Genomic DNA, 72,089 nt, shown 5'->3' with positions numbered 1-72,089 from the left:
AAAGCTACTGCATTGCTATAATTATCTAATTTACACTTTACGAATGTTTTACGGATGATCTACAAAATCCCTAAATCACTTTTTACTTATGTAACCAAGTTACACCTAATAGTATTCCCATATTTATATTAGCCATTACGAGAAACGACTCTAAAGAACAGAATATTCCTACTTTTATAGTTGTTCTGTTTTCCTGTTTAATTGACCTCTGGTACCAGTAATTCCTTCTATACATACACCTGTGGTAATCTAGAAACAATTCCATCTTTTTACAAGCAGTCACTAATTCTTCTGAGATCAGGGAAATGTCGCTAGCTGAGTCGATATGAATTTCTACTTTTCTGTATCTTATTTCCCCACTCACTGTAGGCTTTAATGTAACTTTCTGTATTTCCTTTTCTTCTCGCTACAACTTTCTCGTTGAGAAAATTTTGTATGCTATAAATGAAACGCACACAACATGTGTAATATTCTGCAACATTGTAGAGTATTACACCGGCGTTGCGTCTCTTTCATTCATAACTCTCTCGTTGGTGTTGTGTGATTACAAGCAACAAATGTTTTTCTGTATGGACCGAGTACTTTTTAGTTACACCCAAGGTATTGGCTCGTGATCCACAATGACTCCATTTTCCGTGATTGCAATAGCATAATTATGCTGAACTGTACCCTTACTAGCATTAGTTAAGTCCCCTTTCTTACAATTAGTCTTTGTGTTGGATGTATTATGAGGCACGAAAGCTTGTGAATGAAGATAGTTTTCGTCATGGCTTCTTGTGTCATTTCTATTGTTACGTACGCTACACTAATTAGCTTCTCTTTTCTCTACAAATGGGATCGAGAAAGATCTATTGCTTTTATTCTCGTTCCCTCGTTCACTGTCACGAAGACTTTCGTTTCCTTCTGTGTTTAGCGTACGTAATTTTTCCACGAAGACGAGTAAATCATTAACATTAGTCCTCCCTCTATACCATATCTCTTTTCGTAGAAAATATGATAGCCGTCGTATTAATACCTGCCCTTCGTCTTATGGATCATCTAAGTATTTAGCCTTTGTGAGATTCCACTCGATGTAGTTCTTATACGTACACCAAGAACTACTGCAATGTTTTGGGTCTAACAGTACAAGTGTTAAATTTTCTTGTGTGCTTGAAGACAAGTACCTTCCCTTAACACTGCCTTGGAAACCATGTCATGCTTCGAAATGTTTTGAGTGGACATTACCTCATGCAGCTGCATCTCGGTTGAATAACCTAATGCGAAATAGATTTTCTTGTGTTCATCCCACCTGCTCGGTAACAATCGTGAAACTTCTCTTAAAAAGTATATCGAACGAACCTCCCTCAAGCTCACACCTGGGAAACCGTTCTGGCAAATTTAAACCACTTCCAATTAGCAACTCTTCTATAATATCTTTCGAGACTCCTATACTGGTAATTACTTGTTTACTACCTTATACCTTCTGAATCTCGCCTTACATGTCCCATATCGGTTGAAATTTCTGTTGATAATAAACAACATCATCGAAAGAAGTTGCTTTACTATTACTTGATTCAGTTTTATCCTGTAAGTATTGTTCAATAGGAGCTTGAAATGTTCTCCCAGATTCCGGGATTAACACTATATCTTGTCCCGATGACCCTACTGTTTTCTTCGTGTTTGAAATTTCGATGTGTACTGACTTAAAGTTCTGATTTATATCCTCAAAACATTCTTTGAAATCATAAGAAACTACTGAACGTCCTTCATATGACAGAACTTTCGTTAATACATTAACTTTGCATTCTAATTCTGTTAATTTAGTTTCTTGTAGTCTGGACTTTAACATGAATTCAGTTCTAACGCTTTCCTCCAACAATGTCTTATTCTCACCTAACTTCATATTAATCTTGTTATTAATATCTTCGTATAATATTTTATTACCTTCTACAGTGATTATTATTATTATTATTACCCTCCAAAGTCTCTTATTCTTGTCCATTAATTTTCTATCATTATCCTATAATACTTTCTCATTTTCTTCTACAGGTTTAGAAATTACTCTTGTTAAATCAACTTTTTCCGCCATTGCTTTAATTTTGCATGTAAAATCAGGCAAAAACTCACATCTCTATACAACAGTTGAATAGCTGATATGTAACAATATACCAAATGCCCAATATACTGCTACTATGTACATTCAGTTACATAAATAAATTATTTCACGGAACACTAACAAAATTTTATTCTTCTGACCGATCTCTGCTATATCGAAGGTAAACTGAAGTTGGTCTAAATTGCCACTGCGTTGCCGCAGCGATGCCATAGTCTCGTAGTCGATGACGGCGTGACTTTCGCCGATGCGTTGTCCGCTGACTGCAATAACGTTCGGTATCTTCTTCGCGAACTCTCTCGTAATGTTGTATTTGTGGCAAATCATTGATAGTTATCTTGTACGTACAATGTAAGTACGTCGTCGTGATTTGTTGCTGGGTACTTCGAATACCTGCAATAGATTACTTTGTCTTGTTTTGTATTTACAATGTAAGTACGAAATAGCAATTTATTGCTGAGTATTTTGTATACGGCAACAGGTTATACCTTTTTTACGCGGGAAATGATTTTCATACAGCAAAATAACGTCTTTCGACTGAAACAGGGCAATAATACTGTCGAAAATGCGAAGCAGTTTGTTCATGCAGTTCTTGGATGTCTGTCGATGATGTACACCTGCCAAGGGCAAATAATACAATCCTCTTGTTATTATGTCGAAATCGTTGAAAGTTATGTAAGAAATTGCAATGTTCTCAGAATCACTGCTACGATCCACTGATTACTCGCCACATACGGAGAGATAAAAATGTTGGTTATTAGTATAATGTTGTTGTTGTTGTTGTGGTCTTCAGTCCAGAGACTGGTTTTTTGTAGCTCTGCATGCTACTCTATCCTGTGCAAGCTTCTTCATCTCCCAGTACCTACTGCAACCTACATTCTTCTGAATCTGTTTAGTGTATTCATCTCTTGGTCACCCTCTACGATTTTTACCCTCCACGCTGCCCTCCAATACTAAATTGGTGATCCCTTGATGCCTCAGAATATGTCCTACCAACCGATCGCTTCTTCTAGTCAAGTTGTGCCACAAATTTCTCTTCTCCCCAATTCTGTTCAATACCTCATCATTAGTTATGTGATCTACCCATCTAATCTTCAGCATTCTTCTGTAGCACCAGATTTCGAAAGCTTCTATTCTCTTTTTGTCTAAACTACTTATCCTCCGCGGTTTACTTCCATACATGGCTACACTGCATACAAATACTTTCAGAAATGACTTCCTGACACTTAAATCTACACTAGATGTTAACCAATTTGTCTTCTTTAGAAACGCTTTCCTTTTCATTTCCAGTCTACATTTTATATCCTCTCTACTTCGACCAATATCAGTTATTTTGCTCCCAAATAACAAAACTCATTTACTACTTTAAGCGTCTCATTTCCTAATCTAATACCCTCAGCATCACCTGATTTAATTCGACTGCATTCCATTATCCTCGTTTTACTTTTGTTGATGTTCATCTTATATGCTCCTTAGTATAATTTATAAGCCCAAAAGTTGACGTACTTCAGCTGCTGCTTGCGCTTGGTACGTTTCACCGTGTACAATCTGACACTCACCACTAAATTATTTTTGGTTACGAACGACCGCGTATACGAATTGCCCTGGTGGTCCAGCTACTCCGTCCAACCGCCGTCAACGATCTTTTTCTTCTTTAGAATTCCTTCCTATGCAGGTGATGGTGAAACATAAGATCACGACGACTACTTTGAGCTACGAAAATAAACTTACGTTTCTCTTCTCTATATTTTAAATTCTGTCTCTCTCACACAACGACAGAGCTCCTTAATTACAACTCGAAATATTCTACACCTTCATCACAATATTATTCGTGTGATCCTCAGGGCGTACGTTCAAGTTCTGTCTCCAAACGTCCAAAAGTGATTCATTCGTTTCTGGTCCCCGCTGACATTGTCGGTGGCCCTCTTACTTCACGCCGTCTGTTACACCGCCAACTCGGAATATTCAAGGCACATCCGTATCCTTGTACAGCAAGTGCGTGACGCTCATCCCCTGGAGAATCGCCGCTGCTCTCGTTGTTACCGCTTGAACGCCCTCTGTACAAAGACAGACGGGGGCGCACACTACCTGCTCCTTTATTTCTACACTACACAACATGTATCAGCTGCCACGATTCTCTTAAGCTGGCACGCGTATTAATAGCGGGCCAGGGTATACGAAGAAAACGCACTGTTACATTACATATCACCACACCCATGCTAAACGTAATATCGTGATTACCTACTCATACGTATCTATTTTGTTTACTCAACATGCAATTTATTTATTCGTCTGACTAGCTGGTGTGTCCGGCTTCGCTCATAGAGCTGATATGAGATTGTGTGGTAGTTGGAACAATAGGATAATCTTTAAAGTATAAGAGGTAAAAAAATTCTAGAAAACACATTCTAACTATTTACAATACTAGTTGAAGCGTAAGAGGAAAAAATCTGTATTGAATACATATCCTCAATATTTACTGTACCTGTTCGTAAACAACATTTTTCATTTCGTTATCCGGGGTATATCTGTAAAAATGTTTCGAATTTCCTACTTGAGGGCAAGATACGTAAAGTTGACCGTGAGAGAAGCAGGAGTCTTTGAGGTTGATACGGCATTGTTTTAAAGTTTGTCCATGCCCTTTGATAATTGCAAATCGATAGGCTACTTTGATTGGAAATTGCTTGTCTTTCAAATTGGAAGGGTACTTCAGTAGAGATCAGTGGTATTCTGGAGATAAATAGTGTGTGTCCTTTGTACATTCCAATTGTTAGTTCGGTTTCTATTATATTGTTCGACAGCTGCTTGTCAATCATCCTTGTTCCATTAACACAGTTTTGGCGTGTTGAGATTTCTGAGTAGTATGATCGGAGATCCAATTTCAAGTCGAACGCAGTGTAACGGGATTCCTGGTACTTGCAAAAAGTTTGGAAATCCTGTAGGGAAGTTCACACTTCCTTCAACGTTTACCATCGTGTCGATCCAATTGTATATTATCTGTTTACCAGAAATTTTCATATGAATATTTAAATTGATATAGTCCATCAAATTATTTTCAATTGCCAAAATTGCCCTTTCGAAGTCGAATAAATTTGGTTGATGAGTTCGTTTTCAGCAGTGGCTATGTAGCAGACTGAGGCCGGTCATATGGTCAGTAGGATATGTGCCTCTGCCTGTTTCGAAAAGTTGAGAAAAAGCTGTTGTTTCGTCTTTCGATAGTTCAGCTCTCATATGTTTCGTTAGTATCAGTGTTTTTGTTTCCCTTGAGATTTTTTTTTTTTTTTTTAAAGCATGCAGTGATCTTGTCTGCTGCTGCTGGCATGGTGATAACTGGAAGTAATTGCCGAAAATCTCCTCAGGATATAAATTTAACTCCTCCCATCACTTCAGTGTTTTCTCGCGAGTCTTGTAATGTTCTGTCCATGGCTTGGAATGCTTTCTTATTTGCAATTGTGCATTCGTCACAGAGGATAATTTTAGCTTGCTTCACCCCGTCCAGAGGCTCTTGAGATTTTGCATCCTGGGACTTGTTCTTCGGCTGTATTCAGCGGTACTCGTTTGGCGGAAAGGGCAGTTCTTCCTCCTTTCATAAGTGTGGCTGCATACACACTAGGGAGGAATTAGATACACTTTAGACAAGAGTTACATACCTGTTTTGGATTCGTTGATTACATGTTAGAATTATGGCGAATAAGTCTCATTTGTTCAGCTGAGGTTGTAAGTGAGGCGTCTTGTAGGGTTGATTCCAAGTGGTTGTCATTTTCCAGTAGTCCTAAGAATTGGCAAACTTCTCCTTACGTCTGTGATAGGTAAACGTCAACAGTCTTGAGGTGTGTGAAACCAGTTCATGTAGAAACATCCGGAGATGGAAACATTCGACGTTGTTCGGGTGGATGATTTGTACTCGGCATAGTGCGCAAGTTTTTATGATTCCTGGATGATCTACTGGCATTTCTAGTTTTCGTCGTCAACATATTTTTCTTGTTTAGCTCAATGTATAATAGATAAGGACGTCGACATACAGTAATGTTTCCGCGAATGGGTTCTTTTGACACAGTTGGTAAAATGCTGTTAATGTTGTCTTATGAGGTGGTTCGCTTGCAGTTTTTCTGGTGGTATCTTTTGCGAAGTAAGCCCTCCGTCCAGCCTCCGAATGTGCTGCTACATGTTGCCCAGTTGGTTCGCGTTCGTGTGCCGGAAAACCGATAAACCGCCACCCTGCTTCGTTACTGTTGATGTACCTCCCCATTTGGTACAAAGGATTTCTACGTTTCTGGTTTCGTTGTTCGCTGTCTTTGGCTATTCGAAATACTTCCATGTCAATGCGTTTGTTCACATAGAGACATATTTGACGCATTTCACTGAATTGCAGAATTCTATGTTTATGCGTGCTTGGCACATTTTTGGAAAGTAGTATGTTATATGGTACTACCCATTGATTATATATTCTCAACTGGTCACCGCCTCGTATTCATATTTTTTGGTGATTGTCTTCTGTATTTATAGCTATCAACTTCTGTTTGTGCGGCTTCCTAGTACGGTTTTGGGCATTTCTTTGTACAACCCGGGCTGCTATGTCGTGTCGATGCATGGGAGCTTGTCCGTATATTGTATTGTACTGTATTGTATGGAACTGGGGACCTAGAAACGACGGAGAGGCTTCGTCCCCGCCGTAGCCTTCAGTGGTACACAACCCCACAACAGGCTACAGCAGTCCACTCATCCCACCGCCGCCCCACACCGTTTTAAACGTAGTTACTGCCCCGCTGACAAACGGAAATTACGCGAAATGAAAGCAGCTGTCAGAAGGACAATGAGAGACTCTTTCAACGAATTTGAAAGCAATATTTTATCTGCCGATTCTAAAAATAACCCCAAAAAAATTTTGCTCGTACGCAAAATCTATGAACGCTACAAATAATTCAATACGTTCTCTTGCCGACAATACGCGTAATGTAACTGATGATGATAAACAGATGGCCGAAATTCTAAACCTAACTTTCAAAAACTCGTTTACGGTAGAGGACTGCAGCACCATTCCCCCTTTCAGTTATCGAACAAACGAAAGAATGGCTGACATAGTGTTTAGTGTATCTGAGACTGTAAAACAGTTAAGATCCTTAGACGTCAGAAAGGCATCTGGCCCAGACGGTATCCCCGTAAGATTTTACGTTGACTATGCTACAAATACAGCTCCATTCTTATTCGTCATCTATCAGACATCATTGGAACGACGGCAAGTTCCAAGGGACTGGAAGAAGGCCCAGGTCATAGCAATCTATAAAAAGGATAGAAAATCGGATGCACATAATTACCGGCCAATTTCACTGACATCGATTTGTTTTAGAATCATGGAACAATTTTGTTTTCTAGACTCTGAGAAGCTCATCTGCAGAAACCAGCACGGTTTTAGGAAATAGCGGTCATGCGAGACACAGCTGGCCCTCTTTGTGCATGATATACAACAGGCTCTAGACACCGGCTGCCAGGTTGATGCCATATTTCTCGAATTTCGAAAGGCGTTCGACTCAGTTCCGCACTGTTGCTTGCTACAAAAGGTGCGCGCTTACGGTCTATTCGATGACATATGTGGTTGGATAGCAAGTTTTCTAACAGACAGGGAGCAGTATGTTGTCCTGAACGGGATGACTTTAACAGAAACAACCGTAACTTCAGGTGCGCCCCAGTGTAGCGCAATAGGTCCTCTGCTTTTTACTATTTACATAAACAGTCTGGTTGATGTTATTGACAGCGGCCTTAGACTGTTTGCCGATGATGCTGTAGTCTATAGGAAAGTAGTATCACACGAAAGTTGTGAACAAATCAATGAGGATTTGCAGAAAATAAATGCGTGGTGTAATGACTGGAAGTTATCTCTCAATATTAGTAAGTGTAACCTACTGCGTATAACAAGGCGAAAATCCCCATTAATGTAGGGAGTACAAAATAAATGATCAGTCTTTGGAAGCCTTAACATCCGTCAAGTATCTGGGTGTGACTATTCGAAATGATCTCAAATGGAATGATCAGGTTGCACAAGTAACGGGTAAGGCGAACACTAGATTGCGGTTTATTGGTAGAATCCTGAAGCGATGCAGTCCTTCGACAAAGGAAATAGCTTACAATACATTAGTTCGTCCAGTCTTAGAGTATTGTTCGTTTGTATGGGACCCTCACCAGTTGGGTCTGATTCAAGAGATTGAGAAAGTCCAAAGAACAGCGGCAAGATTCGTGACTGGTACATTTAGCCATCGCGAGAGCGTTACAAATCTCATCGAAAGTTTGAAGTGGGACACACTTGCAGATAGACGACGCGCTAAGCCGAAGGGGCTGCTCACCGAATACGGAAATCCAATCTTCACAGAGGATGTAGAGCACATATTATTACCACCAACTTTCATATCGCGTAATGATCATCATTCAAAGATAAGGGAAATAAGAGCTCGTACTGAGGCGTTCAGACAGTCGTTTTTCCCTCGCGCGATCCGCGAGGGGAACAGAGAGGGGGGGGGGGTGAATTGTGACTTAGGCGCGAATTGTGCCCTCCGCCACGCACCGCTTGGTGGCTAGCGGAGTATACATGTAGATGTAGATGTAGAACCCAGTGTTACTGTGCGGTTCGGCCCCCAATGGAACACCCGCATCGCTCCCCTCTCCACCCCCCGCCAGGGAACGTCTCACACCAGACGAGTGTAACCCCAATGTTTGCGTGGTAGAGTAATTAAGGTGTACGCGTACGCGGAGGTGGTGGTGGTTAGTGTTTAACGTCCCGTCGACAACGAGGTCATTAGAGACGGAGCGCAAGCTCGGGTTAGGGAAGGATTGGGAAGGAAATCGGCCGTGCCCTTTCAAAGGAACCATCCCGGCATTTGCCTGAAACGATGTAGGGAAATCACGGAAAACCTAAATCAGGATGGCTGGAGACGGGATTGAACCGTCGTCCTCCCGAATGCGAGTCCAGTGTGCTGATCACTGCGCCACCTCGCTCGGTTCGCGTACGCGGAGAAAGTGTTGGTGCAGCAATCGTCGACATAGTGTAACTGAGGCAGAATAAGGGGAACCAGCTCGCATTCGCCGAGGCAGGTGGAAAACCACCTTAAAAACCATCCACAGACTGGCCGGCACACCGCACCTCGACACTAATCCACCGGGCGGATTCGTGCCGGGGACCGACAAGCCTTCCCGCCCAGAAAGCAGTGAGTTAGACTGCATGACTAACCGGGTGGGCGTGTCCGTATATTAGTTTTCTTTGATTTCTGGCTTCGGCGAGTTGCATGTGAATGTTGTGAGGAGGTCAGGTCGTCCATATTTTCGTATGTAGGTCATGGAATCTTGAGCGTATTCGTGCATGTCCATGTGTCTCGCACTCCCTATCTATGATGAGGTAAGGTATCCGTTTGTAACCTCCCCCCTCACTTATCGACCTTAATGACAGTGAAAAATGAAACCGCGTGTACCTAATGGGAATTTTGGAAAAGCAATCGTCACCGAAGTTAATCTGTCGGTAAAGAGGGAGGAAAGGGTTACATCTAAATGAAATGATAAATGCCAATGAAACTGGTGGAAATTAATTTTGAAAAGGGGTAAAGTTAATAAAGAAAGTAAATGTGCGGCCGTTACGTTAACGATCAACTAGCGGTAATTAGATATTTGAGATTTGGGGGAAATTACGGTCGCCAGTCCTATGGACAATTACTCTAATAACTGAAAAAGAAAGGTTATTACACATATAATTAGCACTAGAAGCGTGGCAACTGAAGGTTGACACGTGTAGTGTGAAAACTGAAAGTTTGTCAGAAGTAATAAATTTCGCTACACTCTGACTTAATTTAGCAAAAGAATTAATAAAACTGGAAAATCGAAAGTTAATTTAGTGACTGAAGTTAATAGTGAGCTTTCTTTCTGAAGCACATCGACATTCAGTAAAATAAGGTTAGTCTTGGACTACCTCAACAATCATTTCAAAAGCTACTTGAATCTACGCAATTTAGAAATAAGAGAATTAACTTTGAACTTGAATTAAATGATTCTGAACAATTAACAATAGTAAAATTTAGTACGTACCAAGCTGAGCTGCAGTCACAGGTAACTAAAATACGGTAACAAAACTCGCACTCTTAATTTGTGCTTGTGTAATCTAAATATTGTAGCCAGCTGAACTTTGAAATTAAAGCAGTGAAATCGAATGATGCTGGCGTTTGAATTTCAACGACCCTCGGGCTCATTTCGGAAAAGGAAGGGACCCTGCTTGGCAATGCAATTGGGACAATGAGCAACAAAGGTTCATGCTAAGTTGCTGTAATTTTGCGAGGCAAATGGAACAATTTGAAAAGCTGAGGTCTGCCATACAGTTCTGAAACTTTACGTGCTGTTAGTCTTCCTTGTTGGTTGATTGAAGGTTTGAAGCCGTCGATCGAGGAGGTGGCGACAGTCACTCATTGTCGGCCGTCGCTGTTGCAGAAGCTGGATGTTGGCGCGCCTTCTTCTCGACAAGGTCACCAGGCGAAACGGGCTCTTGATGTGCGCCAGCTAATGCTTCCCGTCCGCGACACCATGTCAGAAACTATCATCGCGAGTCGAGCGCAATTACATGCTGCCAAACCCCGAAAGCGCGGCAACTCGCGGGAGCGTCACACAACACACCTGCTCCACTCGCTACTCCAGCCAGACTCTCTACTGCTCTGCCCGCGCTTCACGCGGCAGAGTTAACACTACCAAAGATCCTACACACTTTGAGTCTTCACACGACCTATCGATGTAATCGTTCGATAGCAGTTTTCCCTAGGCAAGACCCAGCGTAAAAATACAAATGATATTTACGAAACAAACCAATTATACATCGACATGAGTGCATAAATATATATATACAAACAGCAAAACAATTACAATATATAAAGAGACAGAAATGTCATATCTTGAGGTAACAAAACAAGGAAAAAAAATAATAGTACAATAGATGGAAATAGGAGGATATGCATTTCCGGCGTTACACGTGCCCCACATTGTCTGAGGATGTTCGTCTAACGTAAACAGACTCAGAAAATGTCCCAAAAAAAGAAACAGCGGAAATGCATATGCTCAAAACATCAACAAAATTTAGCATTCGTCTAATTAATCATAAATCAATTTTTAGACCATAATAATTGAGTGGAGACACTCCTAATCTTATTCCACTCTGTCATCTTGCACAAAATAAAACACGTTGACAACATATTAAAATTCATAGAAGATATAGAAAATGGTTTAGCTATTCCAAAATCGTCAAAATCCGTAACACTATCATGAAATGGAATACTATTTACAAAATTAATCAGAGTACATGGTCATAAAAACAGGTAGATCAAAATACGCAAATTAATTATTAATTACATAGAATACACATTTTATATAACCTTTTCGTAATTAATACGCTTGCCATGACGGTCCACTTAATACTAAACAAGAAAATAATATTCAGTAGATCGAAAAAAACATAAGTATTGAAAGCAGAATTCTTTCACATCATCTGTCCGGGAAGAAAAACAATTCCGCCTCCCGTACTCGCAAGTACAAAGAATGCCGACAGCGGCACAAGAGCCGACAGCGGCACAAGAGCCGACAGCAGTTCCGCCCCGCCAGTATTGTTGCGCCCGCCTGTGCGGCACGCTTGATCTCTCTCGCCCTTGTAACGGCATTTCCAGAACGTCCGTTTCACTGAATTCTTTCGGTAAAACTCACTCCCGAGTAATCTCAAGGAGTCCATAAACCCTATCACAGTGTATAACTCAACACTGTCCATCATCACACGCATGTACTAGCCTGAAACTTAAAACAGCATCTAAGTACATCGGCAATGACTAGTAAATCACATATTTATGGAATCTTACAGCTATTTACAAAATCATATTTACATTCCTTAATCTACTGTGACTCAGCTGAAAACTTAAACTAGCAGCTTGGATTTTTCAGTTGATTAGATCATGATTAAATTGATTAAAATTAAATTGATTAATCAAAATTAATTACTTATTAATTACAACTTCTTTAATGACCTTGGTCAGTCAAAAGCATGGCAATCTAGCAAATCGTTAAATCTTACACTCTATTTTACATACTGTACAAATTACCCATTCTGTGGTATTAATCAATCCTAGGTTGGTACAATTTCAGGTCTACAATGTTTCGTATACCTAATAGCTTTCCAGAGCTTGGATACTCTAAGCAATAAGCATTTGTGTGAGGTATACCAATGACTTTATATGGTCCATTATAAACAAACTTAAATTTAGAGATTTCATTGTCTATCTCGCTCGATTTCTCATGAGCTTTTACAAGTACTAAGTCTCCGATTGCAAACTTAGCAAAACGCGCTTTAGCGTCATGACGACGTATGTGAGCATCAGCTTTTAGCTTCATTACTTCTCGCAAACGATCTTTTTTCACACCAATACTAATGTCAATCCGTGGAGGGAATTTGATTATCTCTTCCAATTCACTTTCTACACTTTTGTCAATGCCGAAATTCCTCATGTTACGGCAGTTCAAACCCATTCCTACGTCAATGTCATCCGGCCAGTTAACAATGTGTATAGGCTGGTATTGCCTATGCACACCGTCTCCTGCCTCGTCAAAACTAACTACTATTGTTTTATCTTGGGACGTACATGTCAAAGTTTTGCTTTCGCAGTTAATCACTGCATGGTACTTTAATAGCCAATCTAACCCGATAATTACTTCCGTAGTTAAGTCTGGCACGACGACAAACTCTTGTTCAAATCGTGCCCCACATATCTCGAAGGTGACAAAAATCTGTTTTGTGACGGGTTTACTGGCCTTCCCAGTAGCACCGATAATTTTCACTCCTGTTACTGGCATAACTACGATGCCAGGTCTGTCTTTCAGTAACTCAAATATTTTCCCAGATACAGCACTCAATTCTGCACCGGTGTCAATCAACACGTTTAGTTGTAGGTCGTGCATATTAACAGACACTACTATCTGTCTACACTTGTCCTTGACTGTTTCTTTATTTTCCCACAGTAAATCCTCGTCTATATCCAGGTCATTCCAGAAAAAACCATCCGGCTTTGATCCTAAATTCGGCTTATCTGGCGGCTTTTTCAGCCTCTGTTCACATACAGTTTTAATTTCAACACGTTTGTCCTGAGGCTTAGTCTGTAGCTTCGCCTCCAATACCGAAACCTTTTCCTGTAACTCGTCAACTAGTGAGTGCTGCTTTGCTATCACTTCACTAATTGTCACCTTCGTTGATTCCTCTTTGGTCAGATTGATCTCATCTGCCAATCTACCTGGAAGAATGTGCCCAGTAGCATCTGAAATTACTTCCCCTGGATCTGCGCAACCCACACTGCTACCGTCTGACCGTATAACGTCAGCTCTAACCTCATACACACTGTAATCTACGTGGTTTTCTACCAATCGTGTCCGGCTATCACTAAAATTTTCGTAATCTTTCTCCTTAATACTCTCGCAACGTTTAAACTGGAGGTTTGCGTCGGATGGGTCGGCTACTTCTATCACTATAACTTTCGGTAAAGTCTGCCGGTTAGGGCCAGAACTTTCCGTTACTACTTCAACATCTAACTCCTGCGGGACGAAACACGACGAATCTTGCTCGTGCTCCCCATTAACATCAACTATTTCTGGTAAAGTCTGCCGGTTAGGGCCAGAACTTTCTATCACTTCACAATCACTATCTTCCTGCGGGACGAGACGCGGCAAATCCTGCCCGCGCTCCCCATAAACACTTCTCCCGTACAGGCCCCTATAATCTCTTAGTTCGTCGTATAAGCGACCGAACTGCCTTAACCAGACCTCATCCCTCTCTGCATCCCCTCGCTCAATGACGGACGTGTTATCCGACATCTGATCTTCTCTCAACAATTGCGAATCATTCTTAAACTCAATCTCCAGTTCCGCTGTGGGTATTACAGCTGCCCCTTTATAATCGATTTCCGGAACACTACTTAAATTGTTCTCACTGACAGTGAATGTATTTTCTACTGCCGTGTATACAGTTGATCTACTACTTGTGGGCGCACTCCTTTCTCCTAACACTGGCACACTCTCCCGCCGTTGATTATTCCACACGGAATTTTCATAACGACGACACCTGGGTTTTCTCCTGTTATTGGGCCGCCAAAATTTCTCCACGCCTGGTCGGCCCCTCACCGGCGCGGCTAATGGTTTCCCTGTCTCGTCCCAGCAGATACGCTCCCCGGATGCTGCTGAGGCGCCTGATCACACCCTCTGGCGTTATTACTATTCTGTGAAGCCCATATCACGTTAGTATGATACTGGTTCCCGTCATTCCTGTTATTATTTGCATTGTACCGATTGTTATTACGGTCCGAACCATTATTGTTATTGCTGCCATGGTTGCGGTATGCATTATTCCCGTGGTCATCTTTGTTGTGGTTGCTGTGGTACCCGTTGTTGTTACCACGGCCTCTGCCACTGTCGCGATTATTGCGCCAATTGTCCTCGTCCTCCACTCTTTCCAGGAAATCATTGATTGTCCTGTAATTGCTTCCTACGTATCGTTTTGTATCATCTGGAAGCTTCTTGTAGAGTCCCCAGACTATTTCGGATTCCGAGCGGCGGTCACGCAAATATTCCAACTTGCGGATCCAGCCCTCACAAAACTCCTTCATCGAACCGCGCGAATTCGCATCGAAAGGCCTCGATACGACAAATTCGCGCCAGACACTTTGCTGTTTTTGCTCTGACCAGTATTCAGCCAGAAACAAATTTTTAAATTCGTCAAAAGTCAGGTTCGTAATGTTGAGGTTTAAGCCCCAACGCTTGGCATCACCAGCCAACACATCAATAACCGCATTAATTTTTCTCTCATTAGTCCATGATCTGGGTAAAACTCTTTCACAATTTTTAATGAAATCCGTCGCGTGTATACCGCCTTTTTTCAAGGGGTCGAACCGTTCCTCTTTCGTCAACAATTCCGAACTATGTGCACAGATTGGCACATAGCTCTGTTTTTCGTCAAGTTTCTTTTCTAATTCCGACACTCTCGTAATTACTTGGCAAGTGGTTGTCGCAAGCGTTTCTACTTCCTTTTTTTTCTCTTCGCAGGTATTAGCCTGCTTCGTCACTTTGGTATCTACTTCGGATACTAAAGCCTTTAAAGTTTCCACCTTCTTTGGATCCTCTTTTTTCACTAATTGAATTTGTTCCGTCACCTTATTCTCGATGATCGGAGCAACTGCTTCTCCTACACTTTTTTCGATTCTGCTAATTTCGGAATTAAAACGCGTATTTATGCTCGCAATTTCCGCCTGAACGCCTATCATTTCCTGTTTAAGATTACCGATTTCGGTATTAATCACAACAATATCTTCTTTGATTTTATCAACTTTTGCGTTAACAACTCCAACATTGTTGTTAACAACATTAATAGCTTTGTTCTGATTGTCTAGCTTCCTGTCAATTTTTTCAGACTGAGCTTCTTGCTTGGCAGCCTGAGCTTTAATTTCTGCCGATTGAGTTTCTATCTTGCTAGACTGAGCCTTGATTTCGTTAATCAAAACATTCAATAAATCAGCTAAATTCCCGGAAACTACCGGTTCTACTTCTGTAGCGGCTTCCTCTTTAATTTTCCCCGCGTGTTCGTCATCAAGGGGTTCAGATTTGATTTTCACTTCCGATTCCGAAACATTTTCTAAAGTTTGGAATTCCATTTCTGCTCTTTGTTGCTTTTCGGCGGTCGCGTCTTTCACGCTAGCCGCCTGCCCCTGAACAATGGGTACCGCGGTGCGCCTTTCCCACTGTTCGACCGATTGTTCCGTATCCAAGTCTACCAAATTTTGGTAATTGTTGCCTTCACTCTTTTTAATAATTTTCAATATAAATGACAAATCTCAAATCTCATTAGGATTCCTCCCACTACTTAATCTCGCTGACGTAACTATCTGTTCGTAACCAATACTTTGTTACGACATTTGCACCAAACAAAATTCGTGTCCAGAACAACCTCAAATCTGAAGATTGTCCTGTCACCAGGTCGCCACGTGTAACCTCCCCCTCACTTATCGACCTTAATGACAGTGAAAAATTAAACCGCGTGTACCTAATGGAAATTTGGGAAAAGCAATCGTCACCGAAGTTAATCTGTCGGTAAAGAGGGAGGAAAGGGTTACATCTAAATGAAAGGAAAAATGCAAATGAAACTGGTGGAAATTAATTTTGAAAAGGGGTAAAGTTAATGAAGAAAGTAAATGTGCGGCCGTTACGTTAACAATTAACTAGCGGTAATTAGATATTTGAGATTTGGGGGAAATTACGGTCGCCAGTCCTATGGACAATTACTCTAATAACTGAAAAAGAAAGGTTATTACACATATAATTAGCACTAGAAGCGTGGCAACTGAAGGTTGACACGTGTAGTGTGAAAACTGAAAGTTTGTCAGAAGTAATAAATTTCGCTACACTCTGACTTAATTTAGCAAAAGAATTAATAAAACTGGAAAATCGAAAGTTAATTTAGTGACTGAAGTTAATAGTGAGCTTTCTTTCTGAAGCACATCGACATTCAGTAAAATAAGGTTAGTCTTGGACTACCTCAACAATCATTTCAAAAGCTACTTGAATCTACGCAATTTAGAAATAAGAGAATTAACTTTGAACTTGAATTAAATGATTCTGAACAATTAACAATAGTAAAATTTAGTACGTACCAAGCTGAGCTGCAGTCACAGGTAACTAAAATACGGTAACAAAACTCGCACTCTTAGTTTGTGCTTGTGCAATCTAAATATTGTAGCCAGCTGAACTTTGAAATTAAAGCAGTGAAATCGAATGATGCTGGCGTTTGAATTTCAACGACCCTCGGGCTCATTTCGGAAAAGGAAGGGACCCTGCTTGGCAATGCAATTGGGACAATGAGCAACAAAGGTTCATGCTAAGTTGCTGTAATTTTGCGAGGCAAATGGAACAATTTGAAAAGCTGAGGTCTGCCATACAGTTCTGAAACTTTACGTGCTGTTAGTCTTCCTTGTTGGTTGATTGAAGGTTTGAAGCCGTCGATCGAGGAGGTGGCGACAGTCACTCATTGTCGGCCGTCGCTGTTGCAGAAGCTGGATGTTGGCGCGCCTTCTTCTCGACAAGGTCACCAGGCGAAACGGGCTCTTGATGTGCGCCAGCTAATGCTTCCCGTCCGCGACACCATGTCAGAAACTATCATCGCGAGTCGAGCGCAATTACATGCTGCCAAACCCCGAAAGCGCGGCAACTCGCGGGAGCGTCACACAACACACCTGCTCCACTCGCTACTCCAGCCAGACTCTCTACTGCTCTGCCCGCGCTTCACGCGGCAGTGTTAACACTACCAAAGATCCTACACACTTTGAGTCTTCACACGACCTATCGATGTAATCGTTCGATAGCAGTTTTCCCTAGGCAAGACCCAGCGTAAAAATACAAATGATATTTACGAAACAAACCAATTATACATCGACATGAGTGCATAAATATATATATACAAACAGTAAAACAATTACAATATATAAAGAGACAGAAATGTCATATCTTGAGGTAACAAAACAAGGAAAAAAATAATAGTACAATAGATGGAAATAGGAGGATATGCATTTCCGGCGTTACACGTTCCGCTTCTATTTTTGGCTGGCCACTGTGACCGAGCGGTTCGAGGCGCTTCAGTCCGGAACGCGCTGCTGCTACGGTTGCCGGTTCGAATCCTGCCTTGAGCATGGATGTATGTTAGGTCCTTAGGTTAGTCAGGTTTAAGTAGTTCTAAGTCTAGGGGACTGATGACAAAATCGTTCAAATGGCTCTGAGCACTATGGGACTTAACACATATGGTCATCAGTCCCCTAGAACTTAGAACTGCTTAAACCTAACTAACCTAAGGACATCACACACATCCATGCCCGATTCAGGATTCGAACCTGCGACCGAAGCGGTCGCGCGGTTCCAGACTGAAGCGCCTAGAACCGCACGACCACACCGGCCGGCGGACTGATGACCTCAGATGTTAAGTACCATGGTGCTTAGAGCCATTTGAACCATTTGAAGCTTCAATTTTTCATTGTTGGAATAAAAGACGAGTGTGGAGAATGTTATTTTATGTTTCATCGTCTCTTGTGATTAAGCGGTAAGCTTAGAACTTCTTGGAAGTGATTTTTTTGTTTGATCCTACAACTCTTTCAGGTTGGATTTGTTTCACATTAGAATGATATCCGTGCTCCCCGAGCAGAAACATTATTGGATGTTGGAGGACATTGTATGAACGATGTGTCTCTTTCCCTTCTTCGTTCTTTAGTTATGTCGCGATTTGTGTTTTCATTGTCCACTGTTACGATGGTGACTTCGTCTACTTGAGATGCATTAAAACGACCGTCGTGATCTCCATGTGGTATTTTGTCGGCTCGAATTATAACTTTATAGTCATCACAAATCATTCCGTCTAGTGCTGTTTTCAATATGTGAATCAGTTGACTGTATTCAGATAAGATCCTCTGTACATCTCGGACTGCTTCTCAGCTCAATCAACTGATATTTGTGCATCATTGATAATTTTCTCTTTCTTCACTCCTGATGAAATATACTTCCAGAAATTTATGGCCTTCGTTGCGTAGTGGTATTAATGATCCCATGTTGTGATAGATTTGGCCTTGGATGGAAAAATCAAAGTCGATTTCATCTCTGTTAATGCTGATCGAAGTGACAACGAAAGAACAGGCAGGCGTTGTACGCTTTGATATTTTGAAGAATGTGTTTTGATCCTTGAGTTTCGCCGGTCATGAAATTTAACAATTCCTACGGAAGTGGTTCTTGTGGTGGTAATGGAATTTTTCCGTTCATGCAACAGGACCCTGGTGTTCCTCTGCTGAATTTTTTCCCGTTACAAAATTGGCAGATGTTATCCATTTTTCCTATGACGACCTGTTTGTGTTTGTCGCAGTGGAATGCTTTATTTGTTAGGTTGTACTGTTTACTTGTCCTCGTCCGCGCTGCTCAGTGGGTAATATTTTAGTGGCTGGCTTGAATTCGCAGTCATTTAATATAAGATTGTGACACAATTCTTCATCCTTCAGTTCGTCCATTTCATTATTGTTCTGTTTCTCTGCTTCTCACGGTTCTCTTCCTCATACGCTGGGCACTTTAACGTGCTTCGCGCTGTTCGTCGGCTTCGTTTTCTCGCTGTTCTGTTTGTATTCGCTGGTTTACTTCAGAGCTGGCAAGATCTACTTTTTTAGTTCCTCCCTTCGTCATTAGTAAGAAATTTACGTTCGAACCCACGAAGTATCCTGTTTTATAACTCTACCAATGGGTAGCCCCAACAGTAGTGAATTCCAGAACATACCAAAACGGCTTCGAATGGTCCACAATGATCCAGAACATTCCACAACATTCGAGAGTGTTCTATAATATTCCACAATGATCTGGGATGTTACGGGATGTTCCCAAACATTCTGGAATTTTCCAGAATAGTTCAGATTATTCCCGAACATTCCAGAACATTCCCGATCGTTGTGGAACATACCGAAACAGTCTGGAATGTTGTGGAATGCTCTCGAATACTCTAGAATATTATGGAATGTTCTAGAAATTTCTAGAGGACGAAACTTCGCAACACTTATATGATCATAAGGATTCCCTTTGGGTAAAAACGGGATCATTCTTCATGAATGGGGAATACAGGGCTACCACACCATATAACTCCCTTGTTTGTACCGGGACTGGTTTATGAATTTTAGCGTCACGCACATTGTACACTTACTTTTATAACATATATTGCTTATTGACTTTTACTGCAATTCGTAATCAAACATATCTAAAAAAATATTCGAAGAAAAACATACATTGTTCATTACAAATACCACATGTCGTATTCAAGCCTTACGCCATGCCATGACGTTTTTCCTTGTACAATGTGTGTAGACTCGTTCTTTGAAACTGCTTATCTTCTCTCGGTAGGTATGTATAGCTTGTTCCCTAAGTACTTACCTTATTCAAAAGATCGATTTGCTTTAACTTAAGTGATCCTTACGCTGTATATTCTCTTATACATACTTTCATTACAATTTCCTGTTTCAGAGCAATCACAGATTGAGTTTGCCTCCTTTGCTCCGAGCACAAATTCCAAATTCAAGTATTTCTGGGTTAATAGGTATGGAGATGTTAAAGGTCCCCATACGCTGTAATGAGGAAACTTACCTATGTAAACTAGCTAGGGAACCTCTTCTTTGGCATCAGCGATTGTCACTCCAAACCTTTAAATCGTTTCATTACATAACTGCTCATCCCCGTCTGTTATACGACCTTACTCTTAATCATATGAAAGAGCCTCATAAAAAATTCCCCACGAACATATGGTATAGACCATCTTCTCTCCCATTCTTTCCCTTACATCGGTTCGAAGAAGTTCCATCACATGCCAGCACCCAGATGTCACTCTACACTCTTCCTCATTTCACACCTTACACTTCCTTATACTCTGAGTACACCTACAGTGGCTCACACTTTTCATTATTTAACTTTCCTAAGGACATAATTCGTTACTATCTGTGAGACAATGTTAAATTGTAATCGTAACTAGTGTAGGTTGTTGGGTCCGCGCGTCTGCTATTCAAACGCTTCACCTCCCAAGTGTTTAGCGCGTCACCTTCTACTCGCATTCCGCCTCGCGCCTGCCTATTCCGCAGAAAATTTTTGAAGCGCCTTAATCTATTTGCATTCCAATCACTTTGTCATAGTTGTCAACGTCCTACGTCACACGGGACTAGAGCAGTCTCGGCAATCGTGTGAAAACGTTTTGAAGGTGAATGGAAATGACAAGGCGTCCACCATGGAGACTGTTGCTTACGCAAAGAGGCAAAGTAAGACCAGACTTACTCTAAGTAAGAGTAAGGAACAAGAAGAAGAATGGGTTTGTTGAAATCGAAGAAGGAAAGAAAGCAGAATCCAAAGATAGGTTCCCATCCCCTTCCCAATCCAAAACAGGAAATGAGTTTGCTGGACGTTTCGTCTCAGCGGTCATTCGGTGGCTAAATGTGGACGTGTCACCGCCTTAATTTATTGTGGTGTACCGGGCGTATTACCTGCTTTGTGAGGTAGAGACTCAGCGTCTTTGTTATATTGATGTCAATATTATTGTTACGAGTTTTCTGTGATATACCTGGGTTGCCCAAAAAGTAATGCACCACATTTTTTTGTCAGCCGCAAACAATGCTACGAATGTGAAACGGTATGTTTGTATTATTTGAAGTCTCTTGAGTGAGAGAGCGAAGTCTTCATTACTTCCGACAGATACGTAGCTTCAGGACAGTTTCAAAATGGCGCCTGTAGGTTCAAAATGGCTCTGAGCACTATGGGACTTAACATCTATGGTCATCAGTCCCCTAGAACTTAGAACTACTTAAACCTAACTAATCTAAGGACAGCACACAACACCCAGTCATCACGAGGCAGAGAAAATCCCTGACCCCGCCGGGAATCGAACCCGGGAACCCGGGTGTGGGAAGCGAGAACGCTACCGCACGACCACGAGATGCGGACGCCTCTAGGTGATGTACGTCATAAACAACACGCCGTCATTGAATTTCTCACTACAGAGAAAGAAAATGCGCGGAACATTCACAAACGCTTGTGCAAAGCCTTTGGAGCATCTGCTGTCGACAGAAATACAGTTAGTCGCTGGGTATGGAGGGTGAGGTGGTCAGAAAGAGGTTCGGCGGAGCTCCACTATTTTCAGCGGTCGGGGAGACCATCCACGGATGTCACACCTGATATGTTGCAGCGAGGGTGGACGCATCTGTCAATCAGCAAAGGAAATGTGGATGTAGTTATCCGCGCTCTTAGATATTCAAAAGTGTGCGCAAGATGGGTCCCGCGGTGACTAACGGTGGATAACAAATCGAAAAGAAAAAACATTTGTCTTGATTTGTTACAACGTTTTAAAGGTGAATGGGAGGCGTTCTTGTCCCGAATTGTGACAGGAGATGTAACCTGTGATAACCATTTTGAGCCCGAAACGAAGCGACAGTCGATAGAATGGCCCTATTCCCACAACACGCTGAAGAAAAAAAATTCAGGACAACTGCTTCCGCCGGCAAGGTCATGATAACTGTATTCTGGGACTGTGAAGGTGTGATTCTCATTGATGTGATGCCACGAGGCGGTACCATTAATTCAGAATCGTATGTCACCACATTAACAAAACTCAAGACGCGCCTCCGACGACTTCGGGGCCACAGCAACCCGGGAGATATTTTGGTGCAACACGATAACGCTCGGCCCCACAAAAGTCTGAGGACTGCTGAACACATTGCAAAACAGGGTTGGACAATGTTACTCCATCCACCCTACAGCGCTGACCTAGTCCTCTCTCACTTCCACTTGTTTGGGCCTTTAAAGGATGCCATTCGTGGAAGATATTTTGCGGACGATGAGGAGGAGATTCAGACAGTGAAACACTGGCTCCGCCACCAGGACAAGGATTGGTACCGACAGGGCATACACGCCCTTGTTTCGCGCTGGAGAAAGGCCATAGAACGGGATGGATATTACGTGGAAAAATACGGTGTGTAGATAAAACACCATCCTTTCGTGTGTGTAATTCTCAATATGTTCAATAAAGAATTGTTGAAGAAAAAAATGCGGTGCATAACTTCCTGGAAAACTCTCTCATGCTGTGCATGAAACCAGTGTTTGTGAACGAACAGTCATAGTTTGCTTTTCTTTCTGTTGAGACCTACGTGGTCAGTATATTGAATATAGTGAACCAATAAGTGGCCATGAGGTGATAGCGGAAACTGACGAATCATGTTTTGGTGAGGAGAAGGTGAGAGGATGTATGATGAGATCGGTGGCTGTGGTGATTCCTTTGATGTATTTCCGGAGGTTGAATATAGTACTAGTCGGATTTAGTTTTTTTCTTATCGAAGAAAACGTCGTAGAAGCAACTGCTATAGTGTAAGATGCGCGTGCTTTTTAGCGGTGTTGGGCGGGAAGGGCTACGGCCACCTTATTGTGAACGACAACCGGGAATTTAAAGACTATGAGATTGGGGCCTATACAAATATTATTGAGGGATATCATTTGGCTGTGATATCTGTTATAGGGTCGTCAAAATGTGCTGGGTTTTTGTTTCGGTTTTTTCTCTTCTTTCACTTTCTTAAATTTTCTGTCAAACTGCATTACTTTAATAGGTATGCAGGCTTTTCTCTACCGCGTAACTTTATTTCTGTTAATGAGCCTAGGTCTCGGTTAAATGGCAAAATTAGTGCATTTTGTTTTTGTTACAAAATATTTTATGTCTAACTTACGATTCTTAAATTTCGTAATTGGAGGTCTTTGTCGCGGTCGTTATTTTAATACTGTGGTTCAAGTTTCTGTGTTTTTTTACCTCTGTGTTACATTGCTACCAAAGACATATCAGGTATAATTAATTTCTTAGATTTTAGTTTCCTACATTGGAACCAGAATTTTCACTTGAGCTGTATAGTTGAAGTGAAGTTTTTGATACCGCGTTTCCGTAGCCACACCGATTTATGGTTTTACGTATTCATATAGCATTTTGGGTTTCTGTGATTATATCGGAATACTAGAACGAGCTATATAGCTGAACTGTTGTTTTCGATACCACCTCTCGGCAGTTTTCTCGATTTTTTCCTTTGTATATTGGTATCGACTTTTGGCATTATGTATCTGTATCAGTTTATGGCCTCTAGTATTAAGATCTATCTTTTAAGTTGAGGCATATAGGGTGGTCCATTGATAGTGACCGGGCCAAATATCTCACGAGATAAGCGTCAAACGATAAAACTACAAAGAACGAAACTCGTCTAGCTTGAAGGGGGAAACCAAATGGCTCTATGGTTGGTCCGCTAGATGGCGCTGCCATAGGTCAAACGGATATCAACTGCGTTTTTTAAATAGGAACCCCCATTATTATTACATATTTGTGTAGTACGTAAAAAAAAATATCAAATGGATCTAAACAGAGCCCGCCTCCACGTGGCGGGACACGGGCAACGGTGTGAGTGGGGACGGGAGCCGGTGTGGTGTTACTTTCAGTCACTGCGGACCCCGGACCCAGTCACAGCGGCTAAGTGGCAATATACGACCCACCATAAGAAATTAGACGGTGGGTCATAAAATATAAGCAGATAGTGAAAAAAAAGTACGTAAAGAAACATGAATGTTTTAGTTGGACCACTTTTTTCGCTTTGTGATAGATGGCGCAGTAATAGTCACAAACGTATAAGTACGTGGTAACACGTAACATTCCGCCAGTGCGGACGGTATTTGTTTCGTGATATATTACCCCTGTTAAAATTTGCCAATTGCGGAAAAGGTCGATATCGTGTTGATGTATGGATATTGTGATCAAAATGGCAAACGGGCGTTTGCTATGTATGCTGCTCGGTATCCTGGACGACAATATCGAAGTTGTCGGACTGTTCAACGGATAGTTACGTTATTTAAGGAAACAGGAAGTGTTCAGCCACATGTGAAATGTCAACCAAATGATGATTCCCAAGCAGGTGTTTTAGATGCTGTCGCGGGTAATACGCTCATCAGTTGCAGACAAATTTTGCGGGAATCGGTAATCTCAAAAACGTCGGTTGCACCTGTACCATATTTCTATGCACCAGGGATTGCATGGCGACGGCTTTGAACGTCGTGTACAGTTCTGCAACTGGGCACAAGAGAAATTACGGGACGATGGCAGACTTTTTGCACGCGTTCTATTTAGCGACGAAGCGTCATTCACCAACAGCGGTAACGTAAACTGCATAATACGCACTATTGGGCAAAGGAAAATCCACGATGGTTGCGATAAGTGGAACATCAGCGACCTTGGCGGGTTCATGTATATTGTGGCATTATGGGAGGAAGGATAATTGACCCCCATTTTATCGATGGCAATCTAAATGGTGCTATGTATGCTGATTTCCTACGTAATGTTCTAACGATGTTACTATAAGATGTTTCACTGCATGACAGAATGGCGATGTACTTCCAATATGACGGATGTCCGGCACATAACTCGCTTGCGGTTGAAGCGGTACTGAATAGCATATTTCATGACAGGTGGATTAGTCGTCGAAGCACCATACCATGGCCCCACGTTCTCCGGATCTGACGTCCCCGGATTTCTTTCAGTGGGGAAAGTTGAAGGATATTTGCTATCGTGACCCATCGACAACGCATAACAACATGCATCAGTGCATTTTCAATGCATGTGCGAACATTACGGAAGGGGAACTATTCGCTGTTGAGAGGAATGTCGTTACACGTATTGTCAAATGCATTGAGGTTGACGGACATCATTTTGAGCATTTATTGCATTAATGTGATATTTACAGGTAATCACGCTGTAACAGCATGCGTTCTCAGAAATGATAAGTTCACAAAGGTACATGTATCACATTGGAACAACCGAAATGAAATGTTCAAACGTACTTACGTTCTGTATTTTAATTTAAAAAGCTACGTGTTACCAACTGTTCGTCTAAAATTGTGAGCCATACGTTTGTGAGAATTACAGCGCCATCTATCACAAAGCGAAAAAAGTGGTCCAACTTAAACATTCATATTTCTTTACGTGCTACACAAATTATGTAATAAAAATGGGGGTATCTATTAAAAAAACGCAGTCGACAACCGTTTGACCTATGGCAGCATCATCTAGCGGGCCAACCATAGCGCCATCCGGTTTACCCGTTCAAGCTAGACGAGTTTCGTTCTTTGTAGTTTTTTCGTTTGATGCTTAGTTCGTGAGAAATTTGGCCCGGTGACTATCAGTGGACCACCCTGTATACTGATGGAAAAAAATCACAGTACTATGAAGGTGTTGACCGACAATAACGAAAGTTAGCAGGCGTGTTGCTACATCTGAAAGAAGATGTCTCTTCAGATTTCGTACCAGTCGCATAAGAGTGTCGCTGGTAGCGCCGCTATGAGTATGCAATTCAGGTTTGCTCTGTATTCACTCTGTAACGGGAGTGGGTGTTAGTTAACCTTTGAGAAAGGACGTGGTGAGCTGTCGTTAGTCAAGAATGCGTTGAAGGTGACAATCTACATCCATACTCCGCAACCCACCTGACGGTGTGTGGCGGAGGGTTTAGTGCCAGACACACGGGACCTACACCAGGAGTTACGGTCTGGGATACAATTCCGTATGACAGCAGGAGCACTCGTGTGGTTATCCCATTACACCCTTATTGCAAATTTGTGCGTCAATCTGTCGTTTCGACCTGTTGTGCTGTCATTCGTGAACAGCGTCCCAGGGGTAGTTTTCCAACATGATACTGCTCCCTTTCGTGTCCGTTTCACTTTTAGTAAAAACTCTTTTCTCTTATTTTGCTTTGTTTTATTATTATTATTTGCGTAACAACGCATATACGAAAAGAGCCGCGAAATACCTTTTATTAATGCTGTGCCATGAATTTCTTTATCATCATTAATTTTCAACAAAACAGAATGTATTTGGTTTTTATTGTTCTGTAACTGGCTTTCTATTAAAGGAACATTTTTCGTTACTGTAACTCACTATAAAAGTCAACATATCTTCCCTACTTTATAGTTATTGAAAATGAAAAATTATTTTGTTATGAAATATTTATGTTACAGTTCGCAAAGATTGTTCATCATCAAAATAATTTTGCAGTGGATTTTTGTTAAGAGTAAAACACCAATAATTACCACGACTAGCACAAGAACATGAGACTATTGTCGGAGAAAAATACGTTGTCACTATAAGGTTTGCCAGACAAGAACTAAGCACAGCGAAATTCCTATTATGTCTCGAAGGTAAATTATCTTTTTTGTACTGTTAGTAATATATTATCAGCAGCCCGCGTCAACCTGCAAAACACATCACAAAATCTGCTGCTCTGCTCTGCAAGTCCGGAAGCTGAAAGAGATGATTTTATTTCACTATTACCTTCCCGCTTCTTTGCGGTATGATCGATTTCTTTTTATGCAGTTTGAATGCGCCGCGGCAGCGGCTCGTTCGTTCGTAGCGCAGCTCTGCACCACGGATAATATTTAAATAACTGAAAATATCTCAAAAGGATGGGATAATATTCCAAGCAAGCTACTACAAATAATAATGTAAGGCTTCATTAAATAACTCTATTCAAAACATTCAAATATGTTAACTAATACACACCTTTTACAATGAGTACGTAATGGCGTACATCTACCGACCTTGACAAAAGAAGACTACGTTAGCATATACTACAGCGTCACAGGCTATCTTACTCGTACAACTCCAAAAAGAAGACAGAGAAATTAATGTTCGTTCTGTATTATTAATACTAGTGGTATATTCTTATCTTTGTATGATATTTATCGTCTGTGCGGTTTCAGTACTCGCCGACACAGATATTATCTAAAATAAATAATAATAAAAAAAATACATAATTCCATACAATAACAGAATATGATGCACAATGTTCTCTCTTTACTACAAAATATGTCCTTTGCTAGTAGACGTTACATCCCTCACATACGGCTGTTGTAACCCAACTTGCTGTAGAGTGTCGACTCACTCCCTCGGCCTATTGTGTCTCCCCTTGAGCGCGCAATGATGCCATTATCGACAACTTACTAAGTTTGAACGAAGTCGCGGGAGAGGGCTACGAGAAACTGGATGTCCCTTCTGCGGTATTGCGGACAGACTTGGTAGCAATGCACTGGCAGCGGTGGTCACGAGAATGTACGGTCAGAAGCAGACCGGGCCCCAGACGGCCAAGTGCCACTACCGAGTTGGAAAATCATCGTGGCTGTGGCGCATCGTACTGCATCTGCAGCAGCAATCTGAGCTCCTGTTGGCACCACAGCGACACAGTGAACTGTTAAAAATCGGTTACTTCAAGAACAGCTCCGAGCCAGACTCCCTGTTACGAACATTCCACTAACCCCTGCGAGCGTGTGGGTGCTAGTCTGTAATCTGCGCCACAGATTAATCTGAGGTGTACCCTTTACCCTGTGGCTCCTGCAAGACGCAATTTCCACCCTCACACTGCTACAGAAGTCAGACAGTCGCTCCTAACGTTCTAAAGAGAAATGCCTGAAAAACGTTCAGCGATAAATATCTTCTGGAGTCGTCCGCTGTAAGGAAATGACACAAAAATTCACAAAATTTCTTATGTAACTAGTGGGATACTTGGGTACTGGAGTAGTGCTAGTTAGTGTAAGAAAAACATGAAACTAACGAACATTATTATTTATTTTGCAAAAATTCTGAGAAATCACAGTGGCACTTTTAGTTATGAACTGAACAAGTTATTTCTGGGTTCTTTTCGGAATGTGAAGTTACCTCTTAAGGACAGGATTCGCTAATGAAATTTCTATACAAAGTTTAAGATTGTTATTGACTTGGCAGAATGGGTGAGAGCCGCGCCTACTCAGCTTGAATAATTATCCGTTAGAATGTTGCTAGGTATGGTCGGGGCTGTCACGTGTGAAATGCTGTGAGGAGTACTGTTGTGGAGGAAATGTAGGGCTCGCAAGAGCTGTAGCGCACAATACCGTAAGATACGATGACTGCTGTCTGCGCCGCTCGCTGCTGACAAATAAGATAACTCTCGTTCTATCTGGATTGACTTTCGCCAATCAAACTCTCCCTACGCCTTGATAAAGTCAAGGACTCCTATCCACCCCTACTCTAACTACTGGCGTGGTACACCGGACAGATAACCAGTCCACCGCGATGCCACTCAAAAATTCGCTCACAGGCGTTTAACTATATCTCTGTCCGTTCACACCGCACAATAAGTGTGGCAGCCAACACAGTGAATAATGCTTAATCGCAAGGACTCAGTATAGAGTCGCACTCCGATTCGCTCTCGACAGAGGTGCTCTCCCAGTGAAATACTGAGGAGAGACTTGTTCCTCGCTCTTTGAGTACACGTACGAAGGCGCACGCTCTCGTTTCGTTTGTTGTTGTTGTTGCGGTCTTCTGTCCTGAGACTGGTTTGATGCAGCTCTCCATGCTACTCTATCCTGTGCAAGCCTCTTCATCTCCCAGTACTTACTGCAACCTACATCCTTCTGAATCTGCTTAGTGTATTCATCTCTTGGTCTCCCTCTACGATTTTTACTCTCCACGCTGCCCTCCAGTACTAAATTGGTGATCCCTTGATGCCTCAGAACATGTCATACCAACCGATCCCTTCTTCTGGTCAAGTTGTGCCACAAACTTCTCCCCAATCCTATTCAATACTTCCTCATTAGTTATGTGATCTACCCATCTAATCTTCAGCATTCTTCTGTAGCACCACATTTCGAATGCTTCTATTCTCTTCTTGTCCAAACTATTTATCGTCCATGTTTCACTTCCATACATGGCTACACTCCATTCAAATACTTTCAGAAATGGTAGGAGACGAGGTACTGGCAGAAGTAAAGCTGTGAGTACCGGGCGTGAGTCGTGCTTCGGTAGCTCAGTTGGTTGAGCACTTGCCCGCGAAAGGCAAAGGTCCCGAGTTCGAGTCTCGGTCGGGCACACAGTTTTAATCTGCCAGGAAATTTCACTTTCAGAAATGACTTCCTGACACTTAAATCTATACTCGATGTTAACAAATTTCTCTTCTTCAGAAACGCTTTCCTTGCCATTACCAGTCTACATTTTATATCCTCTCTACTTCGACCATCATCAGTTATTTTGCGCCCCAAATAGCAAAACTCCTTTACTACTTTAAGTATCTCATTTCCTAATCTAATTCCTCAGCATCACCCGACTTAATTTGACTACATTCCATTATCCTCGTTTTGTTTTTGTTGATGGTCATCTTATATCCTCCTTTCAAGACACTGTCCATTCCATTAAACTGCTCTTCCAAGTCCTTTGCTGTCTCTGACCGAATTACAATGTCATCGGCGAACCTCAAAGTTTTTATTTCTTCTCCATGGATTTTAATACCTAGTCCGAATTTTTCTTTTGTTTCCTTTACTGCTTGCTCAATATACAGATTGAATAACATCGGGGAGAGGCTAAAACCCTGTCTTACTCCCTTCCCAACCGCTGCTCCCCTTTCTTGTCCCACGACTCTTATAACTGCCATCTGGTTTCTGTACACATTGTAAATAGCCTTTCGCTCCCTGTATTTTACCCCTGCCACCTTCAGAATTTGAAAGAGAGTATTCCAATCAACATTGTCAAAAGCTTTCTCTAAGTCTACAAATGCTAGAGACGTAGGTTTACCTTTCCTTAATCTAGCTCCTAAGATAAGTCGTAGGGTCAGTATTGCCTGACGTGTTCCAGCACTTCTACGGAATCCAAACTGAGGAGATTTCGCCTGTCTCATACATCTTGCTCACCAGATGGTAGATTTTTGTCAGGACTGGCTCTCCCAAGGCCGTTCGTTTAAGGTGACCAATCCAGATATCTGTAGCATCAGCGTTTGGCGTTTGCTGTCTCCCTGTGAAAACCTCTGAAACGGTGTGCTATATTTGTAAATAATGCGTAGGCTGGACGCTCCCACACCATGTAGCGGAATTTGCTTTTAAGCTGAACACGGCGTCATTCTCCCTTTCGCTCAGGCAAATGCAGTCCGCTCCACGGGCAGTCACCGGCCGACGTAGACAGACTGACCCATCCTCCCGGCGTGTGGTCCGCCTCTCCCGAACTAAAAGCTCTTGTGACCGTCGTGTCTTGAATGTGCGTGTGTACGCCAGCCTCGAGTGTTTCAACCACTGTGCACTTACTTGTTATTTGCATATCGTTTACATGAATTCATACAACATTGACTTTATCTTATCGAGTTTGGGTTCGAATGAAGCGTCTTGATGTGCGGAATATGATTGTGAGGGCGGAATACGTAAGCAATGAAGGTCAGGAAACTACGACGTCTTTCACCCCTTACACCGGCATTTGGGACTTCAGTGGTGTCAAGAGAGTGTTCATTGGGTTAGCTGGTTCTGATTCCGTGCCGGTGATGGCCGTGTGTTGTTGATTAGGGGGATGCCAGTTGAGGGCCAGCCACCAACCACTCATCGTGCTGGACACACGGGACCTACACCTGGAGTTACAGTCTGGGATGACAGCAGGAGCGCTCGTGTGGTTGTCCCATACACCCTTACTGCAAACTTGTACGTCGATCTGTCGTTTCGACCTGTTGTGCTGCCATTCGTGAACAGCGTCCCAGGGGGAGTTTTCCAACATGATACTGCTCGCTCACATACGGCTGTTGTAACCGAACATGCTATACAGTGTCGACTCACTCTCTCGGCCTGTTGTGTCTCCACTTGAGTACACGTGCTGAGGCGTCGCAGCTAGGGCGCGATCGCCAATTTGTCTATTAAGGCTTTCTTGTATGAATGTATGTGGGCTCCAGTGTAAGCAGTCAGAATCTTATACGATCTGCAACGTGCGAGCTATGTCCTGCAGACGAGTTTCGTGACGATAAGGCGTGACTGCAGCGTGTGAAAGTAGCGGAGAGGCACTTACAGAGTAGTTACATTCTCTGGAACTATAAAAATTAGTAACTGATCTAGAAATAGCCCGATGAACACTCTGTCAATATCTGAAGTCAATAACTGTCATAATCTAGAAGTTACAAAAAAAAAAGTCAGTAAAAAACGTAACTATCCGACACTTAAAAAACTAAATTGTAAGTAGGCTTTTAGGTTTTTATGTTGGTAACGCCACGTAGCGCTCTGTATGAAAATCACTAACTGTGCTCCGTGCAGTCTGTGGCTAGTTTGCATTGTTAAAATATTCGCTATTGTAGTGTTGGGCAGTTGGATGTGAACAGCGCGTAGCGTTGCGCAGTTGGAGGTGAGCCGCCAGCAGTGGTGGATGTGGGGAGAGAGATGGCAGAATTTTGGGGGCAGACAATCTGGACGTATTTCCACCAGAAAGAGTAAATTTGTAATACTGTATATCATGAACTGATATATATATGATGAATTTGAATATTATTAAGGTAAATACATTGTTTGTTCTCTATCAAAATCTTTCATTTGCTGACTATGCCTATCAGTAGTTAGTGCCTTCAGTAGTTAGAATCTTTTATTTAGCTGGCAGTATTGGCGCTCGCTGTGTTGCAGTAGTTCGAGTAACGAAGATTTTTGTGAGGTAAGTGATTCGTGAAAGGTATAGGTTAATGTTAGTCAGGACCATTCTTTTGTAGGGATTATTGACAGTCAGATTGCGCTGCGCTAAAAATATTGTGTATCAAATAACGTAAGAGGTTTATCAGCACAGTAATTCACTAATTTTTCTAAGGGGATGTTTCAAAACCAATAATGTTAATAGTTCACCAACTGTGACTATTTGAAAAGATATGATAACACCTTCAGTGTTTAGATTCAAATTTGGAAAGTTTTCATTTTAGAATACCTTTCGTAATTTTGCTGTAGTAATAGCTTTAAGAATTTCAAGTAGATATTTATCTTTTGTGTTATGGTGAGTGTGAAAGAGAGTACTTGTGTGAGTGTATGTGGGACATTCACCAGTATTAAATTTTCAGTTTGTAGTTCTCTATAGGAACTTGCAAGTGTTCCAGCTTTGTATCGTGGTAACGAATCCACCAGTGGTTCCCTACTAGTGGATGACGGATGTCCAAGCATGTTTGACTTTGTAAGAGACAGCCAGAACGTTCGCGATTATATAGTTAAATTCCAGACGTTAAGTACAGCTTAAAGTTTATTTCATTTCGTTTGTCCATCAAGAGAGTTTTGAGTTGCTTATTTTAATGATGACAATAAGCTGTGAGCAGTGGTTGTTTCTTGCTAGATTTTGACGCGAGCCGCGCCCTGAAAGTCAGTTCTGATTGGCCGTAATTCTGTACAGCCAATAAGAAGTGAGACGGTTTGCCACCTAACGCATAAGATAGAGGGGCTTGTAGAGTCAGAGAGGAGAAGGGAGTGGTGGACTAATTTTTGAAGGAGCTGGTCATGCTGAAAGTGTCCGAACGCATTATGTGTAAAATGAAGTGATATTGTGACTTCCGCGTTTCGGTGCAGTGATAAAGGTAGCTGGTGTTTACCATTAACTATTTGTGAAATTTTAAGAGTCGAGAGATAATTTGTTCTGGAGAAAAACGCGTGTGTAAACTTTGAACTAAAAGCGTGGCGGTACTAAGTAAATTTTTTTTTACTGAGTATTTATGGCGAGCAAAAACTTTATTTAAAGACAACCACTGAATGCCGAGTGCAAAAGTAAATAGCAGTTTATTGACTGTGTTGCTGTTGTAAATGATTTCGGAATTGGATAGGAAAAGTTCTGGCTGTTTGAGTGTGACGAGGACTGTGAACAGGAACTTAAATGATTTGAAGACATGTGGGCTGATGATCTTACTTAATGGCAATAAAAAATCTTAATGTAAGTTTAAAAGAACCTTTGAACTTAGAAATTTGAACAGCAACCCATTTCCGATTTATTCTTTAGAGCTCACAAGACTATCTTCAGCTTTTTGTACTTATAGCGGCCTTCGACGTATAGTTATGAAATCTCAGTTTCTTCAACACTGCTTTTCTGAGATCTCTTAAGGGGGGTAGGACGTCAAACGGGCCGACTTGGAGCAGGAGAAGCAGGACATTTTAATTTCCACTGTCTATACTTTTACAAATAAATTCATAAAACTTTGTCAGCATGACCAGGAAGGATTCAAAATTCACACTCACAGCAGTGGAAGTTCGAAAACATAACAAAATAAATTTTTTTACATGTAAAATTTCATCTTTTTTTTTCACTTACTAATGGCAGCATTTGTTGCTATAGGTGCACTTTTCTTCATAAGTAAGAGAGATTCTTCGATGAATTTTGCACAGCATGCAAACCATACTCAAAGGTGTACGAAACTCTAGAATTTTACAAATCTATTAAAAACTGTGGTAAAAATTGAGGTAATTAACTACAAAATTTGTGTTTTTTCTAAACATGAAGTTTAAAATATAACAGCTCATTCGTTTTTTCATAAATTAAATAAATTCTAGAGTTTCATACACCTGTAAGTATGGTTTGTATGCTGTGCAAAATTAATCGAAGAATCTCTCGAACTTATGAAGAAAAGTGTACCTATAGCAACAAATGAAGCCATTAGTAAGTGAAAGAATGATGAAATTTCACACGTAAAAAAAAAATTATTTTCTTATGTTTTCGATCTTCCGCTGTAACGAGTGTGAATATTGACAAAGTTTTATGAATTTATTTCTAAAAGTATAGACAGTAGACATTAAAATGTCCTGTGATGCCTCTCCTGCTCCAAGTCGGCCCGTTTGACGTCCTTCCCCCCTTAAGTAGCTGCAGTCAGGAGTTACGTATGCAGACCTGCAGCAGTTTCGAGGTAGGTGGACAATTTATGTTGCAGAACCGCCTTCCATGTGCGAAAGAGCGCGTTACGTCGCAATGGGACGTCATCTGTAACCAGCATTAACTGTCCCTGTGTTGTGCGAACAAGTGCAATAGGCACTGAATTCTGTCAAACAAACAGCCATCCGGCACCTGTGGAGCACAGCGCACGCACCTTTGCATCCTTGCATTCAACATTATGACGGTTACACCGATTATTAATGTATCAGAATTTCACATTTGCGATGGCCACCTTGCACTTAAATTTACCCTGAGATCTTGCAATACTGAGTACTTAAATATGTTACCTAAGTAAATGTATTCCCTAAATTTCAATATTCTACGTTAATTATTTTTTGGAGTTGCAATTTTTCTCCGTCAGTGTCGATATCTGCAATCTTCGTTCAGAAACAGTTCTGTTCTGGCTGCGAGCTGGTTTCAGTAATTAACGTGCTTCCAGGTCTAAATTTAGTACTTCATTGACCAACCTAACTTAAGAACGTGACTGTGGTTTCTACGTGACAATACCAGAGCCGTTTAAAAACTGCTAAAACTGACTATTTCTCTATTTGAAAACTTTCCCTTGTTTTGCAACTACTCGATATTGCCACAATTATTTGCGGTGCTGAACACGCCATCTATTTCACAGTATGGTGACAACAGGAGAGATCCTACTGTGCAACACAATGCAGCAATTACTATACCGTAAACCATTCGGCAGCTTGTGGAACAGGCTCTTCTCTGCTGCAGATGGGTTGGAGGAGATACTGGGCGGCGTGCTGTCCTTGTTTCGGCCGGAGGAAGACGATGCAGGGGCATCGACGGCTGGTCGAGTTGGAGCAGGTCACCAAAGCTCCGAAGGTGAGCACCACTTCGTTTCCTGACGACGTGTACCACACCAGTAGCACACACATACACACACACACACACACCATGTGCTCACTAACGGACGTCACTCACTTCCGAAAATTTAGCTAAACATCAACAAAAACAAAACGAGGATAATGGAATGTAGTCGAATTATGTCGGGTGATGCTGAGGGAATTAGATTAGAAAATGAGACACTTAAAGTAGTAAAGGAGTTTTGCTATTTGGGGAGCAAAATAACTGATGATGGTCGAAGTAGAGAGGATATAAAATGTAGACTGGCAATGGCAAGGAAAGCGTTTCTGAAGAAGAGAAATTTGTTATCATCGAGTATTGATTTAAGTGTCAGAAAGTCGTTTCTGAAAGTATTTGTATGGAGTGTAGCCATCTATGGAAGTGAAACATGGACGATACATAGTTTGGACAAGAAGAGAATAGAAGCTTTCGAAATGTGGTGCTACAGAAGAAAGCTGAAGATTAGATGGGTAGATCACATAACTAATGAGGAGGTATTGAATAGAATTGGGGAGAAGAGGAGTCTGTGGTACAACTTGACTAGAAGATGGGATGGGTTGGTAGGACATGTTCTGAGGCATCTAGCGATCACTAATTTAGTACTAGAGGGCAGCGTGCAGGGTAAAAATCGTAGTCGGAGACCAAGAGATGAATACACTAAGCAGATTCAGAAGGGTGTAGGCTGCAGTAGGTACTGGGAGATGAAGAAGCTTGCACAGGATAGAGTAGCATGGAGAGCTGCATCAAACCAGTCTCAGGATTGAAGACCACAACAACATATTTACCTATAAGGCTGTCCATCCTTCTTTCTGAATGTGGTAATTTCCAAGCGTCGCTTTTCCTGTTTTCTTCGCTATTGATCTTGTCTCTACTTTTTCATTGCTATGTGGGAGATTGCGACACTGTACCCACTAACACCAAGGTACTTGCATCGACTGAGTTTTGGTTTATTGCTGATGGCCACTTTCTTTAACTGTTCACAGCTCTCTATTTAACTGTGTGACATGACCGGTGAATTACCTTCATGTCGAGTATTTATTCCTACATCTGTATTTACTAGCCTTGAAGTACTCATAGTCAATAAGCTGTCTCCACTGGAAAAGTCAGTCATCAGACTAGGGTTTTCCTCACTTCTAATTTAATTGCTTCGACAACAGGATCGATTCTGTAGCACTTCGCAGTCTACTTTATGTTGCTGTTAAATGTGTTTCAGCTATCGATCTAGTCTGTAGTGTTCCTGTGGGTACATACGTTAACTACAAGATTTTTTTTCCTTTTTGTACAGATGCAGTGGGTCGAACATCCGCATTCCCAGGCGGCAGCTGGAGAGTGGACTGGGCTCTTACGTGATGATCTGGTAAGTGGCATACAGTACATATCTTAAACTGACTCCCGAAAATGTCTAATAGTCTGCATCCCGAAGAAGTAATGAAACATGGGATATGTTTTGTCAGCTCATTTTTTACCTGCCTTACACAACTGGATAGATTCGATAATTGCTGAGGAGGTACTGAAACGAATTGGACAGAAAAGAGATTTATGGCACAACTTATTAAAAGAGGTATCTTTTAACGGGACACTTCCTGAGGTATCAAGCAATCGTCACTTTGATTGCGAAGCGTCACGACGGTGAGGTGGCTCAAATAGGTGTAGCTTGCAGTGGTTGTACACAAATGAAGAAGCTAGCTGTTGAGTATTGACAACTGTGATCAGATGCATCAAAACGGTCTTCTGGCTGAAAAGACTAAACGAAAATCGTTCACTGGACCACATAAAAACATCACATTCACTGCTAAACGTGTTGTAGGCAAAAACATCACCTGTGTGATCCTTGAATACGCAGTACTGTTCAAAAACCCACCTTCCACAATAACAGGATCACAAATTGCTCTGATCTGACGATCACTGGTCAATTATATCACCCAGTGCAGCGAAAAATACTTTCATTAACACACCCATAACACATCCATGGAAACTTCTCACAAAATGAAGTAAATAGAAGTAATCACACCACTCGAGGTTACCAATAGCTTAGAAACAAAAATATGGGCAGGCTGTGTGACTAGATTCTAAACAATGTTAAGAAATTTACTTAGTTTTTCAAATAGCTCTACCACTGGGCTCATCAAAAGAAGAAATTAAGCATGCCGCCATACTACATTCAGGAACCGTCTCTCGTAAAATTGCTACTTTGTGCAACACTGTTTCTGATTCAATATAACAGCCTAGTGTAACGTTGTGCATATCGTCATAACATTTCCCTTCACTTTTACTGAGGACAGCAGTGCCACCACTGAATCTTATCCCTGATATCCTTCCATCCGGAATTTAAACCCACACCTGATCCTTTCATTTACTTTCGTCATCATTTCGCTGATGGGCAGACTGAATAGTATGGGCGAAAGACTAGGTAGAGCCCTGAATTTTCCTGAGAAACTGAAACACATTCCACTATTTTACATCGTGGAACCCTTTTTGCAGTCTTGCTTCTACAATAATGAGCGACGTCAGAGGTGCCTCTCTGGTGCCTTTACCTACATCTACATCTACATCTGCATCCATACTCCGCAAGCCACCTGACGGTGTGTGGCGGAGCGTACCTTGAGTACCTCTATCGGTTCTCCCTTCTATTCCAGTCTCGTATTGTTCGTGGAAAGAAGGATTGTCGGTATGCCTCTGTGTGGGCTCTAATCTCTCTGATTTTATCCTCATGGTCTCTTCGCAAGATATACATAGGAGGGAGCAATATACTGCTTGACTCCTTGGTGAAGGTATGTTCTCGAAACTTCAACAAAAGCCCGTAACGAGCTACTGAGCTTCTCTCCTGCAGCATCTTCCACCGGTGTTTATCTATCATCTCCGTAACGGTTTCGCGATTACTAAATGATCCTGTCACGAAGCGCGCTGCTCTCCGTTGGATCTTCCCTATCTCTTCCATCAACCCTATCTGGTACGGATCCCACACTGCTGAGCAGTATTCAAGCAGTGGGCGAACAAGCGTACTGTAACCTACTTCCTTTGTTTTCGGATTGCATTTCCTTAGGATTCTTCCAATGAATCTCAGTCTAGCATCTGCTTTACCGACGATCAACTTTATATGATCATTCCATTTCAAATCACTCCTAGTGCGTACTCCCAGATAATTTATGGAATTATCTGCTTGTAGTTGCTGACCTGCTATATTGTAGCTAAATCATATGGGATCTTTCTTTCTATGTATTCGCAGCACCTTTCCTCAATCAAAGCTTTCTTTTCCATTCTTCGGTGTGTTATACTTGTCAGTCGATTTTTCGGTAGTTCTCGCTCTTATAAGCCCTTGGAATTCTGTGTAGTTTGCAGACTAAAAAATCCTTCAATCGAACTTGAAAAGTCGTTTGGTTTTCACTTTCAGTCATGATTTTAGAAATGTAGATATGCTGTCGATGTCTGTAGATTTATTTGATCGTAAGTGCGTCGAAACTCTGATAAGTGCCATTACTGGATCCCTACGTCTTTCATCTCGACTTCCATTTCTACCCCTCGTAGAGGCCTTCAATGAACTCTTTCCACCCATTCGCTCACTCTGCCCAGCGTTTAATAGTGGAATTCCTGTTGCGCACTTAGTTGCTTATATAGCTGTTTTGCTCTGTTTCGGAGTAATGATTTAATCCTTTCTTAGGTAAAGATGTAGTAATTTCAGGTTTCCATGTTTCGGGTATCTCCTGCACAAATAATACGCAGTTAAATTTTAAGAGAACTAGTTAAGGAAGAGGGAGAGTAGTTTTAGATTATCGGTTAGTGTTTATTGGCTTTGCCTGATGAACTGTTAGTGACAGATATAACAGCATAATAATAACCTTACATTGTAAAAGGCTGCCGCAGCAAATCATTATCATCTTTACAGTCCTATGATTATTACTCACAGCTGGTGGTGGAAGTAGTCTGAAGAAGACCAAGGCTTATTACTAACAGTTGGCGGTGGAAGTCTTTTCAGCGGATGGCTCCACTGCTTCCAGTACAAACAATTTCCCTCTTCCGAGAACTTTTAACTTAATGCGGCGCTGACCAGTATGTCTGTTTTCAGGGAGTTACAAAACTCACTTCACGTGCAATTTTTCTCTGTCGTTTCTGTGTTCTATTTACTTCCGTGCATATCCGTTTACAAGTGAGAAACGCCCTTTGAGTTTGCCTTTTCCGGTATCCTGTCAATGCACATTGGATTCACGCTGTCTCCTTCGAATATGTTCGGGTCCACCAAACAATTCGGCGGCCTCGTCACTGTATGTCACAAACCACTGTAGCTTCTTCTTTGTAATAGTTGGACTTCATTGGAATAGCGTACACTACTTTCAGAGGGCAAGTGCCTCCCAAGTTACTTCAGATGCTTCACGAGAAAAACCACAATCGATACAAACAACGTTACCGCTGGTAGAATGGCTCCCAAGTATGGTGTCGGATGATATTTGTAAAGTCACAGTATTACCAAGTAGCCACTGAAGATTTAAGTGGTGTCCCAGAAGACGACGAGCGTTTCCCTCGTAAAAATGCCGAGCTGGTTACACCACAAAATCAGATGCAACGCCGGTGAACCATTCAAGCATGTATCGCCCCATAACAAGTGCGAGCTGTGAGGGTCAATAGATTTAATGTACTGAAACTGCCTACATAACCGTAACTTGTACGTATACATGACCATTACATAAAAAGTGGACACAAGTTTAACTGCTGGGATAAACGGTATTGAATATACACGTAATTCGGAATTATATTTTGCATCGCGTTTGCCGTCATCTCCACTCTCACCTGAACACACACGCAACTGAAAAATTCGTACTGAAACATTAAACTCAAATAAGTACACACATAAAGGTCCCGCATATTACGGCTGCTCCAAACGAACATTAATAATCAGACATCAATTATTTTTAAAATTGTTCTCCTTCTACCTAACAGTTAAAGGCAACAAAGTGATAGTTACAGAATTATTCTCGTGATATACATTGAATACACATATATGATTTTGTATTCCATGTCTCTTACCGAGCTTTCTGTATTCTGCCAACAGGAGTGGACTCGCCAACACCATCCCGCTGACAGAAGAAGACTTGATGAGAAAACAAATCAGCTCGAGACAATTGCCGTGCCTCCAGCATCAGAGGGCGCGACTGCTGCAGAATCCCTATCTCAGCAGTTAGAGATAGATGCTAGACCACCAGCAGACTCAGTGGTATCTCTTGCAGAATGGGCTGATGATCCCTATAATGAAAACATTGATAGAGATGATGATGAGCCACCAGCAGAATCAGTGGTATCTCTTGCAGAACGGGCTGATGATCCCTGTAATGAAAACTTTGATAGAGATGATGATGATTCACCAGCAGAATCAGTGGTATCTCTTGCAGAACGGGCTGATGATCCCTGTAATGAAAACTTTGATAGAGATGATGATGAGCCACCAGCAGAATCAGTGGTATCTCTTGCAGAACGGGCTGATGATCCCTGTAATGAAAACTTTGATAGAGATGATGATGAGCCACCAGCAGAATCAGTGGTATCTCTTGCAGAACGGGCTGATGATCCCTGTAATGAAAACTTTGATAGAGATGATGATGAGCCACCAGCAGAATCAGTGGTATCTCTTGCAGAACGGGCTGATGATCCCTGTAATGAAAACTTTGATAGAGATGATGATGAGCCACCAGCAGAATCAGTGGTATCTCTTGCAGAATGGGCTGATGGTCCCTGTAATGAAAACTTTGATAGAGATGATGATGAGCCACCAGCAGAATCAGTGGTATCTCTTGCAGAATGGGCTGCTGGTCCCTGTACTGAAAACTTTGATAGAGATGATGATGAGCCACCAGCAGAATCAGTGGTATCTCTTGCAGAACGGGCTGATGATCCCTGTAATGAAAACTTTGATAGAGATGATGATGAGCCACCAGCAGAATCAGTGGTATCTCTTGCAGAACGGGCTGATGGTCCCTGTAATGAAAACTTTGATAGAGATGATGATGAGCCACCAGCAGAATCAGTGGTATCTCTTGCAGAACGGGCTGATGATCCCTGTAATGAAAACTTTGATAGAGATGATGATGAGCCACCAGCAGAATCAGTGGTATCTCTTGCAGAACGGGCTGATGATATCTGTAATGAAAACTTTGATAGAGATGATGATGAGCCACCAGCAGAATCAGTGGTATCTCTTGCAGAATGGGCTGATGATATCTGTAATGAAAACTTTGATAGAGATGATGATGAGCCACCAGCAGAATCAGTGGTATCTCTTGCAGAACAGGCTGATGATATCTGTAATGAAAACTTTGATAGAGATGATGATGAGCCACCAGCAGAATCAGTGGTATCTCTTGCAGAACAGGCTGATGATCCCTGTAATGAAAACTTTGATAGAGATGATGATGAGCCACCAGCAGAATCAGTGGTATCTCTTGCAGAACGGGCTGATGATCCCTGTAATGAAAACTTTGATAGAGATGATGATGATTCACCAGCAGAATCAGTGGTATCTCTTGCAGAACGGGCTGATGATCCCTGTAATGAAAACTTTGATAGAGATGATGATGAGCCACCAGCAGAATCAGTGGTATCTCTTGCAGAACGGGCTGATGATCCCTGTAATGAAAACTTTGATAGAGATGATGATGAGCCACCAGCAGAATCAGTGGTATCTCTTGCAGAACGGGCTGATGATATCTGTAATGAAAACTTTGATAGAGATGATGATGAGCCACCAGCAGAATCAGTGGTATCTCTTGCAGAACGGGCTGATGATATCTGTAATGAAAACTTTGATAGAGATGATGATGAGCCACCAGCAGAATCAGTGGTATCTCTTGCAGAACGGGCTGATGATCCCTGTAATGAAAACTTTGATAGAGATGATGATGAGCCACCAGCAGAATCAGTGGTATCTCTTGCAGAACGGGCTGATGATCCCTGTAATGAAAACTTTGATAGAGATGATGATGAGCCACCAGCAGAATCAGTGGTATCTCTTGCAGAACGGGCTGATGATCCCTGTAATGAAAACTTTGATAGAGATGATGATGAGCCACCAGCAGAATCAGTGGTATCTCTTGTAGAACGGGCTGATGATCCCTGTAATGAAAACTTTGATAGAGATGATGATGAGCCACCAGCAGAATCAGTGGTATCTCTTGCAGAACGGGCTGATGATCCCTGTAATGAAAACTTTGATAGAAATGATGATGAGCCACCAGCAGAATCAGTGGTATCTCTTGCAGAACGGGCTGATGATATCTGTAATGAAAACTTTGATAGAGATGATGATGAGCCACCAGCAGAATCAGTGGTATCTCTTGCAGAACGGGCTGATGATATCTGTAATGAAAACTTTGATAGAGATGATGATGAGCCACCAGCAGAATCAGTGGTATCTCTTGCAGAACGGGCTGATGATCCCTGTAATGAAAACTTTGATAGAGATGATGATGAGCCACCAGCAGAATCAGTGGTATCTCTTGCAGAACGGGCTGATGATCCCTGTAATGAAAACTTTGATAGAGATGATGATGAGCCACCAGCAGAATCAGTGGTATCTCTTGCAGAACGGGCTGATGATCCCTGTAATGAAAACTTTGATAGAGATGATGATGAGCCACCAGCAGAATCAGTGGTATCTCTTGCAGAACAGGCTGATGATCCCTGTAATGAAAACTTTGATAGAGATGATGATGAGCCACCAGCAGAATCAGTGGTATCTCTTGCAGAACGGGCTGATGATCCCTGTAATGAAAACTTTGATAGAGATGATGATGAGCCACCAGCAGAATCAGTGGTATCTCTTGCAGAACGGGCTGATGATCCCTGTAATGAAAACTTTGATAGAAATGATGATGAGCCACCAGCAGAATCAGTGGTATCTCTTGCAGAACGGGCTGATGATATCTGTAATGAAAACTTTGATAGAGATGATGATGAGCCACCAGCAGAATCAGTGGTATCTCTTGCAGAACGGGCTGATGATCCCTGTAATGAAAACTTTGATAGAGATGATGATGAGCCACCAGCAGAATCAGTGGTATCTCTTGCAGAACAGGCTGATGATCCCTGTAATGAAAACTTTGATAGAGATGATGATGAGCCACCAGCAGAATCAGTGGTATCTCTTGCAGAACGGGCTGATGATCCCTGTAATGAAAACTTTGATAGAGATGATGATGAGCCACCAGCAGAATCAGTGGTATCTCTTGCAGAACGGGCTGATGATCCCTGTAATGAAAACTTTGATAGAAATGATGATGAGCCACCAGCAGAATCAGTGGTATCTCTTGCAGAACGGGCTGATGATATCTGTAATGAAAACTTTGATAGAGATGATGATGAGCCACCAGCAGAATCAGTGGTATCTCTTGCAGAACGGGCTGATGATATCTGTAATGAAAACTTTGATAGAGATGATGATGAGCCACCAGCAGAATCAGTGGTATCTCTTGTAGAACGGGCTGATGATCCCTGTAATGAAAACTTTGATAGAGATGATGATGAGCCACCAGCAGAATCAGTGGTATCTCTTGCAGAACGGGCTGATGATCCCTGTAATGAGGAATGTTTGGAAGCCACCTCTACCTTTGCAGCTTATTGTCGTTTTAGAGCTTCTCTTAGTTGTGGCCTTATGAAACTAACGCCCTTAAAAACAGGACCATTTCCGATCAAAACAGCCTTTATCGTTACAGGCCCACCAAAGAAGAGGGCCTTTACTCAACGGAAGGTGTGTCCTATTAAAGCGGCCTTCATAGTCACAGGCCCTCCAAAGATAAGAGCATTTAGTCCAAAGGTGGTCTGTCCCATTAAAACGTGTTACTGAACCACCGAAGAAGAAGGCGTTCTCTTGTAAATTTTTTGTACCAAGTAAAATCAAGTCTCTGGTTTTGATGTGACTAACAATGTGAAGTGCCCTTCTAAATTGTCATCAAGAAAATTTTAATGTACGCTTTTTAGAAGCTGTTTGAAATTAATTTGCAAATGTTTCGAATAAATCAAAATTTAATGTGAACCTTCGTTTGCTTTTTTCCTATTTACTCACTTGTTGTAGAAATACAGCGAGGAAGATAATTTCTTTTACTTGTATTTGTTTGTGATGGTACTGGCTTGTATAGTGAGCTAAACTGCTATTTCGTCAGCACCCACACTTAACAAAAAGAACACAACTGTGGTTATTAATTGTTAGGAGCAACCAACAAAACGAAAATTAAAAATTGGAATCTACAACCATCTTGGGGTTGTCTTCCTCACATTTTTGCACAAGCAGCAAAAGAGGGACAAGTCAGGGCAGTGTGTGAGTAAAATACATTGACTGTAAAGACACAACCTCAAAATAGTGGAACATGAAAGTGTGTCTTCACGGGCAACAGGAAATGAAGCGATGAAGCAACCATCTTACAAACAAAGTAAATTCTTCTACCCAAGCCACTATCGACGAGACCAGTCATAAAATAGAATCTTAACACACGAACCACATTCAATTCATCATCTAAAACAAAGGTCAACTGGTGAGTAGGTTGCTTGGTATAAAGCGCATTTAGTTACAGTCTGGCGTATGAAAAGGTTTGCACTACAAGAACTGTACACAATTGGGTCTTCCTGCCGAAGGAGGCACCCATGCGTCAAAGGACAGTTTCCTATCCGGAGATGCGTTAAAAGTACTTGCTGCCGTCGCTGTCGCCGTAAGGAGATGCGCTACGGTCGCGTCGTCGGTTTCACGGGCCTCAGCTTGCTCTCCAACGATAACCACTCCTCCCACAGACGCGCGAAGTTGTCTCTCAATGGCGAGGGAGCTGCATGGACAGTGAGAGGACATTCAGAAATTGTAATGTCCAGACAGGCATCATTAGCCGCTACATCTGCTGCTACATTGCGTTTGGCTAACTGAAAAGTAATTGTTTTTTCTGTTTTTGAAGTATTGAATTTATCGAGGATTTCAAAGAGTATCTCTGGAAGTTTTGAAGGGTGCTGCCCTGGCCGGACCTACAATAAAAATTAAAGTAAATTTAACGTGAGAGCCAATCACTACGAGGTTTGCTGATAGATGTACGTCAGCGTGGAATACGTAAACGACTGCAGCTACTTGCTGCAGTCGCGCTGAAGCCTAAACGTCGAATTGTAGTTCACTGCTGCAACGGCTCAGAACAGCGAGCAGGAATGTGCAGCTGCAGTAGTTTTAAATGCGTCCATTGGTCCGAGATATTACATGACGATGACTGCATGACAATAAACGTAGGTTGAAGCTATACTGCAGAAAGACGAATGCTTATCAAGCTCGTTAGGTTATTTACTTCATTTCGTATCCTTTCACGTATTATTCATATTCTTGCGTCTCACTGCTAGCGATCGCTGAGGAGGAACAATTTGTTTTGACTCTCAGAGAAAGCAAATAGCGGTATTAAGAGCCTTTATACAATGATCAGCCAGAACATTATGTCCACCAACCAACTATCGATATAAACCCGTCCAGGCGATAGCAGCGTCACCTAGCGAGGAATGACTGCCAGTCAGACACAAACATGGTGCATGTATTACATGTACATGTATGCTGTCTGTGTGTAGAATGGGGAAGGCGGGAGATCTACGTGAGTCTGACCGAGGGCACATTTTGAAAACCTCTAAGGCTCGGTACGAGCATTTTGGAAACTGCGCGACTTGTTGGGTGTTCGAGGGGTGCTCTGTTGAATGTCTTCAACACGTGGCGAAACCAATATTAAACCACGTCCGGACGTCGTGGGGTTGGGCGTCCACCCCTTATTGCAGATGTCGGACGTCGCAGGCTGGGCAGACGAATAAAACAGAACAGCAGGCGAACTGTGGTGGAACTGCCATTGGACTTTAATGCCAGGCAGAGTACAAGCATGTCTGAACACAGAGCGCACCGAATATTCCTAACGATGGAGCCTCCGCAGCCGACAACCCATGTATGTGTCAATGTTAACACCGTGACATCGACAATTACTACTGAAATGGACACATATCCATCGATACTTGGCGTTGCCACAGTGGCAGAACGTTTCACGGTCTGGTAAATCCCGAAACAGCGTATCCAGACACTCTGGGATGATGATGGCTTTGAAACAGAGGATGACTCGCGTAAAGCTGAAATACTAAACACCTCTTTCCAAAGCTGTTTCACAGAGGAAGATCGCACTGCAGTTCCTTCTCTAAATCCTCGCACGAACTAAAAAATGGCTGACATAGAAATAAGTGCCCAAGGAATAGAAAAGCAACTGAAATCACTCAACAGAGGATAGTCCACTGGACCTGACGGGATACCAATACGATTCTACACAGAGTACGCGAAAGAACTTGCCCCCCTTCTAACAGCCGTGTACCGCAAGTCTCTACGGGAACGGAAGGTTCCAAATGATTGGAAAAGAGCACAGGTAGTCCCAGTTTTCAAGAAGGGTCGTCAAGCAGATGCGCAAAACTATAGGCCTATATCTCTGACATCGATCTGTTGTAGAATTTTAGAACATGTTCTTTGCTCGCGTATCACGTCATTTCTGGAAACCCAGAATCTACTCTGTAGGAATCAACATGGATTCCGGAAACAGCGATCATGTGAGACCCAACTCGCTGTATTTGTTCATGAGACTCAGAAAATATTAGGTACATGCTCCCAGGTAGATACCATTTTCCTTGACTTCCGGAAGACGTTCGATACAGTTCAGCACTGTCGCCTGATAAACAAAGTAAGGGCCTGCGGAATATCAGAGCAGCTGTGTGGCTGGATTGAAGAGTTTTTAGCAAACGGAACACAGCACGTTGTTCTCAATGGAGAGACGTCCACATACGTTAAAGTAACCTCTGGCGTGCCACAGGGAAGTGTTATGGGACCATTGCTTTTCACAATATATATAAATGACCTAGTAGATAGTGTCGGAAGTTCCATGCGGCTTTCCGCGGATGATGCTGTAGTATACAGAGAAGTTGCAGCATTTGAAAATTGCAGGAAGATCTGCAGCGGATAGGCACTTGGTGCAGGGAGTGGCAACTGACCCTTAACATAGACAAATGTAATGTATTGCGAATACATAGAAAGAAAGATCCTTTATTGTATGATTATGTGATAGCGGAACAAACACTGGTAGCAGTTACTTCTGTAAACTATCTGGGATTATGCGTACGAAACGATTTGAAGTGGATTGATCATATAAAATTAATTGTTGGTAAGGAAGGTGCCAGGTTGAGATTCATTGGGAGAGTCTTTAGAAAATGTAGGAGGTGGCCTACAAACACTCGTTCGGCCTATAATTGAGTATTGCTCATCAGTGTGGGATCCGTACCAGGTCGGGTTGACAGAGGAGATAGAGAAGATCCAAAGAAGAGCGGCGCGTTTCGTCACAGGGTTATTTGGTAAGCGTGATAGCGTTACAGAGATGTTTAGCAAAACTCAAGTGGCAGACTCTTCAAGAGAGGCACTCTGCATCGCGGTGTAGCTTGCTGTCCAGGTTTCGAGAGGATGCGTTTCTGGATGAGGTATCGAATATATTGCTTCCCCCTACTTATACCTCCCGAGGAGATCACGAATGAAAATTAGAGAGATTCGAGCGCGCACGGAGTGTTTCCGGCAGTCGTTCTTCCCGCGAACCATACACGAGTGGAACAGGAAAGGGAGGTAATGACAATGGCACGTAAAGTGCCCTCCACCACACACCGTTGGGTGCCTTGCCGAGTATAAATGTAGATGTAGATGTAGATGTACCTTCTTCATGAAGCCTGTGGGAGGGCGCGAATCCGTCCTCTGCCAGGGGAAGAGCTCCTGGGCACCTGAACTGCGTGACGGAGACAAACTGGCGGCGGCTCCTTTATGTCCTGGAGAACATTCACGTGGGCATTCATGAGTCCAGTGGAGATCGTGCAATGCACCACAACGGCCAAGGAGTATTCCCTTTCACGACGATAATGTTTCCCGATGGCAGTGGCATTTTTCAGTAAGATAAGGCGCCCTGACAGAAGGCCAGGAGTGTGATGGATTAGTCCGAGAAAGACAGTTGTGAGTTCCACAATTGATTTGGTGGTCCCCAACTCGCCAGATCTGAAACCAATGGAACACATCTGGGACGTGACAGAACGCGGCGTCAGAGTTCATCGCCCTCTCCCCGGAATTTACGCGGATTAGGTGACTTGTGTGCAGATGTGGTGCCAACTCCTTCCAGCAACCTACCAAGGCCGAATCGTTTCCATGCCACGAAGCGTCGCCGCTGTTATCCGTGCCAAACTTGGAAATACCGCCTACTAGAGAGGTGGTCGCAATGATCTGGGCGATCACTGTGAAACCACCGGTCGTTCTTCTAGCGGCCAGCTGGTGTTCCAGCGCTCTGCTGTTGACTCTGGGCTGACGGATGATCTCTGCCGCCATCTCCCGAACAAAGCTGTACAAGATATTCTACTACTACACAAATGCGCAACATACATTACACATAAAAAGTTACAAAATTTTACATGTCCCTTTACCAATGGTTTATTTGTCTCTTGCTGTTTCAGTAGAGTGAAGAGAAACCTAAGAAAATTACATCGCAATAACATGCGAAATCATTCTGTCCCAGCACAAATTATGCAGATGAATTCAATCGCTGTTGACAGGCTCTCATAGAACTCTCAAATTTAGGGAGTGCTGACTGCAATGCTTTACTCCCTGTTTCCACAATGTTTGTATGAGATAAAGATTGTGCGATTGAAATGTGCTGTCGAAGTGTGGTATAGTACTTTAGCTTCTCGCCTCCTCCTCCCCCCCCCCCCCCCCGCCCCAAAAAAAAAGTTAAAATTAATGTGACTGAATAATGTCTAGTTATTTGAATGGGAACTTTGGGCGAGAGAAGTCGCTTCCCCACTAGTTTTAAACGATCCCACACAGGTAGAAATTTGGTTACTGCTTTGAATTCCGAAGTGCATAAAACAAAATGATTACAAGTTACAGCTCATAATCATACTTTGTCTGATTGTCGTTGTCGAAGTTACCACCTGGAATAAAATCTGTGGCCCTACGGAATTGCGGCGATCTTAAAATAATCAGACGCACATCGTACGCCGTGGGGAAATACGTATTGGGTGCTATGACGTTCTCACTGTGCAGCTTGGGAATCACTGTCCAAGTCGTGTGTCAATTTTGATAAAGTCCAGAAGTTAACCTCTTAAAATAGAGCATAAACGACCGTACCGCAGACTCCACTGATTTCCCAGGATTCAAATTTCCCTACTAGTTAACGACACAGCAAATATTGTTCCGAGCCGCAGACAAGGGGGAAGTTAAAATAACCAAAGAACTGAAAATACTTCTTCCATTTACGAAATTATATTTTTCCGTAAGTGATCGTCCTAGCTACATTTCAGTATACATCATCCTCTTGTATGAGATGAAATGTTGTCATAATTCATTAAAAACTACGTTCGATATTCAAAAAGTCAGTTTTCAACAATGCCGCTAATCACAGTTTCGCTGAGATCCTGCTCTGCGCAATTCTAAATCAGAATTAATCAGTCCATTGTACACGTAATGTTCCACATTATATAAACATTCCTTGTAAATTGCGGTTGGAACAACTGGAGGAAAATGAGTGGAGTGTTGTATGACAAGAAGGTGAGCATTGGGTTGAAAGGGAAAGTGTACAAGTCGGTGATAAGGCCTGCTATGATATACGGGGCAGAGACATGGCCAATCACAGTAGCCCAGGAAAGGAAGATGGAAGTGGCGGAAATGAGGATGCTGACGTGGATGTGTGGGGTAACAAGGGAGGACAGAATTAGAAATGAATTTGTTAGAGGAGCTCTGAAAGTGGGACCCAAGGGGAAAAGATACAAGAGAGCAGACTAAGGTGGTACGGACACTTACAGAGAAAAGGGGAAGAGTATATCGGAAACAGAGTTGAAGATACAAAGATTGAAGGAGCGAGAAGAAGAGGAAGACCGAAGATGAGGTGGAAGGATAAGATATCCGGGGACCTAAGGGAGAAAGGATGGAAGAAGGAAGAGGCAATGGATAGAGTACTATGGAGGAGAAGGATCCAGAAGAGCAACGCCGACCGTACGTGACGTGGGACAAGGCGACGATAAAGAAGAAAGAAGAAGTCCTTGTATCACGAGTCAGAGGTAATCCGTGTCTCGCAGTCATAATGAGTCTTTGAGCCAGATAAATTTCTTGTGCGCCTACTCACAAACATGTACTCCATTTGTTAAATACAACGGTAGAATGGTGATACTACAGCAACTAATCTTCGGTAGAAACAGGACGTGTTGCAGTAGAGTGGCTCATGACATGACGATATAGAGTTATGGCCACAGCCGGATACCAGTAATGGTGGAATAATCATCCTGTAATTAAATCACGGTAACGTAAACTGGTGATTCTACGAAACACTGATAATGGATCCACCTATGGTCCGAATTACATCGGCCACACATTAAAGGTTGAAAGCCATTGCTGGCCGACGAAGTCCACGGCGCCACGCATCGTAGGATCACACTACATCCCTCCAAACATCTTCCGCCAAATTTTCGTCTTGTTCAGCCCGGAGAAGACGTGCATATTTACACTGACGAGCCAAAACACTGTTCACGGCGAGACTAAATGCCTCATAGTGGTGTTCGGGCACGTGGCGTAGCAAGGAAATAATGTAAGCGCAAGAGAGACGAATGGTCAGTCATTACAGCGAAGATACGGGCCACAAATGCGGAAATCGGATAAATTCTAGTTTCCGATTCCTCTCATCGGCTTTGAGCATTGAGTCATACCTAAGGCAAAGACGCTTCGTATAGGCAATCGATGAAAGCAGCGGATTATACTGGTAAACAAATGATTTTAGCATGCGATAAAATTACAATCACATTTCATGCACTTTTTAATTAGTCATGAAAATACCGAAACGAATTGGAGATAAGGAAACTAAATAACAAGAGTTAAAAACCTATTTTCATGCCTTACTCTCGTCATTTATGCGAGTAGAAAGCCACAGAAAACCTTTAAAGTGCATTACAGTAAAGCGCATGGTGCAATCATACTATTACAAAATAGCATTAATTTTACTATTAACCATTAAGTCACGCGTGAGAAGCGCAGACAAGCAGGACGGGGAGATTCGGAAATGTAGCAGAAAAGCGAGCCAATGAAATGAATGACAATAAATACGAAACACTAGAATTAAATGTGGAGAAACCGACACACAGAATTCTAAAAGAAAAATCAGCACACAACTTAAGTACTTCCACATACACTGTGTAACCGCTCAATGTCATTCAATACGATCACGACGACACCCCTCGATCGACGTTAACACTCGTGATGTCACTCGCCTTCATACATGGCAGTGGATGTTTGAAAATTCGTGACGCTAGCTCATTGGTCGTCTATTGATTTAAATGTATTTCCCGGGTGACTCTTAACTCAATTGCTGCCACGGGGGTGAGGAGAAAGAACACATCCTGGTGGTACCAGCATTTTGCGTATTTAGATGTTCGATTAATATGGTTGGTTTGCAATATTCCAGCGATTCTATTCGAACTCTATGCTGATGTACCGACAAGGACCATTTTCGCAGATAAACATGCAAGTACGTAATGGATGTTCAGTTTCTCAATATAGTTCGTCGCACTCACACATTATACATCCGCTGTAAGAACAATTTCATGCATTTACATTTTTGGTGTCCCACAATATTCGTTGGCTAAATATTATGACGATACGTTGCGTACAACTTCCACAGATATTGTTTATCATGTAGTCAAGACTACGTAATGAAGCCAAAATCGTGGATAAAATTGAAATGTAGTTTGTTTATTAACACTTTTCTTTTTATTAATTAAATATGAAATATGAATCGGGATTGGAGCTGATGATCCTATCCTTCTTTTTTAGTATTTTAGGTCCCCGTTAATTAATATCTGGTAGTTAATAAACAAGCTATTTGTTATGCTGGCGCATTGTTTGTATCAGTTAACCCCGCAACCGTCCAAGGATAAGATTCTATTTATGTTCCGCGCACACACGTTTCACCATTTTATAAACTATAGCTTTCCGTTGCGCACACCTTTCGTGGGTTCCACAACCATAAGTTTCCCAAGAGTATTTTTCCCAGCTAACACAAAGTACGAATTATGTTGTCGGATTCATTTCCACTCCACCCGACAATAAACGGTTCTGATCACTTCGTCACACGTAATGTATTTTAAACGTGCTTGAAGAGTCTTTAAATAATCTCCTTAACGAATTTCGCAGTCGCGTACCACTTTTTCATCGACTAGCCCGATCGCGATAACTGAAGGTAGAGAGCTCAATAATGTGTTACATGTTCTTTTATATGTATTAGAAAACAAACGCGCCCCTATATCTTTCTGTCCCGCTTGGTCTTTGCTACTTTGCTTTTTATTGCTTTTCATTATATTGCTTCTTAGTAATACTGTGCAGTTATTAAAGTTTCGTATTACTTTCCCCTTTTTAATTTATCCTCCATTTTAATTAATATGATGCTAATTGACACTCCTGCCCGCAAAGTACCGTTATAACTGGAATCGACATCTAGAATTTGATTTGTCTGTTGTGATAGAAGAAAAAACAGGGGTCGATTTAGAACAGATTGGGGATCCAGTATTAGAATTAGATTTTAAGAGAGCTTTGGTGCACTTAAAATCAAATAAGGGAGCAGAGATCCATTACAATTCATCAGAAATTCTGAAGTCATCGCTTTCACATACCTCGACGGGGTGAAGAATAATGGCTGCGCATAGGAAAAGGACGTTACACTTTCACTGAACGTGAAGTGTTATATCCTAGCCAGTAATGCCACCCGAGCCCGCTGCCAAAAGGTTGGCAGCATCAAAGTCCGGGCGCCGTCCGCATAGGCAGCGCCAGCGAGACAGGAAATCGCCGCAAGGCTGCGCGCGCCACCGCTGGCTTCTGGCTTCTTAAGCGCTGGAGTCGCGAGCGCTAGGACAGTTCTGTATTCGCCGCTCAGTTGTATACTCGGCACCGAATTGTGTACTTGCTAGTCAATTGTGTGTTCATCGCAGCAGAGTTGTTGTTTGTCGTCAGCCGACGCTGACCTAGCCGCTCCGACTCGAACTAGACAGATCTCTGTAGACACGGAGTTCACTAGGGTGTTTCTGTATCTTCTATAATAAAGCTAAGTACCGACTTTTATTTAATCAGAGTGTTTGGGTTTTCATCTTTCTGTTCACTGTTCCAGCGGACCGGTCGGCCCGCTATTAAAAGTGTGGCGGTGACTTCGTAAGCCGTTTCTACAGCGAATTGCTTGTCGCTACGAACACCGCCACAAAATGAAGTGCCAATAGGCAGCAACAGGAGGCGCCGTATTTCCCTAATGGACCCGTAACAAAAAGCAAACGTAACCATCATAGATATAATTTATGTTTTATTTTATATAGTGGTAAACATTTTATATAGTGGTAAACATTTATGGCCGCACTGTATTTCTAGATTCGTAACATAAATCTTGCTCTTAGAAACTGATTAAGTAGGCATTAATGGATTCTTTTGCACCTGTCTTCAAGCATTTGTCATTTAGTTTATAAATTACCTCGCAGCTGGTGTTCATCTCTGAGAAGTCTGCGGGTAGGCGACTCGTTGATAATTCTTCTTATGTCTGTAGAAGATCTTAACTTCTACCACACAAGGCGTCATTAACTCTGATCTATAGGAAGGCTTTGATGATGATGATGATGATGAGGTCCCATACTCCGAGGAGCGTAGGGGACTATGCGGGAGGCCCGCATCGCTGTACTAGGCAAGGTGCTAGTAGAGGTGGTTTGCCATTGCCTTCCTCCGACCGAAATGGGGATGAATGATGATGATGAAGACGACACAACAACCAGTCATCTCGAGGCAGGAAAAAATCCCTGTCCCCACCGGGAATCGAACACGTGACCACGTGCGTCGGAAGCGAGAACGCTACCGCAAGACCACGAGCTTCGGACAGAAAGGCTTTATTGTGTCTTAAATTAAAAAACGTGATCAGAGGTTAATCATCTCGTTACAACTCTTTTGAACAAACACCAAAAGTAAAAAAAAAAAGTATTTAGATGCATCAGAATGTACATTACCGTTATAATCGCCTCGCCGTTGCTCATCCTTGACCCCACGATTTACGCAGAAGACTGCCGCCTTCTGTTAGTTTGTAAGTCGGCAAGTGTAACTTCAACGCTCTTGGAACGGCACGGAGCCCATAAGGAATACCTCAGACAAATAACAGAACGAACAAAAAAACGCTTGCTCCTTAACGAAGCGTCTTACATAATAATTAAACATTTTAGCTCTGGACGATTTTCTGGACAACGAACAGTTCTTCTCCTAATAAAGCTCGTTCACTTATATTTAAAATTAGTACGAGATTTCACCCTCAATCAACGAAATGATTTACCTCCAGAAAACTTTGGCTACAAAACATTTGGAAAACCTCGTAACCGCCCACCCCCCTACAAATGAACAAGCGTTTGATTGCTAAACGATTTCCACCTATGATAATCCAACGTGAAAATAACTTTAATTAATTATATTGTACTCCATAAATTGCACTCAGGCCTATGACTCTTCCTTTTCATTTTCCAGATTAATCAAATCTCTGTATGCACAATACACAATATCATGTATAACCGTAAGTGGTTCTATTATTGTCTAGCATCACAAATACTATTCCCCTCTCTCAAAAGAGAAGTCAGGTCAGCCACTGTTATACGAATAAGTACAAGGTACTACAAATTAAAATTACCTCACTGTAGAAAAGATACAAACCCTTCTCCTGCATTCGAGAAAGAGTAAAAGAACCCCCTATAAATTTACAAAATTTTACGAAGTTAGGGCAACACCTCCATAGATAAGAGACCATGGAAAGGTTAAAGTTGCATCTGTTTTCATTGCTCACGGTTCTTACGTCTGCTCTCGTACTCCTTGTTACCACGATTGTCACTATCTACATCTACACCCCACACCACTATCCACACCTTTAGTATTCTTCATGCAAGGATGACAGGTTCAAACATTTTCAACACCACGGACAGACTGTCTCCCAAGTGGTGCAGTCACCACGTACACTCTTTGACATAAAACTCGACCGGCGGCCGGCCGCTTCAGAGGCTAAGTCCGCGCCGATCGCGACATGGGACAAAAAAACTGGCCAACTCGCTAATTCTCTAAGTCCGGTTATCTGCACAATATGGGAACACTGTAGACTGCGGCACTTCCTGGAGGAAAACTTCTTCCATGATAGAGAAACCCTAAGCTGATTACGCCTGTGGTCTAGCGGTAGCGTGCGTTGTTTCTGTTCATAATGTCAGTGGATCGGTGGCAGAAGTCAACATCGATAGTTATGGTAAACGGTCAGTCCAGTAAGCCCATTGTAATGAAAAGTTCGGTGCGACAAGGGTGCCCGATGCCTATGTCACTCTTTGCAATAGCAATCGAGCCATTGCTTTTTCGCCTCAGCCACAACCTACAAGGATTCACTACACGCGGCCGTAGGATTGTCTGCAGAGCATATGCCGATGACGTTGCATTTATTGTCAAAGACAACGACGAGATAGAGAAAGCACTCGACATAATAAACAAATATGAACAAGTATCTGGTGTGAAAATGAATAGGAATAAGTCTGGCATAATGAATATTGGAAGCGGATTAGGAGTTCCCATTCATGGGCCAATAAAAGAAATTGTCACCATGACATGTCTTGGAGTGGAATACACAAGAAATATTCGGCAGACCATCGCAGTTAATTACAGAAGAATCCTCAACACCATCCGTGCCTGTATACGTCAGCACAATCTCCGTACTCTTGATGAGATACAAAGAGTGGCTCTCGTCAACATCTATTTGTCCTCTAAATTAAATTACGTGGCTCAAGCCCTGCCAATGCCGAGGGAAGTGGCGAACAGGATTTTGGCTGCTTTTGGCCATTTCGTCAGCCGCGGCCACATCTTCAAAGTCAAGTACCAGACATTGACTCTACCGACTGGGAATGGTGGATTGAATCTCACAGACGTGTACAATAAAGCACAAGCATTGTACGTCTGTAAAACATATAAACTGTGGAAGCGGTCAGTCGACAGTGTCACCGCATTCTTGTTAAATGAAATAGCGCCGGTCAGCCAGGACGCCCCAATAGACGTTCACCACATCCAAAATGAACTTTACCACCTAAAACATTTCTTCGTAGAGTATAGCTACATTGGACTGGGAACACCCGAGAAAGATGTCATCAAAGTCAAGAAAATATACCAAAACTTAATGAACTTTCAGACCAAGAACATCATAGAACAAAAATACGTCGGTCACTCTTGGCATGATATCTGGAGGAACATACATCACCCATATTTACCAACAAAAGTGCGGTCATTGTGGTACTACTTTGTGAATAGGAAATTTCCAACGAACTCCAGACTACATTCCATTCACCTGGCTGATTCCCCTTTGTGTACCATTTGCAACCTGATTGATACAGATGAACATCAATTTGTCTGTGGAAATGCGAATAATATATGGTTGTCAATCAGAAAAAAATTAGCAACTATGCAGAGAAAACCGCCGTATTTGATAACGCCAGCGTGCCTTTTATACCCGGAAGAGGAGTTATACCCCACCTGGAAGAAAAATGCCGTCAACTGGTTGAAGGGACACGCAGTATTTTACCTGCTGTCCAGTAAAGAAAGGAGCGAAGAAGATTTTTGGACGTACATTTCCGACCAGCATCACAAGCTACTACGCATGAATAATTATTATGATACATACGCCAACTTCCTCAGAAGAACAGTCATGTGAACTCCATTTTCGATGATGCGATTCAGAACATGAAGAAACGAGAGACAATTTGATCTTTGAAAAACAAATACGATCAAGTGACGAACATCACTATCTGGTTTAGACTTGGATTTTTTTTTTTCTAAAATGCCAAGGAACCTTTGTTTTATTACTTTTAAATGTCAGTTGAAAAATATGTACTACTGTAGAATGTTATGACTAAAAAAAAAAAAAAAAAAAAAAAAGCGGTAGCGTTCTCGCTTCACACGACCGGGTTCTCGGGTTCGATTCCCGGCGGGGAGTACCTTGGTTTATTTTATTTTTTTTTAACTTATTTGTTTTAATGTTTAAATATGAGGGAACTTGGGCAATATAGAGCTTCAGTGATTATTCTAAATACATTGCATGATTTAATTTTTTTTAAGTTATTGGTTATAACGTTTAAGGAAAAGGAAATTTTGTTTAATTTAGAATCTCAGTAACTACCTTTAAATATTTTGAATAATCTTAAGTTTTTTTAAAAGGTTATTGCTTCTGATGTTTTAGAAAAGAAAAGGAAGTTAACATTCTAAAAATTTGCATGTTAGTACAGTTTGAAGCATTATGTGTTTTAATGTTCAAGAAAAGGAAATTACAAGTAAAAAAAAAAAAAAAAAAGAGCAGCTGGCATAAAATATTTTTATAGCCTCTTCTGTCTGAATGCTGAAGACGTGAATGTAATGGTAGCGCAGATTCAATCTACACTCCTGGAAATTGAAATAAGAACACCGTGAATTCATTGTCCCAGGAAGGGGAAACTTTATTGACACATTCCTGGGATCAGATACATCACATGATCACACTGACAGAACCACGGGCACATAGACACAGGCAACAGAGCATGCACAATGTCGGCACAAGTACAGTGTATATCCACCTTTCGCAGCAATGCAGGCTGCTATTCTCCCATGGAGACGATCGTAGAGATGCTGGATGTAGTCCTGTGGAACGGCTTGCCATGCCATTTCCACCTGGCGCCTCAGTTGGACCAGCGTTCGTGCTGGACGTGCAGACCGCGTGAGTCGACGCTTCGTCCAGTCCCAAACATGCTCAATGGGGGACAGATCCGGAGATCTTGCTGGCCAGGGTAGTTGACTTACACCTTCTAGAGCACGTTGGGTGGCACGGGATACATACGGACGTGCATTGTCCTGTTGGAACAGCAAGTTCCCTTGCCGGTCTAGGAATGGTAGACCGATGGGTTCGATGACGGTTTGGATGTACCGTGCACTATTCAGTGTCCCCTCGACGATCACCAGTGGTGTACGGCCAGTGTAGGAGATCGCTCCCCACACCATGATGCTTGGTGTTGGCCCTGTGTGCCTCGATCGTATGCAGTCCTGATTGTGGCGCTCACCTGCACGGCGCCAAACACGCATACGACCATCATTGGCACCAAGGCAGAAGCGACTCTCATCGCTGAAGACGACACGTCTCCATTCGTCCCTCCATTCACGCCTGTCGCGACACCGCTGGAGGCAGGCTGCACGATGTTGGGGCGTGAGCGGAAGACGGCCTAACGGTGTGCGGGACCGTAGCCCAGCTTCATGGAGACGGTTGCGAATGGTCCTCGCCGATACCCCAGGAGCAACAGTGTCCCTAATTTGCTGGGATGTGGCGGTGCGGTCCCCTACGGCACTGCGTAGGATCCTACGGTCTTGGCGTGCATCCGCGCGTCGCTGCGGTCCGGTCTCAGGTCGACGGGCACGTGCACCTTCCGCCGACCACTGGCGACAACATCGATGTACTGTGGAGACCTCACGCCCCACGTGTTGAGCAATTCGGCGGTACGTCCACCCGGCCTCCCGCATGCCCACTATACGCCCTCGCTCAAAGTCCGTCAACTGCACATACGGTTCACGTCCACGCTGTCGCGGCATGCTACCAGTGTTAAAGACTGCGATGGAGCTCCGTATGCCACGGCAAACTGGCTGACACTGACGGCGGCGGTGCACAAATGCTGCGCAGCTAGCGCCATTCGACGGCCAACACCGCGGTTCCTGGTGTGTCCGCTGTGCCGTGCGTGTGATCATTGCTTGTACAGCCCTCTCGCAGTGTCCGGAGCAAGTATGGTGGGTCTGACACACCGGTGTCAATGTGTTCTTTTTTCCATTTCCAGGAGTGTATTTCGCTTTCTGACACACCGATATCAAAATTTTATGCAGTAACGATTTTGCGGCAGATTTCCTGCAGACTGTTTTCCTCTGGACGCCGTATGCGGCAAAGCTCCGGGGGGATCCACTGGCTAGCTACCGGCAGCGGCCGTGGCGACAGCAGCGGCGCTGCACTCCCCCGTTCTTTATCGAAAGCGCCTGCTACCGCTCATCGCTTTTGATGATTTAAAACGCTTTATTATTAAATGTTGCTTCACAGAAAATTTCTACAATTTCCATTCACGCTCAAAAGCAACGGAGACAGACGCCCTGATTAGTAGGCGGGTATTATATTACATTAATCGGCAAGAGCTGAGTATGGCCCGAAATTAATTTTATAGACTGGGACGAAATTAAACAACATCATTACATTCGATGAATTTATAAATACTTCATACCTCGTTTCTTTTCCTTTCAAACTCAATTATTTGTGCAACTTTTGGTCAATGTTCGGATGTTTTCGTCAAGCCAGAGTGAGCGTCTGTGGTGTAAAGTGTATTACAGTTCTTGTTTCATTCCTTATGGTAAGTCTATGCGATAAACTGTGTGAATACCTTGCAATGCATGCTCTGTAGCAGTGCAGGAACACTGCACATTTGGAGTTCCATGTATGGGTTCATGAAGTATTTAATGTTGATCGGAAGTGATAGTTAAGGTCATCAGATTTAAACCAGAAAAATTTGTCGTTTTGGAGGTTTCAGAGAACGGAAAGGAATTGCTAACGCCGGTGTTAGAAAACGTCTACAGTTAATTGCTATTGCAAAAATTTAGAAGAGGGGAACTATATTAATCAACATGTACACTTCATAAACAACCTACTGACATGAAACTTCTGGCAGATTAAAACTGTGTGCCCGACCGAGACTCGAACTCGGTCGGGCACACAGTTTTAATCTGCCAGGAAGTTTCATATCAGCGCACACTCCGCTGCAGAGTGAAAATCTCATTCTGGAAACATCCCCGAGGCTGTGGCTAAGCCATGTCTCCGCTATATCCTTTCTTTCAGGAGTGCTAGTTCTGCAAGGTTCGCAGAAGAACTTCTGTAAAGTTTGGAAGGTAGGAGACGAGACACTGGCAGAAGTAAAGCTGTGGGTACCGGGCGTGAGTCGTGCTTGGGTAGCTCAGTTGGTAGAGCACTTGCCCGCGAAAGGCAAAGGTCCCGAGTTCGAGTCTCGGTCGGACACACAGTTTTAATCTGCCAGGAAGTTTCATATCAGCGCACACTCCGCTGCAGAGTGAAAATCTCACTCTGGAAACGTCCCCGAGGCTGTGGCTAAGCCATGTCTCCGCTATATCCTTTCTTTCAGGAGTGCTAGTTCTGCAAGGTTCGCAGAAGAACTTCTGTAAAGTTTGGAAGGTAGGAGACGAGAAACTGGCAGAAGTAAAGCTGTGGGTACCGGGCGTGAGTCGTGCTTCGGTACCTCAGTTGGCAGTCGGTTTTTGGCGGCCGTGGTGTGCGGACCTCCGGCGTGTGCTGTGCGCTGCGGTCTGCTGCGCTCCGCTCGGTAAGTCAAGCGCCTCTTGCAGTAGTTACTGCGTTATTTGAGACTCTTGATGGATTCATATTAGAAGGAGAGATGGATCAGCCTAATAGAAGAGACACATTGAAATTTGTTTTTGACCAGAAAGGGCAGAGACCGAATTCGTTCGAAATTGAGACATGGTTAGAAGAAGTTGTGAAAATTTCGGTTGAGGATATTGTAGGTATTCAACTTTCAATTGTGAGTAGTATTATGTATGTCAAGCTTAAAAACACGGAATTGTGTGACAAAATTGTTGAATCTAGTGGCGGAACATTTAAGTTCAAACATCCCGATGGCAATGTTAGTGAAGTTCGTGTTACGCATGCTGGCTTTGGATTAAGAACTGTCCGTATCTTTGAGCTACCATTTGAAATCACCGCTGAGCAGATCAATTCCGTGATAGCTCCTTATGGGAGAATAATTAGCAACTTTGCAGAAAAGTGGTCTCCTGCTCACAAGTTCCCCGTCTTGATTGGAATCAGGCAACTGCGAGCTAATTTACACAAGCACATACCCTCGTATATAAATGTTTGTGGTTATCGGGCTACAGTAATGTATGATGGGCAGCCAAGAACCTGCGCGTCTTGCGGCGGCACAGGCCATGTCCGCTCGCAGTGTATACAACGCCGAGTGGCCCAGCTACCTGCGGGCGAAGCAGTGAGACCCCCGGCCATGTCAACGTTGCCTTTAACTTACGTAGCGGCAGCCGCTGGACAACTCCATACGCGTGACGCTCCTGACGCTACTCGGGACGCTACCCAGGATGATGCAGCTCGCGACAATGAAGTGATAATGGAAGTTAGCGACTCGACGGTGACAACACAGCCAAAGAGTCAAGAAAAAGAACCAAATATCTCTGTTCAAATAGAACAAACTCCGGAACCGGTTATAGTCCTTCAGAATGAGCAGTCTCCAGAAAACCACAAGGAAACCAACCCATCACTTGCCAGAGAACAGGACCGAGCGCAAGAAACCCAAGATGTAATGGAAAACGATGAAACCTCCCCAAGAGTCAGTCCTCCAAGGAAACATAAAAAGAGGAGGCTAGCTCATAAGGGAGCTGAAAAACTGGCACCCCCTTTGCGAGAAAAAGCAAAGCAGATTAGCAACAAACTGCATGAAGAACAACGTCGTAATCCGGTTCTGAGTATGCAGGCACCTGACCCCTTGCAAGCCAAATCAAATACACCATGCCCCATGTCAACGGACCAGTCGTCAAACGAGAGGTTGAAGCTGATAGTAAATTTCGATGCAAACAAGGTTTTCCCTGATACTAGAAATGCAGAAAAAGAGACATCGAAAGCTAATCAACACAAAACCTGGGCTGATGAATCGGATGAAATGCATCAAGATGAAGAATTGAACGAAACTGGAGGAACGGAACAGACTCCTGCCGCAAGAGGTCAACTGAACACGATGAATACATCATTGCCGGAACATACATGTGAAAAAGGATTTTCCTCCGACAGCACTTCGTATGACGAATACTGACTTCGGTAATGAATAGGACAATATGAACGCAGCGCAAGCCTACAAAATCGCTACGTTGAACATTAATAAGATACGCTCCTCCCTGCATTTACAACATCTGCAAGACTTTCTATACGCAGCTGACGTTGATATACTACTGTTACAGGAAGTACCAGATGTTAAATTAGAAAACATACGTGGATACAACGCCATAATAAACCCCGGTATCGGTGCAGAGCTGGGAACCGCAATTCTCACGAAAGAAGGCATCCGTGTCACACAAATAGCAAAACTTGAAAACAGCAGAGGGGTTGCAGTGACTGTTAACAATGCCCGCATCATCAACGTTTATGCACCGTCAGGCAACAATAACAGGCGTGCTAGAGCGGATTTTTTTAGAAGGGAAATCGTTCATCTCTTCGGTACACGTCAAGATTATATAATCCTAGCCGGCGATTTTAATTCTGTACTTAGCCCGAAAGACCAGACACCGAATTTCAACAAGTCCGTAGAACTGGAAAGAATAGTCCACCAAATGCAGTTAACCGATACCTGGGAACATACCCATGACGCACGGGCCGGTTTCACATATTTTAACAGTCACTCAGCAAGCAGGCTAGACAGAATTTACGTGTCGTCCAACCTTAAGAACCATGTACTCCAGTCTGAGGTCTGGCCCACTATGTTTTCTGACCATGCCGCGTACATCACCACAGTAAATTTGGAAAAACAAGAGACTTACCGAGCGAGGGGCATATGGAAACTCAACATTACACATCTCCAAGATGAGGAATGTCGCGTAGCATTTACTAATGTGTGGCAAGAATGCGAGAAACGATACCCGCAATACAGTTCTGCCATAGCTTGGTGGTTACAATGTGCGAAGCCTAAAATAAGAAGAATGCTGATGGATTACTCGCGACAGAAAAGTTTCTGGATTAAAAAGACGACTGAATTTTATTTTAGCTGCCTAAGAGACCTGTACACCTTGGACACACGATTAATGGAGAACTTTAGCCGGATTCAGAAAGTCAAAGCAAAACTTTTAGCGCTGAAGCGGCGACAGTCAGAAGGTTTTAAAGTCAGAGCGAGACTACACAACATTGTAGAAGGGGAAGAAACGGCTATGTACCATGTAATGCGTGAGAATAAGAGAGGAAACAGAAAAATACTGACAGAAGTTAAGTTACCTGATGGGACCAGGCACACAAAACAGCATGAAATTCAAAACGCTGTTCATAAATATATCTCAGATATGATGTCCACCAAGCCTACCGTCGACGAGGCGCGGCGTGATCTTGTTAGAAATGTATCAGGACGAATTAGTACAGAGCAAGTAGAAAATCTCATGGCCGAAATAGAAGAGGACGAATTGAACGACGCAATAGCACAGAGTCCTAAAAATAAGTCTCCAGGACCTGACGGTATCCCCGTGGAATTCTACCAAGTGTTCTGGCCTCAAATGAAAAGCAAGTTGCTATGTATGTACAACGAAATCATGAGTGGCACTGTTGCCGCTCCCAAAGAATTTCCTTAAGGGATCATAGTTCTAATTCCTAAAAACTCACTTAGCAAAGCGATTGAAAACCTTCGCCCAGTAACATTACTCAACAGTGATTACAAAATTATGGCCCGCGTATTAGCAAGAAGAATAAAAATGGTTATTAACTCTGTAACTGGCACGTACCAAACATGTGTAGGCAAAGACAGAAACATCTATCAGAATATATGCGAATATAGGGATATAATATCAACCGCAAATGTATGAAGAATAAAATGTGCTTTAGTGTCATTAGACTTCGAGAAGGCGTTTGACAGAGTCGATCATAAGTATCTTCTTGGTATCATGGAAGTAATGGGATTCCCACCACGATTCGTGAGGATTATTCAACAAATTCTGAAAAACAGTGTAGCACGAATAATGATAAACGGACAACTAAGTAGAGAGACTGAATTGACTGGATCCGTACGTCAAGGTTGCCCAATGTCAATGGCCCTTTTCGCAATAGCAATAGAACCTCTCCTCGCGACACTCACGCATCACCTGGAAGGATTGTGTATAAACGGCACGAAAATAGTGTGCAACGCCTACGCAGATGATGTGGGCGTCCTGGTTATAAATGAAGATGAAGTGGCGAAAGCTCTTCTGATTGTACACACATATGAACTTGCTTCTGGCGCCAAACTAAATAAAAGGAAGTCAGGCATCATGAACCTAGGCAGAGGAATATCCATGCAAAATCGGGGACAATTGACGGAAATATCCACATTGAAATATTTGGGTATTGAATTTAGGAGCAACGTCCAACACACTATTGCCGTCAATTATAAAAAACTACTTGCAAGCATACGAGCATCTGTACAAGGAAACAGTATGAGGCAACTGGACGAGATACAGAAAATCAAACTAGTAAATGTGTATATAACATCCAAACTTAACTATGTTGTCCAAGCTTTTCCGATGCCATTAGAAACAGCCAGAAGAATTTTATCCGCGATAGGAAGCTTTGTATGCCAAGGCAACATTTTCAAATTGAAGTTCAATACACTAACACTCCCAACAAGGAAAGGAGGTTTAAACCTTGTTGATGTCAGTTACAGGTCACGAGCGTTATATGTGTGTCGAATGTGCAAGCAATGGAAACAGATGCCCGACAGCTTAACGGCCCACTTGCTGAATGAAATTGCTCCAACAAGCATGCAGCCGCCAATAGATGTGAAGCATATACCAGCTGGTCTTTTTCACCTGAAAACTTTTCTCGTTGAGTACAGTTATATCTCCTCGAGGCTCTCAGAACAGCAGTTGAAGAGAGTAAAGGACATCTATACATATTTGATGGAAGCTAAGGAAGGAAATATTATTGAAAGAAAATACCCCAACAACGACTGGTCTGCAATTTGGAAAAATATCCACCATCGGAACTTACCCTCCAAGGTGAAAGCAACTTGGTATAATGCTGTCAACAGGAAAATTTCAACTAATTCCAAATTGTACGCTATACATCTCACAAATTCGCCCTTGTGCGTGTCATGCAACCTTCTTGACACTGAAGAACACCGATTCGTGTGTGAAAGAGTAAGAGACATATGGCATATAGTTAAGCAGAAATTAGCGACCGTTAACAGAACATCTCCAACCGTTTTCACCGCCGCAGATTTTATGACTCCAGACGCAGTGCCATATCCTGATACGAAAAGAAATGCTGTTAACTGGCTAAAAGGGCACACTGTGCACTATACCTTGAAGGCAGAAAATAAAAGCAAAGAAGATTATTGGGTGTATCTAACGACTCAGCACCATCATCTCATGCGGACAAAAGACTACAAAAAAAATTACGCATGCTTCCTAAATAGAATCATGGAATAAAATTATACAGAGAACAATATACAGATTAAGATTGGTACGGAATTCAGAGATGTCAGCCTTGCACGATTACAGATACCTGGAACCGGAATGTCTTCGATCCTTTCACGAGACACTGCAGAAAAGAAATCAAGTCCGTGGCAAGACGCACAGGACTATATCCTCATGCAGAAATTAGACATCAAGTTTTATGTATTTTATTTTCTTTTTTCTTTTTAATTATCTTCTGCCATACGCGGAGAAGTTTAAGTTCTAAAAAAAACGTTTTTCAAGGGGATGCAAGATTTTATGTTTTCCTTATGAAGACGAGAGACTTCACGTATCAGTTTATTTTAATATACTTATCTTTCCATTAGCAAGAGGAAGATTCATTACCTTTAATTAATATTAAGAAGAAATATTTATTTCTCATTTCTGTTAGCTAAGGTAATTTAGGCATCCAGCTTAGAGAAAAAAAAATTAAGAAGCCGAAATAAAATAAAATAAAATAAAATAAAATATAATAAAACAAAAAGATACAAAAAAAGAAAAAGTGGCCGAGCACTCGCGAAAGTAAGAAAAATGAGGACTTGGCATCAAAAACATAAAAAAGTACATACAATAAAAAGAGTAAAACAAAGTTGGTAGAAGGATGGACTCATAATAATAATGATGATAATAATAAAAACGACAAAAGCAAAGAGGCTAATCGAAGAAGGCAAAGCAAGGTGAGCGTTTGGAAGGGCTGTGAGAGGAGAAGGGAGGCCCTAAAAAAAAAAAAAAAGTTGGTAGAGCACTTGCCCGCGAAAGGCAAAGGTCCCGAGTTCGAGTCTCGGTCGGGCACACAGTTTTAATCTGCCAGGAGGTTTCATATCAGCGCACACTCCGCTGCAGAGTGAAAATCTCATTCTGGAAATATCCCCGAGGCTGTGGCTAAGCCATGTCTCCGCTATATCCTTTCTTTCAGGAGTGCTAGTGCTGCAAGATTCGCAGAAGAACTTCTGTAAAGTTTGGAAGGTAGGAGACGAGATACTGGCAGAAGTAAAGCTGTGGGTACCGGGCGTGAGTCGTGCTTCGGTAGCTCAGTTGGTAGAGCACTTGCCCGCGAAAGGCAAAGGTCCCGAGTTCGAGTCTCGGTCGGGCACACAGTTTTAATCTGCCAGGAGGTTTCATATCAGCGCACACTCCGCTGCAGAGTGAAAATCTCATTCTGGAAACATCCCCGATGCTGTGGCTAAGCCATGTCTCCGCTATATCCTTTCTTTCAGGAGTGCTAGTTCTGCAAGGTTCGCAGAAGAACTTCTGTAAAGTTTGGAAGGTAGGAGACGAAATACTGGCAGAAGTAAAGCTGTGGGTACCGGGCGTGAGTCGTGCTTCGGTAGCTCAGTTGGTAGAGCACTTGCCCGCGAAAGGCAAAGGTCCCGAGTTCGAGTCTCGGTCGGGCACACAGTTTTAATCTGCCAGGAAGTTTCATATCAGCGCACACTCCGCTGCAGAGTGAAAATCTCATTCTGGAAACATCCCCGATGCTGTGGCTATGTCTCCGCTATATCCTTTCTTTCAGGAGTGCTAGTTCTGCAAGGTTCGCAGAAGAACTTCTGTAAAGTTTGGAAGGTAGGAGACGAAATACTGGCAGAAGTAAAGCTGTGGGTACCGGGCGTGAGTCGTGCTTCGGTAGCTCAGTTGGTAGAGCACTTGCCCGCGAAAGGCAAAGGTCCCGAGTTCGAGTCTCGGTCGGACACACAGTTTTAATCTGCCAGGAAGTTTCGTATCAGCGCACACTCCGCTGCAGAGTGAAAATCTCATTCTGGAAACCTTCTGACATGTTAGACCTATATGACGAACAAAGCTCAAATTTATATCGTTGACAGTCGGTTTGAATCTTTTCAGTATCTGTTTTACAGTGAAGCACCTTGGCATTTGCAAAGCAGACATCCATGATATTAACTTAATTTACTAAGTCGTAATCGGACGAAGATTAATGTTTAAAGGCATTCTTCAGATTTCGTATAAGGAATTTTTACTAGCAGTTTGCAACTCCATTAATTAAAATGGAAAATAATAGGTTGTAGTCAGCGGCTTCTACCGTGATTGAAACTGCAATGTCATATAGTACGAGCACGGCAACGCACAAGGGAACCTCTGAGCTAACGACACACTGGCAGCAAGAGACGGACTATAGTCACTGCGATGTTGCCTGAGCCTCAAAACGCAAACACCAAACAGGAGGAGGAGATTACTGTTTTAACGTCCCGTCGACAACGATGTCATTAGAGACGGAGCACAATCTCGGATTAGGGAAGGCTGGGGAACGAAATCGGCCGTGCCCTTTCTAAGGAACCATCCCGGCATTTGCCTGAGGCGATTCAGGGAAATCACTGAAAACCTAAATGAGGATGGCCGGGCGCGGGATTGCACTGTCGTCCTCCCAAATGCACACACAAATAGGTGTTACTTACGTGAAGAACGCCGTTCTTGGAGTCCAGAAATTAAATATACTTTCTAATTGTGTCATCTTACAGTAGATTATTTTCTACGAGTCTTCGATGTGGAAAACGAATGTCAAGTGAATTTAGCGAGGTAATGCCGGCCTACACCTGGAAGTAAATGCACTATCATAGTGTTGACAAATACTTGCTACGACGCTGCCATTTCTCGGCTCTCTTACGAGGCAGCTCTTCAGCGAAATGCTTGCCGTGATTCTCCGATACGGTTCTTCAGAGTGGAGACGCGCGCGCACGTTTGGTTTTTATGCGGCGTTCTCCCCTGATGGTTTCTGACGTCGCCTTGCGGGCTATGTATACATTTGAGACATTCAATTATCATTAATCCAGAATAATACAAGTTTCAGCTTCTGGCGTGGAAGAAGGCTGTTGCCGCCGAGATCATATCATTTCAACGTAGGGAAAGCAAAACGGGTCATTCAATGTTTCTCATTCAACATAAAGCATGTGAGATAATTTTCCGTAACGTTCATAATCATCTAAAAATACAAACGAAGTAAAAATACATCGGAAGATTAGTCGAATTGAATATAATGTAAGATACCAAACGCTTTGCACCTCGATGTCGAATTTGTCCTCGTGCAATCTTTTGCAGCATACACATAGAATGTCATGATTACCACGAGAATGAAGAAATATGTTGGTAAGAATGGAAGCAAGAAGAGACGCAGTCAACAAATATTCGATTCCTCATGGCATTCATTTCATTTGAGACGTAAGAAGAGGTAGAGCGGGATATTACTTTCGTTAACACGAAAGATATGCCGCACATATTGATAACGAGGAAGTCTGCGTCTTCATACGTTTCCTCCTTGAAATATGTATGCTCTATTATATACTAAGTAGCCTGATCATTGTTTCAGTAATGTTACCCTCTTGTTTGACCCCGTAACGATGAACAGATTCCAAATGCATGTCTCTGCATGAAAGTAGCTGTTCAAACCCTTCCTGGGTTGTTTTTTGTGTTTTATTGCTTGTAATTCCTGAAGCAGACCACTGTGCCTTCCCCCCTCGTGGGTTAGGTCTCAAAACTAAACCGCTTTTTATCCAATGGCATAATTTATTCAGACAGCATCAGCACAAGACTATCAAACAAAGCCTTCCATTTACAGTTGCAACACTCTAACCAGCACTGACCGAAGTGTAATCCACGGTCATGGACCGAAATTAGCAGCTGTCTGCTACTGTGGCAAAGTCCGTGCTACACTTTCGATTCCGCAGCACCATTTTATCTGGTAACACTGTGTAGTTGCAGAGTTGTGCCAGCATGTCTGTCCTCACACTGTCAGCTTTATGTATCTCACTTCTCCTGTAGCGTTGATCACGAGGAGCCGAAGTAAATGAGTGTATTCTGCATGACGTAACATTCAGTATTCCCTTCTTTCATAGCCACTCTTCATGTGCATCGATACCAAATAGGAATGTGAAAACTCTTGCGAGTGAGAGAATGACAATAACAATCGTAACAAGAACAAGCAAATAATGAATGATGTTTATTCCAACGCAGAACGAGAATGACTTTAAATATAAAAATCTATATCTATATCCATATCTACTGATCTTTGAGTTGGCACAATGCAAATATATTCTTAGCATTTAGTTACTGAATTTAGTTCTGGATGTTTGCAGAGAAAAGGAAAAGTCGGTACTTCTCGCTAGTGTAATATAATGTGAACCAGCAACTACCCTTTCCTTAGAACACGACTCAAGCAGGTCCCCAAGTAGGTACCAAGGCACTGCTGCATTCTGTTCCCTGACATTGCTCTGATGACGGTTAATGCAGATAGTTCCGATTATGAAATACAAAACGTATTGCAGGTTAGTTCCTAGGATAGTAACATTAAATTTGCGTTGTAGACGGCACATGAACGTGACGACTATCCATATTACTCATCAATATAAAAAGACAATATTATGGGAATTTAGCAGGATTACTCAACATGAATTCTGAAATTGGTTGACTGACCGCACAGGTGCTAAACGTCGTCAAGAGTATACAATGGCCTAATCGCATTAGGAATATGAAGATTGTCTTCGACAGCTCGCAACTTTCACATTGCTATCTCCACCCTACTCCAGACAGCCCTCGGTGGAGTTGCACTAAGTTGCCGTTGCAATGTAAGGCCTTCAAACCGACAACAGACCACATATTGAAAAATACAAGCGAGTTCTCTTGCAGCGTAAGCTTATTGTAACTAATCTAAAAATTATTGGACAGGAACATTGTCCTATTCAAAAAAAGCTGTCTAGCAGGTCCTCTAATCGCTCCTTGGTACAGTCGTTTGACTATTGAAAATGGTTCCAACAAGTCACCACTAGAAAACACTGCTCTGTATCGCATTAACTCAAGATGTAAAGTAATACCACGATACTACAAATATCAGGGAACACCTTATCACAGATAAGACTGTCCTTAAGGCTTGTAAGCTCACATTTATTACAATAAATGACATACCTGAAATATTACCACTCTCATTATTACGTCAGATTGATAATGCACGTAGTAAGTTCGTCGTATTCATGATTTCCTCTTCAAAGCAACATACCGTACTTATTATTTAACACAAAATGACATTAAAAATTTAAGTTATTCACGAGCAGCTAGTTGAGAATATGTATGAACTTCAAATGACTCGACGAACCGTCTTGTTCCGCATATGGATTCAAACCCAGCTCATGCAGACTAAGCAAAGATTTCGTGACTGACGGAAACTAACAGTCATTCCTGATTAGGCATACAGAGAGTGATATACCTCGATTTTAGATAGTATCAGTTAGCAAATATCAACTTTAAATTGCATAACGCAAACATTTTTAACAGACGCGAATTCCTACCCAGCATCTATTGTCCCTGTTAACGAACTACGAGAGATGTTAAATATTGCTTCTTCACAAGTAACTTACTTGGAATGCCGTGAGGTAAAGCTTTGTGTTGGACACGGATTCGAACCCAGAACCTAATCGGATTGCTATCGAAGAACAGTCAAATGTGACATATCGGATTTTCGCGGCAGTAGCTAGATGTTTTAACTGAAATGACGAGACGAAACATTAATTTTTTCCTTCCCAGGCACCAACCCGGCACCTATCGCTGTTATATTCTCGAGAAAACGAACGTTAAAAATGGGTTTGTTGCACCAGAAGTGACATGTGAGCATGTTTGAACTAGAAATAATATGACGACGAGTTCAGCGCTCACTGGGAATAGAGCCCCACACATATCGTTGTTGACTACACACAAAGAGGCGTCAGCTACCGAATTTTTCTCCACCAGCTGCTCAGAATAACATCTTGAACTTACAGTCATCTCGCGAATAGTTCTGTGTCTCACTGGGAGTTAAAAACGTCAGATATCGTTAGTGTTGACAACGAATGAAAATACATTAAAAATCAAAATTGTTAGCCAACAGCAGATAGGTGTTCTCATGCTAAAGCTTGATAATACATAATGAAATCTTTAGTGCCGGGCCAAGACTCGATCCCAGTGTGGAGATGTTGAGGAATCTGCAGTTTTGAACAAACAACAAATTGTAGCCGAGCTGTATTGTCACGAAGGGATCAAATTCCGCTTTAAGGGCGGTCTGAGTTGCATTTCCAGTTCAGAACCAATTATATCGACATAGAGAAGCTCAGATAAAAGATGGAGTAAGTGTCTTGTGACCTTATATAGCGTTTGTTTCGTCACTTGAAATAAATAACTAGTATAAGAAAGGTTACTGGTGATAGAGTTTCTACATGTCGCCACTCCAGACTTTATTGTGATTCAACCTACCGTCTACTTGGTAGAGAAGGAATATCATCTTTAATGTGAAGTTTCAGACCACACTGCCATTATATCTTCTTCACTTGGTGTAGCCAGGAGAGAATGTAATCTGTCTCTCCCTATCTAAAATCATTGACAGACGTGGGAATCGAACCCAGACCATTGGTATAACAACCTACCATCCGCCCAACAGACCACGAAATCCTCTTCTCTGCGACTCATTTTTCTATCGTAACCCCGTAGCGCCACACTGGATGAGAATTCTGACACACACGCTCCCTGTA

General features: G+C 42.4%; 1 protein-coding gene across 1 annotated transcript; it reads left to right on the top strand.

Moving 5' to 3' along the window:
- Positions 1–35,186: 35,186 nt before the first annotated feature.
- On the top strand, positions 35,187–62,216 carry LOC126456149 (protein PFC0760c-like). The gene is made up of 4 exons (XM_050091906.1): positions 35,187–35,240; positions 36,547–36,618; positions 40,306–43,788; positions 61,488–62,216. The coding sequence occupies exons 1-4, from the start codon at positions 35,187–35,189 to the stop codon at positions 62,214–62,216; spliced, it is 4,338 nt and encodes a 1,445-aa protein (XP_049947863.1).
- Positions 62,217–72,089: the final 9,873 nt, after the last annotated feature.

Source organism: Schistocerca serialis, chromosome 1 (genome assembly GCF_023864345.2).
Source record: "Schistocerca serialis cubense isolate TAMUIC-IGC-003099 chromosome 1, iqSchSeri2.2, whole genome shotgun sequence".
Classification (NCBI taxonomy): domain Eukaryota; kingdom Metazoa; phylum Arthropoda; class Insecta; order Orthoptera; family Acrididae; genus Schistocerca; species Schistocerca serialis.
The sequence above is the reverse complement of the archived record's forward strand: the minus strand, read 5'-3'. Positions and strand labels throughout refer to the sequence as shown.

Excerpts from the sequence above, each read along its gene's own strand:
- LOC126456149 (XM_050091906.1), top strand. The coding sequence starts at position 35,187 with ATGCAGGGGCATCGACGGCTGGTCGAGTTGGAGCAGGTCACCAAAGCT. Across the intron at positions 35,241-36,546 it reads AGGTCACCAAAGCTCCGAAG|ATGCAGTGGGTCGAACATCC; the intron begins GTGAGCACCACT and ends CTTTTTGTACAG. Across the intron at positions 36,619-40,305 it reads GGCTCTTACGTGATGATCTG|GAGTGGACTCGCCAACACCA; the intron begins GTAAGTGGCATA and ends TTCTGCCAACAG.